At 39.4% G+C, this 60,948-nt stretch overlaps 2 protein-coding genes across 2 annotated transcripts in view; both read right to left on the bottom strand.

The window, feature by feature from the left end:
- Positions 1-24,289: 24,289 nt before the first annotated feature.
- wnt10a (wingless-type MMTV integration site family, member 10a) lies at positions 24,290-48,135 on the bottom strand. The gene is made up of 4 exons (XM_026377394.1): positions 47,637-48,135; positions 45,905-46,170; positions 41,112-41,485; positions 24,290-26,654 (listed from the first exon to the last, which is right to left on the bottom strand). Exons 1-4 carry the CDS (start codon positions 47,705-47,707, stop codon positions 26,145-26,147), a joined length of 1,221 nt encoding a protein of 406 aa, XP_026233179.1. The 5' UTR covers positions 47,708-48,135; the 3' UTR covers positions 24,290-26,144.
- An 11,136-nt stretch (positions 48,136-59,271) lies between these two features.
- The window catches only part of wnt6b (wingless-type MMTV integration site family, member 6b), a 19,067-nt gene continuing 17,390 nt past the window's right edge, over positions 59,272-60,948 (bottom strand). Inside the window, exon 4 of the mRNA XM_026377210.1 lies at positions 59,272-60,948. This exon is cut by the window's right edge and continues 153 nt beyond it. Within this exon, the coding sequence (XP_026232995.1) occupies positions 60,640-60,948 (309 nt within the window). The 3' untranslated portion in view covers positions 59,272-60,639.

Here is a 60,948-nt window from a genome sequence, read left to right as displayed (position 1 = left end):
GAAGGAGCTGAAACATTCACCTGGTGACAGACTGCGAGAGACACAGGGAAACCTCTTTACATCACTCCATTACAACACTCCCTCCCCACACTCAATATCACCCCTTAAACTGACACTGAGACTGGGGTATTTGTTTTTAATAGCTCTCTTATACACTTCAGCACCTAGGTGTACTGTGGTTGAATTGTGTAATTAGTATATTTTTCTTTGCTCATGAAAAGAAGGAGGGAGTTGCCACACGCAAATGTTTTAATGAGTCACATGATGATTCAGAGAGTAAATTAGTCTTAACTTGAACACAGGATAAAGTGTTACATGTGGGTTGCTGTCAAGTGGGCAAAATGTAACAATGATTTTTTGCAGCAGTCAGTGAAGTGTCCTGTGATTCTAGGTTGCTGGAGTGTAAATCCTTTTCCCTTAGAGCAATTATCCACCGTGTGTTTGTAGTAAATCTGCACGCATATGGCCTTTTCCTTTGAAGACCTAGCTTCTAATCCCGTAACCCTGTCAGGAAAAATAGAGGCAAGGTAGAGAGAGAAGGACAGAAAGGCAAGGAGAGGGAAAGAGTCCAGTACGAGGCACACGAGAGCCCACTTGTAGTTGAAGTTGAATTTTTTTTTCTGAGATCATTTTAGAAGAATTTATCAAGATTTTATACATACAGTTTATTGACACACAATAACAGGAAAGAAATAATTAAAGCAAGGTGTCTGTCTTTGTTGTTTTTCTTTTTGGATCTCACCAGATTCTTAGATATTAAAAACAAATAAAGAAGTGCAAAAGTATCTGGATTTTTTTTCCTTTTATTTACACCACCACAAAATGGCACACATTTAAAGGAAAGCAGAAATGGCCAAAGGGGAAGGCCAGGTCTTTAATATTTGTCAGGAGAGGTAAGCCACAGGGAGGGTGTTTCCCTCTGGCCCATGGGGCCGGTGCTGTGGTGACCGCTGCCTGCCTGCCGAGGCCGCCTGTTAGCAGCGATGTTTGATCCCAGGAGCCCGAGATCCCTGGAAAAGCTGAACTCCATTTGCCTGGGTTGGTTGACTTCTGGAAGCAGAACAGTCAAGTCAGCAGCGGATTGGCCCCGATTCTGTGCAGCTGCTTGGAGAGTGAACACCACGAGAACCACTCAGGGAACCACTGGAGGAACCGCCACAGAACCGCGTGGAGAACCTCGACATGTGTCATAGCCACAATTTACAGAGTTGTGTGTTGTGAAACAGATATATGATACCACGACACTTAACAAAGTTATTTTGGAAATGGTATATACTGTAAGTCCTACCAACTATGAGCTTGGCTGCAGCAACGTGAAAGTTCTCATTAAAGCGTATTCTCTGCTTTCATTCACGTGCAATTGCAGTAGTTTCAATTTACTTTCTGCACATCATGGGGCTGCTCTGTGTTAGCGTACCACACTGTAATGTGCATTGCACTAGCACACACAGGAATGCTGTTCACAAGCAGGGCGTAATTATAAGTTAAACCGAACGTCTACTAAGTTACATTCTGAATATGACAGTGATGTTTAATATTTCTTTATATCAGTGGCCGTGTCAACATGGAACATACAGTAATACTGTACTTGCACTTCAGTGTTGTTTATTCTATTTTTAAGATTATACCATAACTTCATAGTTTTTTTGTTGAAACTAGAAGAATTTAAATTCTACAATAGGTTTATTATTGTCATAGTGTGTGGTGGAGTTGTACTGGAGTGCTCTAGTTTAATAAAATAGAGTAACAATTGTATAATCTCCATTAATTCTCAAACTGTTCCTTCTCTATTTATGTGGCATATCTGTTTTCATTCATGTTACACTTGTGGTTCAAAAGGCTTAACAAGGCCAATGTGTGTGCATTTACAAGTAATGAACAGAGTCAAAAGATCTGAAGCTTTAAAGAAAAAAGGAAACATCATGAGACAGAGTGTGTTGGGTTTAAAGGACATAAAGCAGTGACCCGGGGACTCTAACATGAGGTGTCATACCCATCTATGCCACAATGAACACAAGCTTTACTTGAGTCATGCTGTTGCTACACGAGACAACACAACACAAGTAAACAAAAGGCAAATCAAATCGGAAATGTTGTAAGCTCCATTATAAGACCCAGATAATCTGTCGCTGCTAAGCACGTCAACCAACACAAGCAATGTAATGTAGCATTTTGAAAGCAAAATCCCTATAATGAAAACCATGAGAGAACCATGTCGACGCACAGGGAGAAGTCCATATGCATACAGGGGAAAGAGAGATTCAGTAATTTCCCAGTACGATTGATAGTGATGGCGGTGTACCATTCAAGGTTAGCAGTGCAGCTGTTCCTAGTATGTGGAACAAATATTCCCAAGCCATCGTCATACATAATGATCAGTATGGCCACATCAGCCCGAAAACACACACAAATACACACACACACACACACACACACACACACACACACACACACACACACACACACACACACACACACACACACACACACACACACACACAGAATGTTCCCAGACATTCTTGTTGATGTGTGGAGCCTCATGCCCCCATCACCATGTGTTGAGAGGCAACCACATCAGGGTCTTTTGTCCCACCCTGCTCACCCACAGCATCCACAAATGTAACATGAATGAACACAGATATGCAAGTTCGACACAGTTAGACATGCTCTTGTGTACACGCTCCTGTATATATGCAAAAACACTCACATAGGACACACACACACTCACACACACACACACACACACTCACAGATGCATTCTGAGCTTGACCATAGCCATATGGGACTGTGCAGGGGTTCAAACCAATAATGTTTTTTCAACTAGGAAATTTTGCTGCTTAAATCTGGTTGATGTTAGTGTGGTTTTGGTTGGTTTTAGAAATTTTTGGAAATCTAAAAAAAATATCTGTGGGAAAGGAATGCAGCAAGAATCTGAATCACCATCAAAGGCAGACATTAGATACCATTTGTCAAATGTTTAATGGATGTTGTTTTGTGTATGCTGCAGCTGCTGTGCTACTGTCGTAGTCCTTTTTCCTGACTCTGTGACAGAAGCTTTGCAATGCAGAAATCTCCAGGTTTTACATACTCTATCATTAATAACCCTAATATGATTTTCCATCTATGCTACATTCAACAGAAATCACAGAGTCTAACTATTATTTATGCCATGCCAGCTGTTACTGGGCAAAAGGTGGGATACACAATGTGAAGCCAATCTATTTCAGTGCCACACATGCAGGTAGACAACTACTCCTACAGGCAATTTGGAGACATCACTTAACCTAATATCCATGTCTTTGGATTGCAGGTGGAAAACTGAAGAAACCCATGCAAGCACACATAAGTGCACACAGAAAGGGCCCAGCCATCCATCAGGTTCAAACCAACAACCTTCTTGCTGTGAGGCTCCAGTGCTCACCACTGCACCTGCATGCTGCCATATTTAAACACAATATAGCAGAATTCTTTCACATCTCATTCAGTGTCTACATGTGTTTTAAGCATCTCCAACTATGAAATTCTGAAGTCCTGCATCTACTTAAGACTCCCAGGCCTTGAACTAATTTTGCAAAGGGAGCTGATGACCCTCTTTGACCCTGTAGAGGACCTGCAGGGGTCGCACATATTATAGTTGTTATATACTCTTTCTGTCAGTAATTAAAACAATAAATAACTTGCTGATGATGACAGGGTGTTAATGGTGGTGTTAGGGGGCCAGTAAAAAGCAGGTGCTGCCTTTGTGCAGATGAAGAGAGGGAAAATAGAAGTCCTATTGGCCGTGATTTTCATACACATTACTAGAAATATTTTCTAGTTAATCACTGAAATATGCAGTAGTTTATCTACTTCCTTATCTCAAGCAACATTTCTCTAAAGATTTAAAACATAACCATTATAATTGACTGATTTCATTAAAAACACACACACACAAACACAATCACCGGCGTCTCTGTCTTGGATGGTTGCTGTGGCTATGAATGGCTCAGATTCTAACCATAACTAACTCTTACACAAAACTTCATGATAACTAGTGACTGTATATTTCAGAGACAGTGGAAATTATGCTAGCTGGCTGACTCATTGTAGGTGTGTTCAACTCTTTTTAACCCAGTGTAAAGCCTCTTTTTTTCAATAAGGCCTAAATAAGATGTTACAACTCTGTTGGCCCCACAGTATCAAAATAAGTTCTCAAATGAGATCTGTCTCTAAAGGTGAAAATATTATAATTATAGTGCCTTAGCAGGATGGGATTATGCAAATGTCTTGTGTAATTTTACAGCCTTACATTTCACTTTTTGCTGTTTTTATGTACCAATGTGAAACAGTAAGGTGTGTAAGGTGTTCAAATATCTGTGCACTGAACAAATTATTTGCATTATTTCCTTGACATCACATAAAGCATCATATTTTCAATTTCATTAATGAAAACTAAGACACACAGGGCCACTGTTGCTCATGAAAATCATCTTCCCTTAAAGCGTCCAGAGCAACAAGAGTAGGTTTACTAGGCTTTTCTCAGTCAGACGCTGTGGCACGATCTGCAACTCTACTCTACTACTTTTGTAAAAGCAAGTTAAAAAAATTCCTAAAAGAAAAGATCTAAAAGAGCTCCTTCCCGCCATCATAATCATCTGGATACGATTGGGTCATTACAGCCGATTCCTGACAAACATGAAACTGAACTTTTATTCTTCCACTTGTGTCCCTCTGTCTCTTCTGTATTTAATCTCGAGAACCACACAACGAGCTTGTGACTACAGGAAATTCGGTCCTTCCATTTAAGTCAAGAAGGACCTTGACTGACCTTTGACCCCACTTTGCGAAAAGCCGGAGAACGGTGACTCAACGCAGACACACACAACAGTTACCGTAACTCAAGGCTCTTATTCCCATAACAATTTCACGTAAATGAGACAGTTTGCAACCGTGACCACTGCTACAAAGTGCTGGATGTCACAGAGCATCTGCTAGAGTTTTACCAGAAAGACTAACAGGAAAGCAAGTTTGATTTTGTAAAAGCATCTGTTTTCAGATATTCATTTATCAAGAACACATCATAAAGTGCAGCATTATGACTCCCAGAGCTTTTGTAAACCGTTTACAGAACACCGGCCTCTTAACAACACGCCTGTAATTTTGCCTGCAGTGAAGCGTTAGCGTGTTATCTATTCTCACCAGATTAGTAATCTTATGCGAGAAAATGACTCAATTAAAGTAACTATAGAGATTTTTCTCATTTTCCCTCAGCATGTTATGACTGTGTCGTTTAAGTGTTGATTGCATGCAAGTGTGTGTGTATGTGTGTGTGTGTGTGACCATGTCAGTAGACACCCATGTGTCTGTGAGCATTTGTGTGTGTGTGTGTGAGTGTGGCTCATTTAACAAATAATTTTCTCTTGATCTTCATAAGTGACAACCACTCATTCACCTGATCTGAGAGTCAACCCCACCCTATTATTTAGCTACAGCAAATAGCCTGGCCCCTCAACATGGGTCTGTACTAACCTCTTCATCTAATGGCTCTCTAGTTATTACTTAGTCTGTGCTTAGAATCAAAGACTTCATCCCACATGCAGAGCAATTTATGGCCATTTTAGACATCTTAATGGCCAGAAAGATTTATACTGATGACACACTATAAATATAGTTTTTTTCTTTTCCGAGAAAACAACAACAACAACAACAACAACAACGAGAGGTCAGTCAGTTTTGTAAATAAAAAAAATGAGCAGTGTTTTTCAGAATGTTCAATCTGTCGCATGCATAAATTTTGGAAATCCAGTCTCATCGTGGGACGAATCATGGAGAACATGTGGTGACACACCAGACACAAGCCTGTGATTCATTTTGGATCTTGGGTAATGGCTCAACCACCAGTGGGGTAACTGGTTCTTTTGCATCTTCACTTATATGCAACAAACCCATTAGATCTGTTTACTTACAGAGAATGAATTAGAATAGAGAATAAATTAAGTACTTGGATCTTAAATGTAATCAATTATTTTTCATAAAAAAAAATGGTGACTCATTATGTGCTTTAATTTGAAAACATTGAAAATGTAATGCTATTAAACCTTTTATCGTTATAAGGACACAAAAATATAGAATATAGTACGTAGTATGAAGTTAACATTGATTCAGTGTTTCATTTTTGTAGCTAAGTGGTTTTAAACAGCCTCAATAGTGTGGGTCCATCACATGTCCAAACAGTGGACTCCTCATATGTCAATTTGATAACATTATAAAATGGTTATCAATAAAGATTTCTAAAAAGCTTCTAGCTTCAAGTAAAAGAAGATTTTGATCTAAATGGCTAGGGAATTAGCAAATGCAACAAATAAACACTGTGCAATAAATCAGGTTTTGAGGGGAATGGGATTTTTAAGGGGCTACATAAGGCTTTTCTGGGAGCAAAAATCATATTTTTAAATGACCAATTTGTGAATGCAAGCAAAAAATTCATTTTTTCTTCTTCAGGTAAGAGCCATGTGAATATATCATGAAAAAAGGTTTTCTCCTACATCTCTTTTCCCATTTCCTCCGCCGTAGCTCCTACTGCTACTCATTAACAACATCCTGATTCCTCTTTGTGTGATCAGTTGTGGTGTGGGACGACAAGATGACTGCTTTGATCTAGCCATCACCTCCCATGAACATACACAGATGGTCCTGGCGCTGTGTGTGTGTGTGAGCGGTGTATTGAATAAAATGTGAATGGCATGAACATTGCAGTTATTTCTGATTCTAATTTTGGGGAGTTTTTCAGAAAATATTTTTAGCTATATAATTTCTAATGCTCTTCAGTGCTTCACAGTGTCATTCCCACAGGTTTATTGATATCAGTAACAGAAGAGAAGAGAGTTAATAACATTTCATCTAGTGTAAGCTACAGTGCAGAGCTAACAACCAGTATCCAGTTATCATAGTTAAATCATAATGAGAATTTGAAGCCTAAAAAAACTTTCGCCACTGCTAATGCATAGCAATGTAGAACATATGACAGATATTACTCTGCTTTTCTTCTATAGACATAGCCCTGCCTAGCTCTACAAAAAGGTTTTCTCATGGTCCCAAACCTAAAATATGTCAGGAGATGGAGTAATTAATACACAAAATGTTTCTGAGAATGACATATTCACTAAAGATGGCAAGCGGGAAGATAACTGAAGGAAAGATCAGAGAAGAGGAGATCGACAGAGTACGTCTGGATGTGGAGCTCTATAGAGAAGGAAACCACAGAGAAAACCTCTGTGGCCAAAGCATCCATCATTCTCATGTTACTGCGATGGGAAGAGATTGCTGACCTCACCAGCAGATGTGCAGCCTGCTAGCTGGGCAGGGCTGGCCAGGGTTGGGCTCAGTAGAGTTGGGCTGTTAAATTTACATGGATATTCCCATCCAAGTTCTTGTATTGGTCAGTTTGCTAGTAATCTTGTTTTGCTTAAATGTGACTGGTTGTTTAGTATAGGATGTTCCAGAACCACAGCTAGCCGAGGCAAATTAAACCAAACAGTCTCCCTGACATGTACATGCAAATGTAAATGTAGAAATCTAGAAGTGTAACTGAAGTCCTTCTTTAATTATGAAAAGGCCAAAGTGTTGTTTAAATGATTAACAATTTGAATAAGGAAAAGCTCACTGCAAAGGACCTTGAATTTCAACTCACAGACTTTGACTGTGGACAGATGTGCAAGAGATGACATCTGGACAGAATACTGAGCACACAGTAGATTTACAATACATACAACCAATTTGACGAAATAATTAAAATAAAAACAAAACAGAGTCTCAAGAATCTGATCTAGGACGAAGTCATAAACTTCCAGTTGGCACCAAACTCTCTGCCAGAGAGACCTGGAAGACAGACAAAACCAGCACTTAAAAAGGAAATCTGAGAGAGATGGAACAAACAAACAGCATGAACAAAAAAAACAATGGTCACACAGGTGAGAAAGACGGACAGAGAAAGTGTCAAAGTCTTTTGGCTACGGAAATGGTCCAGTTTTTAAACACTCCTGGTCCCATGTTGGTTTACACCTGAACAGAATAGAAAATATTAAAATCAATAAAGTCACCTCACACTTGCTCTCTCTATCAGTCTTTAACTCTCTTTATCTCCAACCATCTCCTGATCCCACTTCTCTCTTTCACCTCCTTACTGGGAAGTCCCCAGAGTTTTGCAGTAGCACCAGGAGCTGCAGCAGCAGTGTTTGGGTCATACTGGTGAGGGGAAGGCACGCCACTGGCAGCTGGCCTACCACATGAGAGGACTTTGGTGTATGTGTAACTTTATGTGTGTGTGTGTATGCTTGCATGTGTGTGAGTACATGCATGTGTGTACAATAATAAGAAGATAATAAGAGCCCTGCTGCCTGACAGCCACAAGGCAGCAGCTGCCCAGGCCCACAGATTAGAGGCTTGCACTGCACTGGATGCCCTTAGTGAGTGGTTAGATGGATGGATGGATGGATGGATGGATGGTGGTGAGAAGTTGGGAAGTGAACTGACCCACCACTCTCAGTTACAGCAAATGTACCTTTCAAGATTAATCTATTTAATTAGTTGCAGATAGGCAGATGGTAATATAAAAAGTTCTTTCCAAATGTTGGTCTGAAAAATGAAACCTCCAAATCTGCATTTGCATTATGTATTGCAGAGGCAGATACAGCTAATTTAATGTTAAGGTAAGGAAAGCATTATTGTTTTGCTTTGTAATGCAGGGTAGAGATAGTCAGCTCCTCTTTATTACTCTGTTCAATTTCCCCGGATCTAGTTAAGAACGAAGTAAAGCCACTAAAACTCTGATCTAATCAGTCAGTCCTCCTCTATCAGGAAGATATTGTGGACGGTTAAATTATGACATATTCATGTCACCATACAGTTTTATCTACTTCACTAATCTCAATCTTCACTTAACAGGTGGGTGCTTCTAAAAAACAAAAATAAAATGTTTATTCTGTTCTAAGTAAAATAAAAGCCTCACAGTTTCCTTTTGACTGCTGTTTAATGTGTGTTTCAGCTTGACACAAAGACCCATTCTTTTCGACTTCCACAAAAGCACCTAGACAAGGTGTAATTCAAGCTAGAATTATTAGTGCCAAAAGACTAAACCATCCCACAGAAGATGAAAAAATGTCTTTAGTTATACATACCAATATAATTACTTTGGAGCGCTTTAAATCCCCCAGGTCAAAAATCAGTGTAGGTATAAACAAAAGTCCACCCTCAAGTCAAATTCTTCTTATTATCAGCATTATTTCAATAATCTCAGACAATCCTGAATAATTGAATATGTCAATAAAAGTCAGTTAGCAGTTTAATCTGCCTCCACTTTTTTTTTTGTAACCTGGAGCAAAGTCTAGTAGTGTTAGGGAGTAGGAAACAGGCTCTATGGCTCATTTGATGTTTCAGCTTTGCTACACAAATAAAATCTTAATTTGGTTTAATGGGAAATATTAAGATGATCCCATTGCAAGTGAAATCATCAGTATACATGGACCATACTTAGACCAACAAAGACCATGTGTTACTCACTTTCCTTTGATGACACAGTATAGCTAAGTCGTGTGTATAACTGCCAATTAAAAGTTGCCACTTAGGCTTACTAACTGAGATAAAGTCAACTTCTCACCAGTATCTAAGTCAAGTCATCACACAACAGCTGGTCCTCTGCAGTGGCTTTTTCACGTGTTCATACGGAATTTTATTCCATTTCCAGTAACACAAGGACCATTAGTTGCTGTATATCCCACCTGTGCATAAAATCTGTTTTAGGGTGGAATTCCCCTTTAGCTGTGATCCATCAGTTATACACCACTGAGGTATCCCCCGATACTTTGTTGTGGTTTCTCTAGGTGAGATGAAGGCTATTGCTGTGACACTCGTAGGTAGGCACACTCTTAAATGCTCCCTCCTTGTGTCTGATCCATTTGAGCTCTTTGTTCTTTGCACTCTGGCACACGCATATGCTACATGAATGGAAACACACCAACACAAATGAATGACTGCAAGTACCTGCATGTACACACAGACCCACAAACACATGCAGTCATGCACACACCGCTTGCTGATCCCTGTAAGAGTATACTCTTAATGTCATAACCCCGATAAAAGCACATCCCTCCAGATGTCTGGTGTGTGTGTCATTGCATTGGGCAGATCACGTAAGATGAACAGTCGCTACATCAGAGAGACTTTTAAATTCACTCGCACACACACGTCATTCAGCCAGAAGGTGTGATCATGTCAGTGGTACAGTGGTGGTTAGACACCAGCAGTAGCTGCCTCATACAAAAAGGAATGCTGTTCAAAAGACATCTGGCGCAGGTAAAGATGTAACCTGGTAAAATATTATGTCATCATGCTCAGGTGCTGGGGATGAAGAAGGGGAGTGTTTCGTTTACCTCACATTTGCCACTCAACACACAATGACTTAAATTGTCTCACTCCCTTTTACAGTAGACATCAAATAAGTTTACCTCACAGAATTCTAGTAACATAATTATAGAAAATTATTGATTTCATTTGATCATGTCATCAGATATCAAATATCCAGAAAGTGTGTATTAGTTATTATGTGGTGATAAAATGTCAAAACATATTATCCATTCACAGCTTGATTTTTTGGTTTAGAGGCAAACATGCACAAATATAGTTGTAATGGCTATATATGGCAGTTCTTGTAATTCTTTCTTGTTTTTTCTGTCTTTTGATGAGTGCATGAAAATATGTCATTTCTTGCATCTTGTTAATTCTACTACTAATACTACTTGCAAACCATACATTACTCCAATGACCACGTTGATAAAATCATTCCTTAAACGAGATCCTAACCCTATAAGTTGGTATGTTTCAGGCGGGGTCCCCCTTGTAGTTGCAATGGCATTTAGGATTAGTATGCCACACAGCAACCACGCTGGAAAACCATAATTATATAGCACCTTTATTACAGGGTGGTAACTCTAGTAGCTATGTGATTGTCTGTTTTGATAGTCCAGCAAAAAAAAACAAAAAACATTACAACAGTCCAGTGTACTAGAGAAAAAATGTCTGGAAGAATCCCCTGAATTTGGATGTTTTACAGTTGATATCAGCGTAAATGAGGACCTTCACCTGTTCATTATATTTTAAAGGTAGTGAACTGAAATGATACAAAGTTTTTGTTTAACAGGACCTACAATTAGTATTTTTGTCTTATTGTTGTTGGGGTTGAAGACAGAGCAATTTACAGTTCTGTATCATCAATAGGTAAAGGGTACTTAATACTTTGTTTCCATACAATTCTATATAATAAACAGAAAGGACCCTACGATAGATCCTTGTGGGACCCTGAACAGACCTGTGGCAAATGACACCAATTGGACATGATTTGGAAAGGTGTATAAGTGTATCTGTGTATTGCGATAATCCTGTCTCTGAACTCGGCGGTCTATGACCTCATGGTTTTTGGTTTCTGATACAGTATGCATTGTCAGCTGTGAGGCTTTCTGTAGAGAGGTGTCTGCCTTTCCAAATTATGTCCAAACTGTTCAATTTACCACAGGAGGACAATCAGGGTTTGGAAAGATCTCAAGTGTTTCAAGTATTGTTGCAAGGGTCTGGTTACTTATGCTAATGCTAATAGTTATACAATTGCAAACATTTCTAAAATTCAGTTTTTTACTTTGTCATAAGGGGAGAACATGAATTGGAACAATTGTAGTATCAAATGCAACATTAACACTGAAAAAAGTGACAATGATCTAAAAACTTTCTGAATGCACTGTATATAGTGAACCGTCAACCCTTTAATTAGTGGACAACCTGCTTTCCTCCTGAGCCACAGCCACCTCTAGGTTTAATTAGTAACTTTTTATTCATGCATTAACAGTCTTTCTTTATGCAGAGGAGCACTGACAATATTCCGATAAAAAAATTAAATTTTTAGGAATGAAACTGCTTTAATGTGTTTAGTAGAGGGACAGAAGAGATTTTTTTTAATCCCATGTAGTCCACTTTAATGTGAACGCTATTGATTATCATTAGTCACCTTCATGATTAAGACAATGGATTTGCATTTAGAAGTCTGCTAGTGATATATGTGTTTTAAACTGGAACTGTCTCGAGGAACGGAGAGGCGCTACAGGCACAGCGTAAATATGTGTACATGAATATGTACGAACCTAAACACACGCGCCTACACACACACACACAAGCACACTCACAGACCAGCCTTCAGCACGAGGCAGGTTTGAACACTGTGGTAACAGCGAAGCCTTGGCACTCCCCTTCTGACATGTTCAAATCTGTCCTCATCACTGATTCTCCACTTAATCTGTGCCTGATCACCTCTGACTGTCACATCAAAAAGAGAAGGGAGGTGTGGCAGAAAGACAAATGATGCATTCTGGGTGTTCTTCTATAATGTGCCTATTTATTTACTAATGCAAGGTCAAAAAAGCACGTTTCAGTTAAACTGGAGGAGCCAACAACAGCATCTACAGGTTTGAATGGAGTGGGGAGGTGGGGTGGGCTATGACATGAAACAGGAGCTGTGAGCGTCAGTCACACCTGTATGCAACAGAAGGTGAAAGTTTTAGACTACATTCCTTATACTCTTCCCTTTAGTTAAATGCGTGGAATGCACATGCATGCAAAACAGCAAAAGAACGTGAAGCACAGACATGTACTGCACATCGCAGACAAAAGATGAAAAGTCAGAATACACTCAGAGAGAGGTGGACTCAGACATCATCAACTCACAGTATTACTTTGACAACTATGTGTTAAATGCACCGTATGATGTAAACAAATGTACATTTTGGAAGCAGGTAACACCAGAGTGAAGGCTTGAGCACGACAGAACTAAAAAGATAAACTCACATTAAGTAAAATAAGGCCATGTGATCCAGCCTGTTCCCAGCATATCTGCCCACGTTGTGCCACAGTCTGCAGACAGTGTTGCCCTGCGGGATCATGGGAGAGAGAAAGGAGGGATGTACTGGAGGGAAGAGAAAAGAATGCAAGGAATGAAGGGTGAGCTCAGCCTGGCAGGTCTGTGCAGAGTGTAGCAAGTGGAGTGAACTCTAGGTAAGGTAGTACAAATGGCCTAGGGACACATCTTTGCCTCTGCCTCTGCCTCTGCACAAAGAACTTGCTACTGATTAACCTACATCTAATCAACTTTCACACCCATTCTTTGGCACTGTCTCCATCTGAACTTCTCTGGGGCAAAATAAGGCAAGTAATGTCTCTAGCTCTCTCAGTAGCACTGGCAGTAGTACTCAGTAGACCAATTTATTATCTACTAAAAGAAGAGTACTGGCTAGATTGCTCATTAGTCATAACCTCGTTACAGTAACTTGGAGTGTCTTCTAACAATGTGTTTGAGTCCATCTACATAAACACTGTATTTATATGCATCAAACTAAAGAAAATAGTTCAGTGTGCAGTTTCAATTTGGTAAAAACTGGAGAGCTGATCCCCACTGTTTCTGGATGGCTTTGACCTGCTGGGGAAGTGGGTGCTTAGGTATTAAACCACCCTCATGATGGAGCTGATATTGGTTATTATCACTGCATTTCTACAAAACACTGAGAGGAGGTGCATTACTGATGGCAACCAACTGATTGTCATTATGTTAGACTTTTCTGGACTACTTTTAAATTGTCACAGAATTTCTCAGAGAATTCAAACGAAGCCTGTCATATTTACCAACTCCATCAAGGCTGTGTTAACAGCTTAGTTCTGGTAATAAGCATTATTGAGGCCAAGGCCATAAAGTTGACGATCAAGATTTTGACCTTCATTACAGCTGTAGGATCCAAATGCACTGATTTGATTATTAGTTATTCTCATATTGAACACTGGTGTCACTGTGTTCTTCTTCTCACATGTTGGAATATATAATTATAATAATGTTGGTGGGCATGCCAACTCGCTTACCCACAGACCAAGCATTTGGTGTTAAACTTTGCGTTTTATCAATTACTTTTAAGACTGAAATATACAGCAGTGGTCTCCAACCCTGGTCCTCAAGGCCCACTGTCCTGCTTCGGGTGTTTTTTAGCCAATCAGGGGCATTTGGAAAACAAGCAGGAGAGTGGGCCTTGATTACCAGGGTTGTGGACCACTGCTATAGAGCACTTCCCCCTTAATAACCACAAATAGCTGATGGGAATTATGCATACTGACTGTGACACTCTTGTTGAAACAGTTGATGCACCCACAGCAAAAAGAAGAATTGTCTTGACACATGTTGGAATATATTGGAACAATTAACGTCACAGTAAAGCGAACAGCCAGGTTACTCCAGGTACAAAGACTTCGCTCCTATAAAAACAGATAAATGGGATTTCTCTGCAGTTTTGAATCTCCAGAATAACTGCACCATACAGACTATACTGTATACACTCACAGGCCACTTGATTAGGACGACCTGTACAATCTAATAAAATCCAATTTGGCATTTGAAAACATAAATAAGGGGGACCATAGCACAATTAATTTTTACACAGTCTGGTCCCATGAATGCTGCAGCTATACAATACAAAATATGTAGCTAATGCTGAACCAGGCTCGCCCACTAACTCTGCAAACACCGAGTTACTTTGACTTCTCAATGGATCATCAGAGCAGTCATTATAATCCTTTGATGCACTGTAGGTCACCACAGAATATCAAAGGCATAACAAGACTACAAATGAGAAATTACCCACAAATACAGTCATTTGGCTAACCACTAGTTTTTAGATCTGTGTCTAGAACCATACACACCCTCTCTGATGCTGAAAGTCTGGGCTAGTTCAAGACCGTGGGTTGCAGTCGTGGGTCAGCAGAAGTAATGAACAAGGTAGGAGGTGCAAAGGAGAAGGGACATAAAACAACCCTCTGAAAAGCTTAAGATTAAAGGGTACCACTGCTTGTCCCTTGTTGGTTATTAATACCAAAATTACTAATTATACTGTCTCAGATGGTTTTAAGGCTTGGATGATGATACAGCAATTTAACTCGTTTGGTGCAGATACCTGATCAAAGCTGCTTCATAAATGAGGGCGCTTATGTTCATGCTACTCTAAGCAGTGAAATAGATTGAGAGAATAAAGCTACTGTGTGTGAATGACATTCATTAGATAGCACAGGAAAAGTACAAAAATTTAGTTTTAGTATAGAAGTTGCAACTACATCATCAATGTATACTGAATATGACATCCTGATATAGGAAAACTTGTTTTTGTTTTATTTACAGCTACACTGACAGTATACCTGGGAAAGTGTAGCCAGCCAGGGGTGGCTGTGGCTCAATAGGTAGAGCAGTTGACTGCCAATCACAGGATTGGTGGTTCGATTCCCAGCTGCCATGTCACATGCCAAAGTGTCCTTGGGCAAGATACTGAACCCCTAGTTGCCCCCGGTGAGTCAGGTCAGCTGCATAGCAGCTCTGCCATCGGTGTGTGAATGAGAAGCAGTGTAAAGTGCTTTGAGTACCAACTAGGTAGAAAAGCGCTATATAAGTGCAGACCATTTACCTGTCATGGAAGCAAATTAATTTTTTTAGGTGAAAGTGTATTTTTTATTTTATTTATTGCTGTGTTCAGATTTTACTGGATCTCTGGGTGGGACATCCATCATTTATATTGCATGCTGTTTCTTTTGTTAATGTTAATGTCTGTATATTTCATTAAAATATTTTCCTGGGGCTGATGAGCAAGTTCTTCACCTGTGGCAAAAAGAGAATGTTTCTCAGGCTATAAAAAAGGCAGTCCTAAAAGTACAAAAACCTCCTGAGCAGGTGAAAGACAATGGGCTCAACAGCAACTGAATGCTAGAAACAAAGAAAACAGGTATGCTGAGAAAGTGCCTGGAGCCGTGTGAACCAGTAGCAATGACAGACAGGATGGAGAATGTGACAAACCAGACTGATAGCAGGCAGCACATGCTGGATGGACGGGGCTGAATGGAGCGACCATAAGGCATGAGAAGAAACAACCAAGATGGTACTGTAGGATACCAGGGAGGCAGCAGAGGAGCCAAAGTGAGGAAAGTGAAGAAAACCATGAGTGCTAGGTGGAATTTTAATCGTAAAGTATGGCCCCCAATGTGTGTTACTATGCCTCGCTTAACCACAGACCAAGCATTAGCTTTTTATTAATTACTTTTAAAACTGTACTATACAGCAGTGGTCCCCAACCTTGGTCCTCAAGGCCCACTGTCCTGCTTATGGTGTTATCAGCCAATCAGAAGCTGACAGCAGCTGTTTTCAACTTCTGATTGGCTGAAAACACCTGATACAGGTAATCAGCAGTTGGGTGGGACAGGGGTAAGTGGAAAACAAGAACTATACACTTAACAGTTGATGCATCCACAGCAAAAAGAGAATAATGTTTCCATCCTGGCAAACATACGTTTGCTCCACAAAAGAAAGTTCTATCTGGTTCAACTAGTCGTTGAGAGGGACCTCAAAATGTACAACTTAGTGGAATAACAGTATTCTTAGGAGGTTCAGCACCAACACTGCCTGTCATTCTTCAAAAACCATAATAATAATAATAATCCCCTAAATAACTTGAAATTGAAGGAGGGCATCATTCTACTGAAATAAAATCCATCAGAGTGATAGCAAACACATTGTGAATGGCCAACATAACAGTTTGTACCTTGTTTAAAAAGAAGGAATTACAGTAAATGGAGAGTTCAGCTGCAGATCACAAAAAACAATTAATGTGGATGACCACAGTACACAAGAATCAAGAACAAAAGGCCTAGACTTTGCCAGAAAACACCTAAAAAACTCTGAATTAAGAAACTAAGAGTTTTCTGGGTATGAATGACTTGGCTGCTGATAAAACTATCAGGATGAATTCTGAACTGTGTGGACTATACTCTCTGCTCAGGTTCAACCAAATGCTAATTTGCAAATTTCTTGGTTGTTTGTTCTGCATGTGCCTTGTATGTATGTGTGGTTTATTTTCTGAAACAAGAAAAAGGTGATAAAACATGAACAAAAGAAGTAGGTATTAATAACACAACCAAAATTATGAACAAAAACAAAATGTGAGATTTAGATTAAATAAAATATTCATTCACTTACAAAAATGCACACAACACATTGCTTTGACTTTTGTCCAAGTATTAAAGGCAATCCTTAATTTTTTTTATTATGTTAGTACTAACATGGTGGTGAACAGAGGTGGTGTCCCCCTGTGGGTGCTGATTAGTTTGTGTGTTGTAAGATTTAAAGCTTTTTTTTGCAGCTAAAAAACAGCAGAGAGCTGTTTTCAGCAGACAGCTGTGAAAACACTTTGAAAGCAATGAGAGTGAACCAATAAACGATAGATAGATGAATGCTGATGAGGACTTTCATGATGTCTGCATTACTCTCACTGTATGTGGAGGTTGGAAAAGTAGATGGCAAAGAATCAGTTTACTGAAATGCATGACAGATGAGGAAAGAATGCAAAGATAAACCAAACGTTAATAACACGTTAAGTTAGTTCCTTCTTTGGGAGGCAGTAAACAAGACATTCGCCATCCTGAGATGTGCTGATTTGATTTCAACCGAGAGCTGCTCTCTAAGGTTTAAGGAGTGTTTCAGCATTTCAGCATCTGAAATGTGCATATTTCCTTTTCTTTGTTTTTGAAAGTTAGACAGGAAGATCAGTATCACTCTCTAACACTGTAACTGACCTCTATACTGTATGAAGCTACATCCGAGAAGCTAGCTGAGACAGCCAGCCACCCCAGTGTACCTGGAAGAAAGCTGAGTTCTCATCAACTTATCAGTCTGAAATGCATACATGTGGTTATTATGTGTTACTTGCACATGATTTAATGAATGTACCGTATTTTCCGCACTATAAGGCGCACCTAAAAGCCTTCAATTTTCTCAAAAGCCCACAGTGCACCTTATAATCCGGTGCGCCTTATATCTGGATCAATATTGAGCCGCAACAGGTCTCGCAACTATGGTAAGCAGCCACCGACTCCATTTTCCCTCGTAGAAGAAGTAGGGCGCGGTGCATGCTAGGATATATGACTGCCGTTTAATTTCCATTTGTGTGTTTGTGCAAAAACCCCGAAATGGCTCCTATTAAGAGACACGCTTACGACGCAGAGTTTAAACTCAAGTTGATCGGTCACGCAGTAGAACAAGTGAATAGACCAGCAGTGAGAGAATTTAACATTAACGAATCAATGGTGCGGTTTCTTGTCTTTACTGGAGTTGTGAACTGAGGAGTACATTGCTCTCAACTACATTTTATCTTTTCTTTATGTAACTGAAAGAAACAGAAAGAAACTAAATTAACAAATAATACACATTGTTACACACTTGGTATGTTACACTCGCACACGCTAGCTTGACTTGAATGAAGCTAATTACACTAACACGCACACGTAATTTATCACATGTAACAGGTAACAACTAACATACTTCTAATAACAATAAACATGTTAATACTTACAAAGACAAATGCTTTCCAAGACACACACGTATAAAGCACACTCAGCATATACATGAACCAGTTTGTTTTACTGTGGAAACTAGCTTAATTTACCGACGGAGAAAAGTGGAAAGAGCGCTCACTCTGCAGCTAATTATCTTAACAAAGATCAACTAAAATACACAACTCTCACTCTGACAAATTTTAAGAACAATACTATAATACTTTTTAGCTGCCTTTGTCACAACTTATTGTTATTCATTCATCACTTGCACTTGTAACCTCAGCCTTTACTGTAGCGTCTATTCTGTGAGCCTTATAATGCGGGGTGCCTTATATATGAAAAAAGTTTTAAAATAGGCCATTCATTGAAGGTGCGCCTTATAATGAGGTGCCCTTATAGTGGGGAAAATACAGTAATAGTGAATGTATTTAACGTGTAATAGTACTGCACTCTGGCACTGTGTAATCTGAATACTACCACATGTTTATCACAGTGATTCTACCTGTGCACCGTGCTGCACTTGGCCCAAAAATGCAGACAGGAAAATTTCAAGGTCAGGAAACAGTGGGAGTACTGCACTGGATATTACAGTTATCAGAGGCGTGTCTGTCCTGACCATGACTGCTTTCATACTGGTCTTTTTCTTGCTTGGTCTTTCTCTCACACTAAAATCTGTTTGCCTTTGCATATAAATGACAATTAACAAAAAAATATTGATTTAACCGCTGAGCTTAGTCTCCACAGGCCTCTCATTCAAAATAAGGTATGACAGATACAGTTGTTAGAGAACTCATAGTACTATGTTGTCCTAAGAGAACTTTTAGGACTCTTACAGTGCAGGGCTACTTGTATTTCCTGCAGCTTCCAGATGTACAGTTGGGGGCAGAACTTTTAATTTTACAATTCATCTATTGCTAAGAGCTTAGATGTCTTAGTTTGGCCTCTAGCAGTCTTTGACTGCTGGAGGACCTTCATTGATGTACCAAGCTCTTCTCTTTTCCCTCTCCTCATTTATATTGTTGTCTTTTTTTTCCCAGTTGTTGTTTCTTCTTGTCTGTAGACTGCTTCTTGCTACTGTAAGATTTTTTGCTGCATAGCTCTTCTTCAGCATTCTTGTCTGTACTTTTGCCCTTGCAGTTTTATAAAATAGCATCAGTCCTTGCCCAAATGCTGCCCTAATTTGAAGCCCACATTTAGCCAAGTAAGGCCCTAATACCTGCAAACACTTTGCTGTGTTTCACTTTGTTGAGCTCAAAGTGCAATAAATCAGCTTATTCTACATCAATCAGTAGAGCAAGTTTCTTTCAGGGGAAAACTGTTGGACCAGAGGGGGCAGCCCTCTTCCAAATATAGCCCTTTCTTATGACCCTTGCTGATAAATATTTTAGGAAATTGCTCCTTGTGTCATTCTCCAACTCCCAAGCTGACAAGGATGTGATAGCAGTATATATGTGTGTGTGTGGGGCTTGAGTTAAAGTGAATGCGTCAGAAGGCCCAAAGCATTTCTCTCCAGCGTCTCATTCCGTGTGAAACTTCAAGAAAGTGGAACTTAAATCCACTGGAGCAAATGCCAGCTTAGGTCGAGTGGAACACATTGCAGATGGTGTTAAAAGCATGTCCTTGTTGGCCTCCGCTCTCAATAAATAATGTGAGGAGGCCCACAAAAAAATGATCCTTGTTTCCTCTTTGATCCTTCCCTGGTGGAAGACAGCATGAATTAGTAACACAGATCAAACTGCCGTGTTAGCGCAGATCAAGTATTTGTGAAGAAGCTGAGAGGACTATATACATGTGAGGTCCTATGAGATAATGTGGATGTGCATTACATGTTCCCTGGTCTTGTTATATTGATTTTTAATTTGGGATGGTGCAATACTACATAACGAGTATGAATTAGTAATCTAAACACAAGACCTATCTTCAGACAGAAATGTCTTCAATAGCAGTCTTTGAAAGTTGTCTTCATAAAGTAAAAACCAGAAACAAAGGAAAGAGCGTACATAATATACAGCAGGGCTTACATGACCTCAGATATTTTGAAGTCGATTTTTTCACTTATGAAAGTTAAGTCAAGATTGATTACTGGCTGATTACTTGCATGATGATGTTAAAAATCAGCAGAAGCTTATCATGTCAAAAATCATTGAATGGATGAAAGATAGTCCATTATCAGCTTCCTACGCATTGTGGGTAACTTTAACCTTTGGGTTGCAGCACACGCTGAACAGCTATTCTCTGCTCAAACAGTTGCTTAAGCTTGACGAGAATGGAATTGTACCTGAGCAGGTGGTTGGTTTGGAGTTTACTGGGCTTTATGCCCAGCTGCTGCTTTCATTTCTTCACAGCACGCTGGGTGAAAGTAACTTACTACTTGCTGCTCTGCATCAAAACTACCTGCTGGTTCAAGTAGTGTCAAACCCCTTTTTTGTAGCTAACTGAGGTGTGCCCAGGTCTTTGGGAAACATTTCACAAAGTTCCATGGTCAGGTTCATGTTACTTGCATTATTGTAAACTGTACAAAACACAAGTTGCAGGTTTGTGCATCTTTTATAGGTGTGCTGAGCTCTCTGCTTTACAGCTTCCAGATGTCAGTGATGTAATGAGCAGTTAGTGTAAGGTATGGCTCCTTGGTGGAAGACGTCCTCAAGTTAGCCACACTCACTTTCATTGTCATGCAGTTGTACACCACTCTATGCATTTTTCAGGTTACAGTAGCGTTTGTGTCATTTTTTGTGAATTGTTTTTATGCACCTGATCTACTGGTGCTGGTTTGCTGCAATAATCTGAAGCCTCCTCACAAGTCCTGTTGATTGTAGTGTAAACACATGGTGTGCAACTAGTCGCCGTCATGTTGAAAATTAAGTAAAATCGACTAAGTAGTGCAACCCTAGATGAAGATCAAAGTAATTTAATTAAATTGCATTTCATTTGAATTGCACTGTTGGTTATCTGACTTATGACAATCAGTCCCACTCTGCTGTGATTTATAATGTCACGCTGGATCTCATGTTCCTGCTGCTTGACTTGCTGTTTGTTGTATGTGGCATGCACACACAGCACATGTGGATTACTGTCATAATGCACTATTCAGTGTTCTTCTCCTGAGTTTACTTGTAGGGGCTGGTCCTCACATTTGTTCTCTTCAATCCACCCGTAAGAGAAAAAATAAAAACCCTATTGCTTTTAAGAGAGAGCTGCATGAATACACCTAGCCTTTTGGTTTATTCTGCGTTTTATGATTAATCTAATAACCAAATTTAAACGGTTTAGATTACTTAAAATAAAACTCAGGGTCTCTAAATTTTGACCTAAAGAAAAACAGGCAATAGACAGAAGATTTTCTAGACAAGTATAAACACTTGCATCTCCAACGTTTCATACCATAAGACATACAGTGGGCTAGAAAGACACAAGTATGCTCTCTCCTGCTATTTCTTGCACAGACAACAAATGCTCACATGCCCAGCAGTTACAAAAACACTGATTGCAGTTTGAACACTGTGGTCTCGTTGCTAGTAGGAATATGCAAAATTTATGCTTTTAATTAGTTTGTTGACTGTGAGGATAAATAGGCTATTAAAATGTTCTTTACCAGCCATCTCTGAAGACAATATCAATTTAGGTTAAGATTAATGAAAACACTTGTTGACAGCTTGGTATGCCGTTCCAAAGGACCAAAATTGTCCGTATTCTGAGAAAACATTCCATGATACCTGAGAGATGCAATTTTCAACAGTTAATTTAAAAGTTATTGCAGTTTTTCTTGTTTATTTTTGCTTGTTATATTACTTATTTACATGCATGACCATGCCTTTTGGGCATCACTGCAGAACAACTGGACCTTTCCTTAAAAATGTTACATTTAACATGTGATGCAGACCTGCTAGTTCATGCAAAGGGATCATACCATAATACAGCTCATTTACCAGCATAATGTTGTTTCAGTTCAGATCTGCAGTCACTTTGGGACTTGCTCTCTATCAAAATAACAGCCATTGTTCAAATAAACTCAACACACAAGCCCAGGCCTGGTGTTTCTGACATTCACAGGCAACAGTTATCCTCATGAAGATTAATGTTTCTTTTTTTTTGTTGGTGTTGGTTTTCTCTTTCACGCTATTTACCCAGGATTTAAATTTCCGTTCAGGAACAGTTAGATGATAGTTTGCCATTTGTTTTTTTCACGTAAAATGAAATCATTAAGTCAGAAAAACGAGAAATGAGCATTTTGATTAATATATTTATTTGACTGCAGCTGTAGCCTGGTGGTGGAGGAGCCCAGTAGGGCTGCCTGAGCAGGTTACTCAACCTTGGCTTTAGTTTATTGTCAACACATAATAAGAACATGCATACAGTCACCTTGCCACTTAAATGCATGTGCCCACAGAAAGAAACACACATTTGGAAAAACAAACACGCACATGCAATTCCCACATGAAGTTGTCACCGCAAGTACACATCCACACATAAACTATTTATACACACAGAGATGGAGATGAAGAGCATGTTCCCTTAAATCAATGCACTGAGAGATGTACTGTGCATGCGAAACTCAACATACAGATGGAAGACCAGAGAGGTGGGAGTGGACTGCTTTCTGTTTTCTCCCTGAATGTGAGCAGTATGGTTGGATAAGAATAGAACCGCATGACTCCGAAATAGCACCTGTCCTTTCTACAACACATCGGTTTACTTTGAAAGTGTATCTCTTGCATTCTTACACTTGACTTGTTGACTTCATCACATCCTCCAGGGCACAGAATATGTAAGGGAGTCAGGACACTCAACAGGATTTCTCTCTGCACGCAAGCAGCAACTGATAAAGAAGGGTCTATTGTCAACCACAGAGGCACGTCTGGCTTTAACTGGCCTGTGTATATAGATATATAGTTACTAGAAAAAACATTCTGTCTACGTTAAAACAAAAGCAATTACTATAATAACTGTAATTGCAATATGTAGACCAAGTATTCTAATGACAAATTAGTTTTTTAGGATTTTTACTCAGTGTGGAAAGAATAAAAGCTTACACACTTCTTCCACGGCACGTTTAACAAATACTGACTGAGCTTTCTGTCAAAGACAATGACAGTCACTCCCCATATGTACCTTTTCCATATAAATTATCCTTTTTAATTTATATAAATGGAAAACACTAGAATAAAGGTTTAAATGCTATATTCACAAAACATAAAAATAACATACACAGACACAAACAGTAGAACATATATATTGGTGAACCAAATACCGACTATAGTGCAAATAGAAACTATTGGAGTAATATTTATTTCTGCTAATTTGCCAAAAATGTAAACAAATATGCCCAAGTTGCAGACTGAAGCTGATATACAGGGTAATACGATACACATTCTGTTTACAGCTCCCAAATAACTAGTTTGTCATGGAGTCTCAGGTCAACTAAATCTCAGGAGTAGTCTTTCAAAGGTGACCAGAAACAGCAAAGCAGTTTTCAAATATATCTAATGTTTGACTATTCCACCTCACACACTGCACCTCTACCCACTTTAATCCAGGCATATTGGAGATTTATTGTTTCTGACAGTGAACTTGATTTTTGTGGAAATATTTTCTGATTAAAAGATCAGCTAATAAATATTTGCAATGATGAAATTATTAAGAAGCTATTCAATTATTATTATTATTATTATATTTCTACATCTATAAAATAATATTTGAGCAAATCAGAGAAATAATTGGCATAGATCTTTTCCCAGTGGCTGGAAACCTCTGGACGTGACTTCTGAGATAATCTAATATAAATATACTATAGCATGGTGTAAGAGAGGAATTCATCATCATTACTATATCAGTAGGAGATAACTTATGACAAAATAAGCATAAAACAGTTCTCGTATTTTATTATTCATCACATTCAAGCCCCTTTTCAAATAATATGCTCTTTCTTTATTGTCTTACAAATATTAAGTTATCCACAAAAATAAAATAACTTAGATAATAACCATATTTAAACATAAAAATACATACATACATTACATTTATGACATGGAAAAAAAATTCTGATATTTTCCCAGAGTATTCCTGGACACAGTTCTGTACGTGCAAACTACTTATCAGAGTCATATCATCGGTCACACTGGAATCCCAGATTGTTTTTCCTCTGCTTTCGTCAACATTTACTTGAAATAAATTACACTATCTGAAAAGGAACCTAATTTATACAAGTTGGCTGAGACCAAGTAACATCTTCAAAATGTGCAGAGGCAGAAGTTGACGTTAGAAATATCCCTGTTGTACACATTGAAGAAGTGTGAAGGTGAGTGTAGATATATTACAAGAAGCTTACAGTGTTGCACACAGTACATTGCATCACAAAAAAGGAAACACTTTGATTGATAACGACTTACGTAGGATGTTTAGAGTGTGAGGAACTGAAGCCTGTCCGTGTGTGCTCAGTTTCCTGAGGCACTGAGGCATGTTGCTTGTGCAGCAATATTCATTTTTATTTGCAGTACACTGCCGTCCAGATTGAACAGAAGAAGAAAACTGTACTTTTTAAATTAAGGTCTATGGTGCACTCTGACTGTTTATTCATCACATACCACACACAACACAGGCCACACAAGGTACATTTTGGATAACACAATGTACAGTATATGTGCTGTGTTTTAGGGAGGTCGAAAAACAGCTTTACAAACAATTTTCAGATTAATAAATCAAATTAATATGATAGTGTACGTGAACAGAGCTTATTCTTACACTATTGAAAGCTGAGTTGTGTGATTTTACTCATCCTCCACTACATAAAAAGGGAGCTGTGAGGGTCTCACTTGAGGAATTCCAGGAAGAAGCACCAACAATCACGCTTTTAGGCCAGTTTTTGATTGATTTGATTATTTTGATAAGGCCGCCCTAAGTTCATTACTGCTGTAATGTTCTCCTTTCCTCGTTAGCATTAATTTATTATGAATGTCCAGCTTTAAATGGTCACCTGATTCTGGACTCTTTCCTTTTTGCACATTATCCATCCAACACAGTAATACTAAGTGATTGAGTGAGTCAGCCAGGCAGTGTCTTGATGTTTTTTTTCTATGTATAACAGGACAGCTGCTATAAACATCGAAACTGAAACTCCCCCTGAACAAAACACAAAATCCTTAAGTGCTCCAGATATGTTGTGCTGTGGCAAATCCTATGGGTGGTCAATGCTGACATGTGTGAAAGTCTCATCAACATGTAACATGTCTGTGTTTATCATGGAATCATGGAACGCAGACATCAGCATATTCACCTTAAATGTCGTTGGTGCTGTGAAGCAAGCTTCTTCTTTCTACAATAAATGGGATGCTTCCTCTAAACCTCCGGGTCGCTCACCTAAACCTCGTGCAGCTTTTTGTCAGTCAAAATATGCCAATGAAACAACAATCATTCGTTGTTTTTAATCTGATATGACTCGCCTTTGTCTCGAGAGGAAGACAGTAAACATCCAAGCTCGCTTAACTGCGGCAGCAGCTTTAGACACCTATTGCATGTGCACAGTCTTTACCAAAATGCATGTCTATCTTGCTGCTGGCTCAGCTGCTTCACGCTCTGCCTTTTGCTCTTCAGGAAAACAGCAGTCCACCGCAAGAAGGTACAGGGCACATAACTCAGTCACGCTGCCCTTTCAAATGAATTGTCTTGATTTTAAAATGTCTTTTTTTTTTATGTCCTTATTTAGTCTTTTGATATGTGTTTCTTCATTTACATACACTGACCCACTCTGTTATCCTGCACTCTTCGCAGACCACATAGCAACACCAATGAAACTTGCAGTTACAGCGTTCGCTCCGTGTCTGCTGCAGGATGTTGTGGCCTCTTCCACAGCACAGACTCTCACAGTTGTCCATGCCGGGACTGGTCTTGTTGCAGATTCGACCCTGCGTGCCAGCTGAGTCCGACCCCAGGTCCCGCTCGCAGAAATCTGGAGATTTTTCAAAGTACACCAGCTCGTTGACGCTTGGCCGCCGCCGATGTGTGTGGTGGTTGTTCTGATGGTGATGATGGTGGTGGTGGTTGTTGTGGTGGGAGTGGTCGAGCTGTCCCGTGTTCCGGTTGTGAGCCTTGATAAGCGTGGCGATGTGGAAGCGCTCTTTGAGGATTGAGCCCACCACCCGGAACTCCGGGGTGACTTGCCAGCAGGTCTTCAGCTGGCAGCTCCCTGACGTCCCGTGGCACTTGCATTTCCTTCTCATGTTGTCGAGCACCACCTGCAGAAACCACAGACAGAGACAGACAAAAAGAGAGAGTGGGATGGGGTGAGGAAATGAGAGGAGGCAAAGGAGTGACAGGAGGGAGGGAAGAAAGAAAATCCGAAGGATTAATAACTTTCATGATTGCTGGTTGCATTTGCAGTATAACTTAGATGTAGTAGGTACAATCTGCTGTAGGCGCCACATCATATTTCACACTGTGCTTACTTTACTTGAATGTTTCTCATTTGTTTGTTCTTCTGAGCAGTCCGCTCTCTACTGTATGCTGAATGACACATAATGCCCTAAAGAAACTGGTCCCGCATTTAAAAAGCCAGGTGGTCTGACTCTAAGGCTGTTGTCAAACATGCTGATATCAAATAACACTGATGGATGCAGGTATTACCCAAACAGACAGAAGTGTCATTATTCATCTTTTGGCATCAGGCAATGATTCGAAGCATGACCCACATGTAGCAGCATATTAGGCATTGGAGCATTACGGTATTTTCATATTTTCATTTTAATGGTTATCACTGGCCAGTGGGGCCACATAGAGACAGTGTGTTTTGTTTTAGTTTTATAACATCTCAGGAAACAGCGTGAATAAAGGAATGAGAGCCATTTTAAAAAACATGTTGAGCGTGTTCATCACAAGGCTCACTACAGGCCCTGACAGAGGTGGAGGAAGTCTTCAGATCCTTTACTTATGTAATAAGTACAGTGTAGAGATGTTCTACTTAAAGTCCTGCTGTCAAGTAAAGGTGACTAAGATCAGAAAAACATACTTTTTTTGTTTATGTGGAACTAACTGTAATTTTTTACCCTTTTATGTTTTCTTGTTTTGTTTGTTAAGGTTGGTTGAAAAAAAAAAAGCGAGACTGCCAGTGACCTCTTCACCAGTCACAGTATCTAGACTGAAGACCAAAAAGTTCACTTTGGCCTCACCAGCCATCCCACGTGTCTTTAGGTAATTAATAGTTTTTTTTCTCTTTGCTACTCTCCCATGAAGCTTCAACTGTGATGAACCCAGGCAACAGTTGCTGTTTGCACAGTCTTTCCTATTTCACGTAGAAGTTTATAACTCCTTCAGCAGAGTCATATGTGTCTTGATGGCCTCCCTCAGTAGTCCCCTGGTCACTCAGTTTCTGATGCTTTAGATTTACATGTGTCATATTCTTTTCATTATCTAATGATGGCTGCAGCTGTACTCCAAGTTGGAACTATTCTTGTTTTCATCACCCGACTTGTGATTTTAGATATCCTTTTCCCAAGACAGTGTTCTTTCACCTTTGTGGTGTACATTACTGATACAGGATACTGATTCACAAATAAGCCAAACCACAAGTCAACAATTAATCAGTATTATACAAAAATGAAAGGTGAACACTTCTAACTAGTCACTGTATAAAGCAGCATAAAAAGTATTGCCTCAACTTTGAACTGGAGTAAATGTACTTAGTTACCTTACCTTACAGGCAGACATGCTAACTACTAAATGAGATACACTTTAATTTGTGTAAATGGTCTTTAAGGTCTAAAAGAAGGTTTTGGTGTCTGCATATGCATAAACAAGCACATGTCCCTTTGGGGCATGAGCAACAGTGCAGGTCCTACCCACCTTTTTTTAGTGACACAACATATAAACTCTGTCCATCCCAGTAATGTTCCTTGAGGCTATGTGTATGCAGTGTGTGTGTGTGTGTGTGTGTGTGTGTGAGTGTGTGTGTGTGTGTGTGTGTTTATGGACATTTAACACATGTGTTAGCAACATTGCTAATCTGCTCAGGTAGAAGACCTACTGCTATTACTAAAGACATACATACTGCTTTGCTGAGACTTAACTTATGCCAATATGCTCATGTAAACATTGGCATAGTACCAACATTCAGACATTTCTGAATACGTTTGGACATATATTTATGTTACAATCACTCAGCACACCCACCAGCAATGTGGCCCATGGTCCAGAAAATTAAATGTTTGATGGTGTATTTTCACAATATTCCAAAATAATGCAAAATATTTTTTTGCAGTCATACCATCATTGCATGTTTTACTTATATTGTGTGTGTGTGTGTTTGTTAGTATAACAGAAAGTGACTAAAGAGTATACATTTTAGATAAACAAGGCTCAACTGTAATTGGGAGTGTTGAAAAGAAAGTTTAAAGAAACAGGGATCCGTGGTGAGGAGATAGCCTGCTAGAGGATGTAAGAATTTATAGTAAACAACATTATAATGGCTCAAACAGCACTTGCACTGAGCTCAGATTGCAATGTTTGGTTCAGTTTTTACACAGAGGCAGAAGTAACTCCAGAATCACAAACGTGCTGGCCTTAAACACACAGCAAAGTCTGTAATCATAAAATGCTCTAACCCACTTAAACCCTAAAGAGACAAACTGACCAAAGAGTCATAATTGCATCCACATTGCTACTGTTTGATGTTACATTCACAACAGGATAGGATGTTCAAAGGGCAGTAAAACACACACACACACACACACACACACACACACACACACACACACACACACACACACACACACACACACACACACACACACACACACAAAATATATATCTAAAAGAATATTTCACAATTTAAAAAATAAAAACCCAAAGCCTTCTGGGATATTATAAACCACAGTAGAATGCTTAAACCTTTTTTTTATGCGTGTCAGGGTATAACATATTATTTAAAAACTGTGATCCCCACAAAAGCATTGCTTTCCAGTTGTAGCTAGAGCTGTTATAGCACTTCCATACTTAGACTTGAAATGTAAAATAAAATGTACCATGCATACGAACAAAAAAGATAAACAGTCTATTTTATCTTATAGTCCATGCTAATATAATGTGTTGAGGTATAATGAAATATATTTTTAGTCTGAGACAGCAACCCATAGAGCCTTAGTTCAAGCAAGGTACTGTATAAACTCTGCCATTGTCTGAGACAGACAGCTGATGCTGGCAAGTTTAAAAAGAAAATCTACAAACAGTAACCATCAAAGTGATAAATCAGACACTGCCATCATTGTGTCAGCTTCTAGCACAGTACAAGAAGTTTGAGGTGCAGTAAACATGAACTAGTGTTTGGGGTTTAGGTCATTTTGATCCCGGTTACTGCTGTTATGCAGTAAGTGTCACTATAAGCACAATGCTGCATCCTTTGAGTTAGATTTAATCCACCAGACACAACCAATTAGGTTTTAACATGTTACTACTCAGCTACAGCTCAACCTGTTAAGCAGTGACAAGGCATGTAGCACTTGTTTGGTTTTATGGGGATATAGCACTAAATTAAAAAAAAAAAAAAAATTACACATCTGCCAATTCAGCATTAAAGGAGTAACATCTGAGACTTCTGTTTTAGGGTGGAATAATCCATTAAACACACAAGGCATACTGCACACCCTGTGCTCTGACTGGGCACAGATTTGAAAACTTTGCAAGGCTCTAAGTACTCAACAAAAGAAAATAACTCAGGGTCAAAAATGCTTGATGCATGTGGGAAATGTCAAATGTTCCTTTGACATGTAGTTGAAAGGCAATCAGGTGCAATCTGGATCCTTAACTGGTAATAGGAAATAGGGAAGTTGTCTGCTCTTGCTTTGTTAGAAGTGGTCTGTCACTATGACAAGTGAAGTGTTGATCCTTCTTACAAAAGAGCAGGATGGGGGAACAGATTTTGAGAACATTTTGTACAAGTGAAAATAAAGGCAGAGGGCAACAGATGAATCATAAGCTGGGATAATTTAATTGTAGATTTATTCAGGTTCTAGAAGGTGTTTAAATGGTAAAGTTCATATTTAGGAATTTTGTTGAATCAGCTAATATTTATTAATGAAATTATTCCATATATCACAGTTCTACATTTTCAAGCTAACACAACTCAACTGTAACGTGAACTGTTTTGATTTGGATTTTGACATAAACTTAAGATGCAAAGTTGAATTAATTCCTTTCTGAATACATTTAACTCATTAAACTACAGTTACACATACACTTAAAGTATGTGAACCTTTTGGAGTTTCATGGTTTTCTGCATTAATTTGTCATGAAATGTGATCTGATCATCATCTAAGTCAAGAATATGAACAAATATAATGTGCCTAAAATAATAACACAAAACTAATTCTGATACTTCATGTTCATATTGAGAACAACCACGTAAACCTCACAGTGCGACTGGAAGAAGTATGTGCTGAGGTCAGGTGTTAGCATAAGTTAAGAAAATTAGTTTGGAGGTGTGAAATAGAGTTAAAAAAAACACTCAAACATTTTGAGTTTTCTCCACACAAGAATACGCTTATGTGAGCCATGCCTCATCTTTCAGAAGATCTATGATCAAAAATTGTTGATTTACATAAAGCTAAAAAGGGTGGAAACTTGCTGTGTGTCTTTAATACCTGTTAAAATAAATAAGTAATAAAACTATGTGAACTATGGGGTGTTGAACTCACTCCCTATCCCACCACTAGAAATAATGGTTTTATATTAAGTTAGCTGCAAAAAGTTGATGCTTTTTTCTCAGTTGGAAGTTAACTCTTTGAGACTTTTTTAATGGATGCTTACAGAATTAAGTTTACAGAATTATTAGATTTAAACTAAATCAAATAAGTTATTTGATTTTAAATCAAATAAATTATTTGATTTAAACTAAATGAAATAAATAAAAAAAAAAACATCAAGTGAAATGGGTATATCCAAAATTTGTAAGTTGCTAAACAAATATCTGTCTTGTTCAATAAATTAACAAAACTAAATCAAGACTTTGCAGAAGTGGTGTTTAAGCAACTTTCAGTTGTATTTAAAAGAATGACTTTTGACATGAAAAAAAAACTCCCAATCACTTCAAAATCTGTTGATTGTAAGTTTTCAGATCTTTCCAAATCAAAGGCATGGGGGAAAAATAAGATTGATTAAGTGATGATCAGATAAAAGGTTGTGATTTTCTAGTTTCTTCCTATTCCTCCTCAGTTGTACCTGGGGCTAAGTAAGCAACAGATGAAAAAAGAAAACACATACAAAATACTGTGTGCGTGTCTCTTTGTGTTTGAGGTGAGGGGCGGGTAGAGGAAAAGAGGATGACACGTGGAGGAGATGATCTTTGGATTATCGTTTTGCTGTCCTTCCATTGCTTCATACACAAAGATTGTGTGTGTGTGCTGTGGGGGAAGCTACAAACTAGCGATCTATTAGCCACCTAGAGGAGATTGTAATCAGCATTTCGGCATTCCTACTCTATCTAACCTGTCATCAGAGGACATTGGCTCTGCAATGTGATGGGGAAATATACAAATACTGAAGGTCTTACACAACACGAGTCACTTTGTACAAGCTATAAAAAGCTTGCTTGAAAAGAACACTTTGCATAGTACTCTTACTTTCAGCTGCTGATGTGTCTGTTGATGTGTCCAAAGACTCAGCAGGGGCTAGGAAGAATAGAACAGATTGTGGGGTTGCACAGAGAAAGGATGATGGATTGTAGTTGAAATTAACTATGCTTTAGAAACGTTCCTGTACCTAATATAAAAACGAAACATGCAAATATATGCTATCCTGTGACTTACACTATGCCTTATGTTGCATGTATCTAATAGACATGTAACTGCTTCAAAGTCAATAGCGCACCACAGTGAGAAACAAACATCTGGCAAGTTTTAATGGGCTTAGAGAGAGACAGAGGCGTCTATAAAACAACTCCAGACAGAGATCAAATACGACATGTTGGTGGCAGATTAGGACTGACGGCTGCATAATACAGTAGACTTGGGGGGTGTGAGGGGGGGCGACAACATATTGAAGTTGAGGAGAGCAGACTACCATGCAGTGAGGAGTGGATGAAGTAAACTAAACATCAGAGCTTTTTTTTTTTTTTTTTTACCACAATCTGATGTTGAAAATAGGTCGGAGTGCATTAATTAGGCAAACATATGTTTTACAGGAAGGGGAGATGAAGAGGAGGGATAGAGAGAGGGTAATGACATGTGATGAAGGTCCAGAACCTGAAAAGTTGCAGTTACGTGTTTAACTACATGAACAACTGTATTCACAGTTTGTCCTTTTGTTTATTTGGCTAACACATTGCTAATGCAGCAATCGGTTGACATTTTGTTATTTTGGTCATTAAAAACAAGATTTTCATCTTTAATTTTTGTTGTTACAATAAACGAAAAAGTGCATTACAGTGAAGAAGACACAAACTTAATGAGGCTTAATTTTTTTATTGTGCTGCATGCAGGTGCCTGTTTCCAGCTCTGTCATAATGAAAACTGTGACTCAGCACTACACTATGTCAAAGGTGAAGTGTTACCACACTTCTTTGTAGTGTGAAGTTATACCTGATTCTGACTAAATATTATAATTTGGCTGATTCTATTCTGACTCAGTGGTAACAAATCAGTTGGTGATGACTTACAGAATTTTTGTAGAATTTCTAGTCCTGTGGCCTGACACAAATCACGAGATATGGATGGAAGTATCAGCCAATTTGTCTGCCTGTGCTTTTATTATAAAGTGTTTGTATCTATCTTATTTTGTTGTTGTGTTAGTGTGGTGCTTTGTCCAGGCAGTGCTTCTGCTCTTTCCTTCTCAACAGAGAGCAGCTTAAACACAGAAGCGTATTTTGAATCTTGAATCTTTAAAGCTGTGCAAAGCACACAACTGCATGCAAACAAGACTGGATGTCTGTAGTGATTTGCTAGTTAGTATGAAAACTTTAATTTTGGTCTCAGTATTAATCCGCATGAATAATGAACAACACATTTTGCAACATGCAACTTAAGCAACGCCGTATATACTCACCATGTGGAGGCACAGCAGTTGAGTAACTCCATTGCTAGTCATAACCAACTACTTGCACCAGTATAATTTACGACTTATTCCCTGTTTTGTTTGGTGCGTCGAATTTAATCATAGGCTAATCCCTGTGTCATCATCACTAACCCCCTTTGGGAAAATCCTAATTTAATGTCTATGTATGTGTCCCACAGTCGACCCTTCTCGCTGATAAACAGCAGACTAGTCTGCACGCTGCCTATGTTTATCAGTTCAAAGAAAATCTACTAAAAGGTCTTTAAAGCCAAGCAGAAAGCCAAGGAGATATCAAAGCACACAAACAAATCCCGAAGCAGCACATTAAGCCCAGACATCACTTTAAACAAATCAAACGCCTTGCTTCAAAAGCACAATTACTCGTACACAGATAAATACACATGCACACGTGCAAACACAATGACAGAGTAAGAACTATACTACATTAGAATGTGTGTGCATGTGTGTAGTGTTTACTCACTGTTAACTGCACACAATGTCCACAGTTCTCATTTAGAGACTAATAAAATGTTATTACCAGCATAAGCACTTCCACCTGCTGAGCTTTTACCAAGAAACATTTGCCTCTGTGTGTATTTATGTCGTGTGTGTGAGATTTGTAAGGACAGAGTGTTTATGTGTGCTTGTGCGTGTGCACGTGTTGGTGTGTGGTGGGTCAGATCAAACACTCTACCTCTGGACAGTCAGGACTCAGGAATGCTCTGCAGACCACTGATGATATGAAATGGCCTCTGAGGTGCACAGGACTAACCCTGCACTAATATGGCTATTTTCTATCAAACACACTTTGGTTTTCGTGTGGGTTCTGAGTCAATGAATCAACGCGAATGGGCTCCCTAGAGCAGTTTATCATTGCTCAAGGGTTAAATTAGGCTTAAAAGGATCTAGGAGTCCCATGAATGTATTATGGTTTAAATAACTTTTACATTATAGGTCTTTAATTGCTGGAATATTAGGTGTACACTAAGTGGTAGAGGTTGACGTTGTTTATCTATCATGAGGTCCTTTTTGTTTGCCACTAATTGCAACAGTCTGTTCAGTACAATACAACACAGTACATAATCAGTTGGTGCAAAAAAGGCTGACATCAGCATGTGAATCCACCTTTTGCCAAGAGAAAGCTGATATTCTTGTGCAATAGGTGCAGATTAATCACAAGGGAATATCTGACACCTTAAATTGAATCCGCCTCAGATGGGGTAACACATTCGATTGCTGTGTTTCTCAGGTCTCTGGGGAGCTATTACCAAACGCATTAAAGCAGGCAGCAACTGAATGAACAGCTATACAAATGAACAAGGCAAATTCAACATATGATGATCTGACCACTTCCACAAGTCTCTCTCTGTCACTACAAATACACTTTTTGTTACTTCATTTTTATTCCTTTGTCTATTTATTTCAAAGTGAAATGATGCATGAAGCCTACAATGCATGCATCGAACAGGCTGGCAGCAGTACAGAGATATTCTGATTTCGAGCGAGGCTCACCCTTCTAATTAATCACAGAAGAACAATTATTTCTGCATAATGGTAAGTTCAGTAGCATTCCTTTTTACTGCAAATTCTGAAATACCTGAAGGGCTGGGCAGAGCGTAACAGAGAAGTTGAGAGGGTGGGGTGGGCGGAGCAGTGTGGTTTGATTTCAGGTCTAACGCTACTCATAGCTTGATTCCCATAAGCTACATGTTGTAGGTTTAACTGTGTGGGCAAGTGAGCTGTCTGAGTTCATGGGTCATAATAACTAACAGAGGAACATCATTGTAGGAGGTGAGTGTTTGGATGTCACAAAAAATGTTTACATTACCAAAAAAAAAAAAAAAAAAGAAAAGAAAAAATGCTGTAATTTTTTTCATTTATCACTGTCCTCCCTCTCTTCATTTAACACCGGCCGATGGTTCTTTACAGCTCCATACACCGACATTAAGCCCACTATAGTTAAATAGTGTGGTAGACAGGGGCCAGCATAGACGCTAGCAGCTGAGCAGCCCCATATGCACCGTGTGTTCCAACACTCTACCAAGTTTAATGTTTATTTTTGCTCATGCTGATCCAGACATTACAGTTATCAGGTATCTTTAACGTTGATGATGGGTGTATAGTCGGACAAGGACAATGCATATTCTCTTTTGAGATTGTAATAAGTGTTTTAGAACATGAAAACCACCAAGTTAATTTGATGTCTCTGTCTGCAGCTCTCCTGAGTACCTTTCATAGGCATATCCTCCAAAAATACTCTGTGTCAATAAGACATACATAACATTCAGGAAAAAGGCTTTAGCTGCACTTTCATTGTACATTCAAAACCAAAACAACCTCATTATTGGCAAACCGCCTGCTGCACCTCCACTGTCACCAAGAGTCAACAAATACTGAAGAAGCAAGTGCCATCATGAAATGACACTTACAAACAATTTGGAGAGAGTGAGGGCAAATGTCTCAAATGTTCAAATGTTTACCTGCTATTGGAGTGTGAGTTACCAAATGTACGTAATTAAAGAGGGGTGAAGAGGAGTTGAAATGTATAGTTTAATTCCTGTAAATGGGTACACCATCTCTCCTTACTCCCCTCAGGTCATACCCTGATGGTAAGTTGTAATTACCAAAAAGACACTTGCCAGCAACACGGCAGACTGTTGCAGGGCCAGCACTGTAACCACCTGCCTAATGAACAGACAGGATTCAACAGAACCTCGACATGGCTCTAAGCTTTGCAACATGAACACAAGGAAGCATGCCAAGCATTTGTTTTGAGGTGTGCTCTCTAAACGATTGTGAAGTGCCAAAAAAAAAAAAAAAAAACTTGGCTGAGAAATTTACTGCCCCGGTGAAGTGTTTCCATGTCATAAGCAGCCACTTTAAACATGTAGTGAAGCTTTTAAAACTGCTCTTATAGAACAGGAGCCTGTTGTGCTTAACTGCAAATTAACAGCAGAGTAACAGCATGGAGCTGTGCATCTTCACAGCTGTAGCAATTCTGGCTACGCTGTGCAGCTATTAATTCACACAGTATGAATGTGTAGACAAATTAAATTAGAAATATGAATCAAAATGTCTTTGTAAAGGAACTTTCACATTAAATACAATATTAGGTAAGCATGTGTTTTACATCATTTACAGCAATGTTATTAATTATTAATTTTGTAAACAAATATGTTTACTCATTACTCTTAATTTATAGTTTTTTCTGCAGCAGGCAAAGCCAGTCTGCTGCTCGTGATATGCTGACACCATGTGTAAATAGCTCTGCCCTCTGCATTGATTTCTTGCGTAGCATTATTTCTGTAATCAACTAGGCTGGAGTGAATTCGTAGGAGGCAGAGCAGGAGAGGGGGAATAGGGGAGGGAAGGAAGGGCGAATCTCTTTCTACTTTCCGCCCCGGTGTTTGAAGTCTAAAATCTTTTGCAGGGTTTTAAACATCTGTTTCCAAACTGCCAGCAGCCACTAATTAGGGCTAAAAACAAGACGGGACGTCGTGAGAACCCTGGGGTGGGCATGAGGCGACATGCACACCCCGCTCAAAAACCACCGCATTCCTCTGCCTAAAGACTACTTCTTTGAAAAAGGGGGAGGAATGGGGCAGGGGGTGGATGGGGAGGAGCAGGTCGAGGGGGGGGGGTAAGGTGGTGGTAGTGGTGGGTCGGTGGGAGGAAAGAGACACGGGAAGTGTAGGCATTATTTTGAGGCCCCACCTGTCAGTGTTTTCTGTTTGATTCCAGGCGCAGTGTGTGTATGTACGTGTGTGTGTGTGTGTGCGTGCGTGCATGCGTGTGTGTGCGCGCGAGATCTTAGAAGGGTTTTGTTGTGGCTTTGTATAACATTTGAAGTCATCACAGCGTTTGGTGTTTTACAGTATAAGAGCTCTACAATGACTCACACTACTTTAAGTGTCCCCTCTATCTCTTCTCCTTTCTCAGTCCTTCGGTCCCCTCTCTCTCGCTCTCTCTCTCTGTCTTTCTCTTTCTCTTTCCATCTTAAGCATTCCTCCGTACATTGCACAGTTAAGCAATATTGTCAAACCATTAGTTAGCTGTAAGTAGTCATCTGAGCAGCTCTATGTAAAAACTGATTTGGTCTCATGCTGAATCCTCACATAATCCCCTAATTTCATGCCCCTAAACCCCATGAAAGACATCCATTAAGCAATGTGAAAAAAGTCATCGAGTTCATCCCGCTCTCCCTCTTTTTCCTATAAAGTGACACATAACCAGACATATCGGACAAGTCAGAAGGCAAAAAACTTCAGCTTTGAAACGTATCGGGTCCTCGGGGGTAATCAGGTTATTGTCAGAATAGAGGTAAAGGTCAGGAGCACTGGTTGTCATTTAGTCCGTACTGGTGGAACTGGAGTCTTTGCCAAAAAACGTCAAGCTCTTTGATGTTGATGGCTTTGAGTCTAAGCGTCTCTTGTTTGATGGACAGAGCCAAAATGCAGCCTTTCCAACTATCATTTTGAAAAGATTAAACTGTACATTAAAATGAAGCTGAGCAGTGCCAGTTATAGTTTATGTTCTTTGAGCTACTGTATAATTAAAGATTAAAGGGCGTGATTGAATATTCTGATTTTGAAAGATTTTCTTCAGGACATTTTACCTGCCAAAGGGTGGCCTGGTTTGATAAACCTGTTTATATTATCCAAACCTTTATAAAATCATATAATCTAGGGTATCACGTTGAGCTTGTTCTTTCAGTTCTTTGTCGAATTACTTCTACATATTACCTGTAAATGTAACTTTCCCTTAACTGTCAATTGTATATAAGATCTCTACAAATGTACAACACGTTTTTTTTTCCAAAATACGTGATTTAAATATGACTCTTTCTTTGCCAGCATTTTCCAACTGACACATGTATGTGTCACATCAAGTACTTCAGGTTATGCCTACTGTAATAAAACAGCACTTAAATGTCAGGCTAACATGTCATCATCCCTCAGCATAAGATTATTTTTTAAAAGTCAGTAGCCATGATATATGGCGATCACTGAATGGCATAGCAAAATTAAGGCTGCATGGTTTCATATAGCAAAGTGAAGACCGGTGACTCTACACAGTGCATTAAGTCAATCTGCCACCTTCCAATACTTTATTATTTGAGCAACACGTGGCCTCAAAACGCACAGTAGAAAGAGTAAACACAACATACATGAGGCCACTCATGACCCTGCATGTTTTTGTGTTTCATAACCACACATACTTCATCCAAATAAAAGGAGAAGGGCCCCGAAGACAAATGATTCTCCTTTCTTGGCTCATGTCAACCCCCCACCCAAACTTTACTCCAATGGTCACAGCACTGATTGGGATTTATGTCACCAGACCTACGTCCATGACTATTTCTGCCATTACAGCTACTGCAGGGAGGCCAGCTGTTGTTGAGTTTGGCTGACGCGCTTCACATTTGTGTTTTGTCTGCATAATCAAGGAAACCCGAAGTAAACTGATGGAAAGATAAAGGCCCAAATTACTCAAGAGGAAACAGGGAACAATGAGCAATTTACGGTTGCTTCTTGTCTCTGTTCCCGTAGACATCGTAAAGGCTTATCACTGTCATTTACATCTTTCTCTTGCATTGCCTAAGGCAGAAAAACCTTTGTGAAATAGTTAAATGAGTAAAATAATTTATTAATTACACCCAGAGAGTTTGAACAATATAGAAATGTTCAATATTGTGCTCAGACATAAATATCACAATTCCCAGCAAAGTAACTCTAAAAAGAAAAGAATAGCGTGATATGTTTTCATGTCATTGGATTATTATGTAATAGGAATATTATGTAATGATTACTACAAGATAACAAATAGTGCAATAATGTCACTATACAGGGAAGGTATCTGCTTATCAGCTACACAGCTACCATACTGTTCAGATACTGAGTGCAGTACATTATCCTCTTTTACATCCTGGCTGCTATGACACTAACTGACAAGACATGTCCACGTTCGACAAAACAAAGTTAGTCTACACAGACCACTTCCACTATCTGTCAGAGGCGATTTGTTATGGTTTTGAATCGCTTGAGAGTTGCAGAAACTACAGGGGTTTCCCTGAAGTAACAACTAAACCAGAGAAGGTACAGCCAAGAAAAATAGTGCTAACAGGCTAATAATTACATGTATGTTTGTATATTATGATTTTGCCTTATTATTGAATTAATATGATATATGATTATATCATATTTGAGGCGGCAGTAGCTCAGGTGGTAGAGCAGTTGTATACATTACATTAATAATGTATACAAGTATACATTATTATTATTATATCATTAAAATGTGCATTTCCCTTGATAACCAAGCAGGTCTTTTTAGTGTTTGTTATGTCACAACTGCGATATTGTCCCCAATAATCGCATTATGACTATTTCAACAAGCCGTAAAGAAATGTTTCTTATTAAAGTTCAAAAAATAGTTTCCAAAATGCCGCTCAAACATTCTCTATGCTGTTATTTTACACTGTAAGCCTGAGTTTGAATAGACATATTGTGTGTGTTAATGTAACCTCCAGGAGTGTGTGTTAAATTAACTCTAATACACAAAAGCGGAAACAAATTGGGAATTCCCACTGTGGCTCCTTTGACCAACTCAGTCTTTAGTCTGAAGGGCAAAGGCTCCTACTGAACTGCTACACTACGTTGATTTTAGCATGCAGACTCATAATGATATGAAACAATGATCTGAAACGTTTTTTCAATGACCAAAATAGCTACTTCTCCCATGTAAGACTCCTTGTTGTGCACATTATAAAATGCACAGCCTCATACTCTGTCCCTGCCTCCTTCCAGCTCCACTTTTTTCCGTGCAGTGTCGTTTTCAGTTTGGGCTTGAACTTCTACCGCAGTCACAGATGTTTCTACAGAAAACTGTTCTTGTGAGAAGCTATATTTCCCTTTGAAACAATTTTTTTGTCGGATTTTGCATAATAAATGTACAGTGTTTTGACAAGCACCACATTTTGTTCAAATTACTTTTAAGAAACAGATTCCTGTGTGCAGTCTCCACCAGCAGAAATAAACAGCAGTGTAACAATTACAGGCCACTGTTGACCCAGTCAACTGAATCTGGTTATGCTGCGTACTGTAACATTATCATTGGCCCTAGTAGCATTCAAGCCACCCACTATCCATGTTTTATATGTGTAATAAATTCTATTAAATATGGTGTCATACTCATAGTAATTAGAGAGAGAGAGAGATATCTTATCTAACCGTGTTTTACTTCTCCTTGCATGGAGCGCTGCAGGGTTAGAGTCATCTGCATTATCTGGTCCAAAAACAAAGCTACAATAACACTTTATCTTACATTTCCCATAATCCAACTGGAAAACATAGAGCCAGCCTATACAGTAGACCCTGTCCCTGTAGAGCCAGAAAGATTTTACACAGCTGGTTTTACAAATAGAGTAGTACTCCATGTTATGAGCACACTGAACTGCATGTGTAAAATCAGCGGACTGCCCTTTTGGAAAACAAAAACAACATATTTCTGAAGCATATATTGCAAAGTACAAAATGGAGACACTAAGCTGACACTGACACTAAGGTGGAATCATAATCCTGCAGTGCAGAAGGATAAATGTTGTACAAGCAATTTTGTAAACAAAACCACACACTCACATTCTCTCACTTGGCACTCACCTGTCTTCCAACTCTATTATTATGCAGCCTCATACGAGCATGGATGTCTTTGTAGGTCTCGCGGGCATCCAAGAAGTCCCTTGAGAACTTCTCTCCAAATTCTACATCCGGGCTGCAGCCGCCCCACTCCCAGGAGTCCTGGGGTCCTGGGAGGTCGGCGGGGAAGTGCTCCATGACGCCGTGTACCATGCCCTTCCCCCGGTGAATGGCTTCCAGCTGCAAACGGTGCAGTTTGATGCGAAAGGCCTCCTCATCCCCACGCCGCTTCTCATCGCAGCCACATGCCTTCAGTTTGCCCATGGAGCAGGCGTTGGCCACAGCATGTACCACTCCTGCTGCCGCAATAGCGTACGCAAAGGCACTCTCTCGAAAACCTGTGCGTAAAGGGAGAGGATGGTGGTGTTAATATATAGTACAAGTAAGTGTCCCAGATAGGGATCTTTAGTCTAAAAAAAGTTTTATAACACTCATAAAGTTTCATAGCTAAATGTCTTGGACTCTCTAATCACAGCTGTCTGTATGTCCAAAGGAATAACTGAGGGACATGAGGACTGTGAGGACTCGAGAATGTCAATAAGCTGCACTACAGGCATTACAAATGCATTGTGATGGCATTTATGTATTAAGGTGAACAAATTTGAGACTGCCAGTGTATGTGTCACGAACATGTCAAAATCTAGATCGCCATGACTACAGTCCTTTTATTTAGCTGCACATTTTCTATTTTTAACCAAAATAGCATCAAAATAGCAACAAAACAAGTTTATACCCTTATTAAAGTTCAGTTGTAAAACTGCTGGATACAGCTTTAAGATGTGAAGTGATTTTCCTAGCCCTGAAGCTCGGCTTAACAACAGCTAAACGAGCAAAACGAAGAAAACTTGTGTCATAATTCTGAGTGAGCTTCCCGACTTTGAGCGCTGCTTTGGACATTTTTGTTGCAGACACGCTTGGTAAGGCTGTAGTGAAAAGAACGACCTCTGTTCTGATAAGCACACACACAGGAGTTTATTCACACGTTTGTATCAACACATGCTAAGTCCCATAAAACCATGGGAAACATCTGGGACAATAGCAATTAAGTGTACCAAACACTTGCGCATGTCATCCCTGTGGTCCAGCTGAACATGAACAGACCCCCACCACTCCCATCAGAGGACTCAGGCTTTGCACTCGTCTATTAATCAGGGCTGTGTCTCCTTCTGTCTTTCATACTGCTTACATACCTCACTGTTGTCTGTTATAAGTCAGTAGAAAGGTAGCTTGATAGCTCCTGAATGTGTTCTGCAGGTCTGTACGTACTAAACGTAGTGAGTCTTGAGTCGTGGAGACACTTCTCTGGATACCTGCATTTTCCCTTTCTCTCTGAAATTAAGTGTCAATTGCATGTGGCATATTTAATGAGTACAGCTTTACCACAACTAATCTGTAATTCAGGCTAATGTTGTATGCATTCAACTTATTCGTGTTTATACATTTCTCTTACAGTTATGGATGAAGTGTGACAGCAGCGTTCACACTCCTACTCTCCATTGGATATCAGCTTTCTGCCTGTGAGCATGTTAGCCCTCAGGTTCTATAAAAGCAGCTCCACTGGCAGTCACTGACTTGTGTGCAATACAGTGAAGTTCCTACTGGAAACTTGCAAGAAGAACATGAAAAGAAACCACTTAGGAGTTTATAGCTCAGCGCTTGAAGGGGAAATGATGCAGGCTGTTTGTTGGAGTCCAATAAAGAGCTAATAGCTGGAACTGTTGCTTTGAGCAATATTTGATGTATCTTATTTCCATATCCAAGAAAGAAGCAGAGTCACTATAGAATTTTTATGCCCACGTAATGTTAATACTTTGTGTTGGTCCTATTGGACGTGTTGCTGACTGGACTACAGTGCACATGTGGCACAGTCTGCTGAGTAATCTGGCCTGTGGTTCAAGGCTTCATCTGTATTTCCTGAGGCGTGAGAATTCAGCAGACTGTTGAGTGGACTTGTGATGAATGTGGCTTGCCAAGCAAAGTGAAGTTTACATGGAAAGTTTATCATGACGGCAAACACAACAGGCTGGACTCCGACCGCTGACCTACTCATCATCTACTGATGTCGCTCATGTGGAAGGTGAAAGCAGGCAGAGCTATGTGCACAGACTCACCCCATTAGGGACCGAAGACCCATATCGTTTCTCTCCTGGCAGGTAGATATGCCTTCACATTTTATGGTCAAGTAACTTAAGTATTTAGCTTTAGGCTTGTCTATGAACACACATTCCTCCAATACATCAAAAATTTCTCAGGTACAGCTATCCGAAAATATCCATCCATGAGAACAGTGCTTGTAGAAACAGATCAACGCTCATTTGGACTTCAGGTAGTGTCTACCTGACACACGTAAGTCATCACATCAGAGCTTTATTGTCTAATAACAGCTAATTGGTTAGAGCAGCTTGTATGTTTAAAATCTGTTCACAGACAATTATGAGTTCGGTTTGATAGAGAAAAGTACACACATCCAAACTTTGAAATTGCACTGACTACTGTACATTCATACAAATTTTCTCGTTAACTGCGCTCCTCCCGCCCCCATCACCTTGACTCATACAAGGTGGGGGAAGCAAGAAGGACGGCACTTAGGCACATCCTCATACACTGAAAGCCTGTTTTAGCTCCAGCCCTGCTCTGAGCCAGGCTCTGCGACTCAGGCCCCCGGAAGACTGGGAACAAATCAATCTAACAAATAATTCACTGGCTGTGGCACGCCCGGCTGAACTGATGGCAGAGGAAGTGGCAAAATGAATTAAAGATTCAAAGGAAACTGTCACTTTGTGTTACAGAAACCGACTAAACAGGTTTATGCTTTTGCCGCCGAGAGTTGGGAAAGTACTGAGAGCAAATTTACAAGCACTTGCAATGGCAAGGGAAGTAAAAGCATTAGGAGTAGCCCAGCAAGGAAGGACACAAACACAGTGATAAAGCAAGAAGGGGAGAAATAGAAAGATACAGAAAGCAAGATTCTCCTATCTCTGTCTATCCATGTCTCGCCTTATCCCCTCTTTAGCCTAGTTTTTTATGCAAGTAAACCGAAATGAACACGGGCTCCTAAAAGTTATCAGAATTCATCAGTAGAGAGATGAGTGGAAGACCCAGAGAAGAGCCAAGATAATTTTGATGTAGCAAAGTTAGACACACAAAAAAAAAAAAACGCTGACAATTAGAGAACCCTCATATGCTACTTAAAAGCTTTGCAACTTTCTAACAAGACAAATTCTAACCACTTTACTAGAAGGAATGTTTGATCGTGTAAAGGTAGCTTCATGTGATTTTTAAAACATACAGTAGATAAACTTGTTGTAGTATGTGAACTGTACAGCAAAAATACCTGTTCTATATATGTAAGCCTTGTGGGAGACAATGGTGTTTATTTATCTATGGACAGCCACACAGAACACTTGTGTTAATCTCCACAATTCCCTCTAATCCAGGTCTGCAAATCTGTCTCGGTTCAAGCACAGCCATTTTGCAGTAGCTGCACACAATAATGGCTGCAGCACATTAATTTGCATCAGTTTTTTAGCTCCTGTCAAGCAGAACGTATCAACATGTAACAGATGAATCATCCGATTTAAAGAGGTTGTTTATGTCGGTGGTTTGGAGTTTCTGCACCCGAGGCAAACCAGGGATGCCAGACAACTCGCAACTGCCTCTACTAATAATGACAAACAGCCTTTGAATGAGTCAGTGAGGAGTGAAAGTAAGACCAGAGGTGCATAGGCCTATACAGTTTCTTTTTCTTTTTTCTTTGTAGTAAAGTTCCACAGCACTGAGAAGATACAAAGTCCTCAATGAGAGTTGCAAAACTAACATTTCATGATCATACTGCACCCAGATTAAGAAGAACATAAATTATGACAACAACCCTCCAGGAAAATCCTGAGGCATTTAATCAGTGTATTTATGATGGGAAATTCCAACAACAACTTAGTGCTACTGTCTGAAGAAACTAAACATTTAATACACTTGCCAAAAAAAAAAAAAAAACAAAAAACTTTTCAGATACTAAAGGCTCAAAACCTAACTAAATGTAATTTACTAATTATCTCAACTAATACCTGTATGTATTAAAACAATGCTACAACATTTCCATTAAATAATTATTTTAAACTTTTTAGCTCTAGCTAAAAAAAACTCTACAACACTCAAACTTTGCGCTGTGTATCACTGTGTGCTGCGGCTGCAGAGAAACTGAGGAGCGTATGCCTTTTTTCAGTCAGTAACCCGGGATGAGTCCAATCTAAAGGCTTCCTATCCTCTTTCATCCTTTGTGGCTGACTTGCAAAGCTTGAAACGCTACAAAGCGTCAGAGAAAACTGATCTGCATAAGGTTTGGTAATCTGGAGGTGACTAACCGCTTTTGAAGTGACTTACTCTTTTGTACAGGTTACTGAGACAATGCAGCAAGGTGGTTAGAAAGCAGATACCAGTCTGCCTGTCATTTGAGAGAACCTAACCATTTAGACCTTCTTCTGCTGAGATAACATTCACCAATTACAGCTATGGGTGAAAATGATCCCTTTTGATAATATTACACTAATGCTTGTTTGGGATGTGCATCTTTGTGGTAACTAATCTTTCTAAGCCAGTCCTTTCAAGGTATTCTATCAAAGTGTGTTTGAGGATGAAACCACAGTCTGTTTGAAGACCAAACTTTTGAACTGAACTCCATTGTTGTTGTTTTTTTTCACATCTCTGTTAGTGTTGCATTTCTAGTATGTATGACTAACCAACCATAACCATACCCTTACCTCTTTTAAACACTACGCTGTCGTAGGGGATTTTGTTTCTGGTCTCCAGGCTCGAGCAGTTCCAGCGGTGACCTCTGAACTGGTGCTGGCACTCGTGGATGGCAATCTGGATTCCCTGGATTGCTGAAGCTGTCACGTCTGGGTTCCGCATGCACACTTCTAGCTGGCGTCGCGTCAACCCTGGCAGCGTCAGACACACCGTGTTGGCATTCAAGATTGGGTCAATGTTGGGGAGCTTCAGGCCCAAGATTTCATTGGCGTCTACCCTGCATGGAGCACACAGGTCAGGTTACTGACAAGACAAGAGCACAACTCATCCTTATGATGGTCCTGGATAGTGTAGTGGCTGTTATGTTCAAATTGATGAATTTTTAAATAATGCAAAGTTCCCAAAAACGTGTACAATTTGTTATAAGTTGATATAGTTACTGCTTACTGACACTTACTTACTCATAACAATTCTAGAGAGATGTGAGCGACATCTTGTCCTGGACTTGCGTTTAGTGTTGATTTGTTAGATTTTTTCAGGTTTTATCACCTTTGATGTCGACTTAACAAGATAATGGTCCTGGGGAATGAGGGAACTCCAACTATTTTTCTGGCACAAATCCAGCTGTTTCAGTAACAGTTTAAGACGCACACAGTGGAGAAGAAAGCGCAGATTACCTGCCTCATAAAATCACTTGAGGAAATATGTTAGCTTGTAACTTCATTAACTTTTCAGCTGTTGTGTCTCTGCACTCAAACCGGCTCCTGCTTCTGTTGCACATCAATCACACGAACAACAGTAATTCAGCTGACAGCTATCAAAGCTGTTTTCTACTTCACAGAGAAACCGTAACAAGGAAAACACAGGCTGATGGCGGCTTAAGGTGCCCCGGCTTTTCTTTTCATTGTCATTTTACTAGTAAAACACATGCGTGTGCGGCTGTGTGTGTCTCAGTCGTACAGACACAGAGACACACGACTGCACAGTCAGGAACACGCATGGCCGTGGGCAAACACACACACACACACACACACTCACACACATTTGTAAACATACAAGCTTAAGCACAGCCTGACTTGCACATGCAAATACCCAGATGTACAGTAACACACACACACACACACACACACACACACACACACACACACACACACACACACACACACACACACACACAGCTGGAGTAAATGAGTACACTACTTGTGTCCACGCTCCTCCATTTCTGCACAGGTCAACTGTGTAAGACTTTCTTTCTGAGCAACCACATCAGGATGTGAATATAAAAACAAAGCAAAAATATGTGTATAGAGAGTTTGGTGTAATTGTTGCTCATTTGCATAGTGGCGTCCTACTTTCTTGGTGACATTGCATTTTGAACTGTGTACCTCTGTATTTCCTGTTAGGCGTCTGTTGCTACCTGTTGTGTTTCATGCTTTGAGAGTAAACCTGTTTGAACAACTAACTTTCCAGAATTATTACTGATTGGCAGCATCGTGGGAAACTGATAATTGGTAACAGATTATAAGTTTGCAAACAACTATGTTTCATTCCACCTATTCTTTTCAAAGCACACGTGTCAGTCAGACCTGGGTTATTTATGTAACTATTGATAACACTTTATTTTAAAATAAAGTAATGACATGTTCTAAAATAACTACATATAGAAACAAGCACTGTGTGTTCTTGTGTATGCGTGCTAAACAACTTAAATGAAATTTAGTTAACTGATTAACTTCAACTCACCTTTTATCCAGGAGATAGGTAACCACCAAGACGCACGTTATTCTGAGAACCCAGTGTTCCATTTTGTGCATTTGAATTATGACAAAAAGAAAAAATAAAGTCAAAAAAATAAAGAAAAAATAAAGTAAACAAAAAAAGAATGAATCAAAATCCGCCTCAAAGTGTAGCAGAAGAGTAGCTCAAGTCTGGTCCGGCTAAAAGTTGGCGCTGGACTTGACAGCTCCGACTACCCCGAGTCCAGATGTGCCTGCCAGAGGCGAGATACTCATTCAAGAAAAGTTTCATCAACCTCTTAAGTTAGTGAATGGAGGAGGTTGCTACAAGTATGAGGAAAAGTCAGTGTTTTCTCTCTCTCTCTCACTCACTCACACACACTCACACACGCACACACACACCCGTCCACATCCCGGTGTCTCCGCAAACAAGGTGTTTGCATTAGTGCAACATCCGCGAGAGGCGAGTGAAGGCGATCTAAATGAAGTCTGCTTCACTAGTGATGTCTCAGTGCGCACGGATAGACCTCTAAACTACTGTACTTAGCGCTTCGCCAGCCCACTTTTTTTTTTTTTTTTTTTTTTTTTTTGCGTCACTCAGGGAGCAGGAGAGCGCCGGGGGAGGTCAAGTGCCTCATAAAGAAGGATAGAGATCCTTTTAGATAAGGAAACCAAAAACACTTAGCCTGCGCCCTCTGTGAGGGAAAGAGCATTTATATTCACTCAGCAACACTGTGCTGAGGACGGCGACGGTGCAGAGCGCTGGATTGCAAAAGGAACCATTAATTGTGCGTGTGATTGTGAGGTTATTATTAGATGTGGTTAAACATTATAATGACGATGAGTAAGATCATGCCATGGAGAATGGTCACTGTGTTCATGAGCTGGAAGAGCTCACTAATGTTTTTTTTTTTTTTTTTTTTCACTAGAAGTGATTTATGTGACTTGTCATGATTAGATAATGAAAATTAAAAATTATTTTTGATTGTCTCTGATGTTTGAGCTTTAAAATTAGACCATGATTGTCAGCTGCTGAGGCACACTGAGGCATGAAGTTAGCTGAGCCCCAATAGACAAAAATTATAGCAGTATAGGCAAAATCTACTGAAATTATCACTAGTATAGCTCTGTAAATGCTTAATTCTACACTTTCCACAATGCAAATAAGAACTTCTCCAACCCTGCTGACACTAACATTAAAACACTTCTCCTGAGCCATGAAATGCTTTATGCTATTGTTTTCAGTGCCGGAGTTGTGCCAACTGTGTAAACTGACTTTTATGTGTGTAATAATTGGCGTTGCCCTTTAATATATATATATATATATATTTTTTAGATCAAGTACCTTCACATAACATGAAGAAAAATGGGGCTTTAAGTGTCAGCTGAAGTTTCCATTGCTCTCTAACCTTCCTTGTGTGTCATGGTCTTTAATCTTTCGATTTAAATGACTATAAAGTAAAACAAAAAGCTCCCTTGTTGATGAAGACCACATGATATCACTCATCTCGGAGCTTTATGAGTAGCTTAGAATAAAGATTCAGAAACCACAAATAAAAAGGATTCCCCCCCCCCCCACCAGTGGAGGCAGGCGAGCATTCTGCCAGCATGGAGTCACCAGAGTAGTAAAACGGTACACGAGTTTAGAATTCAGATGCAATTAAGTTGCCATATACAAATTTAGAAGATCAGGAAAACGATCCCGCATCAGATTTTCTCCCAGAGGAATCTATCTCAGCACCCTGAGCTGGAAGATCTGGCAGGGACGGCGACTTTGCTCCTAATTACTTCAAGGCATGGAAGGAAAACAGGCTTGTTAGTGGTTTGAGTTTGGTCCTACGGCAGAACATGTTGCACATTGTCATCCTGCACGTTCCGTCTCTCTCGCTCTCATCATGACTGATAATAGCTTTGCTTTCTGAATCATGGTTGCTCATTACAGCAGCAGGGAGGACCTCTATGACACTACCGTGACCCACTCTAATGATTCTCTAAATTTGGCTTAAAACTAAGTGTGTCTTTCCTTTACTATGAAATAGGTTAGAGGAATTAGTAAATTATGAATTCTGTTGTAATAAAGGCAAAATAGGACAGATATATGAGATCAAATATAGACTTTTTGACTTGCTAAGGCACACATCTTTGTTCTATTCATTCCGATGAGGAATTTTGTTGCCTTAGCCCCACTTTGTCTCGTCTTACTTGTTAGCTAATGTAAGCAAACTCTACCTAGATATGACTTTGATATTACTGAATTGTTTTGCTGACTCGTGTATTCTGTAGCCGTTATTTAGGATCTCTGTAAGTGGCCAGAAATTGGCAACGACCACTAGATAAGATTTTTGCAATGTTAGTTCTTCTCTTTGAAAATAATGTTTGTAACATTTTTCCGGTCTGGTGAGCTTCAGCAGCTCTTCTTCCTGCAGAAATAGAGGAATTTCTCACGGCTTCACAAACTTTCCAGCCAGTAAGACGGTGTTATGAAATGGCAAATTTGACTATTATCACTAATGTTTTATTTAATATAGGCTTTCATTTCATTGTTGATTTGGGCTTTCATCGGGAGGCTTCTTTGGAGAGAAACAAGTGAAAGGTCAAGTCAGTGCTCAAATTGGATATCATTGGCATCACTTCATTTATCCTCGATGGAGTCAGTGTGGTTTAACCAAATACCTTTATAAACCATAAGCCGCATGTGTTGTTATTTAAGCATTATTACTTGCAGAACACGTCAGGAATGATGACTTTAGGATCTAATAGTTTTAGTGCCGACAAGAGCCCTGTTTTACACACATTTCATAATCAGACTTTGGACCTAGCGCACGTTATTCACAGCAAAAGAATAAAAAAAGAAAAAGAAAAATAATAGGACACTATGCACACATCTCCATCTCCTTTTTCTTTCTCTTTCTGTCTCTCTCTCTCTCTCACACACACACACACATACTGAGACAGACACATTTATTTGTTTCCCTGTTCCTGTTCCATTACATTCATTAAAAACGATGTGGGAAACATTTCAGCGCTAGTCTCAGTTCAACTTGACTCCTGTGTTTAGAGACATAAGGACTTGATTTTTTCTAAAAGTACATGCCAGGTTCATTTCAAAGTTTTTTACTTTGAGAAGAAAAGGTTTTGTTTTAACATGATTTTGCTGTAGCCCTTGAAAACATTTATTATGTTTTAACTTGCACTGCTCACTCTCACTGCCTCAGCTACATGAAATATGAAGCTGCTGAACATTTAATTCAATAATAAACTAAAACACTGGGTTTTCCCAGTAGTGCCCCTATTTTTTATCGACTTGCAATGTTTGGTTCAATTGAAACTTTATTGTCCTGCTGGGAGAGACTCAGCCGAGCTAAGTTTTCACAGTTTGCTGGTGACTTCTATGTAAACACATTAGGTCATGCTGTATTCATGAATATATGGTTTATGGCCTTGTGTAATCAGGCTGTTAACTTTTAGTGTGGTAAGATTATGGAATAACAATAATTTACCACTGTACTGACATACATGGAAATATAGGGTTTTGTCTTTGGTTGCCTCTTTTTCTGTAGCCTCTGACAGACAAATTTATTTTTTTTTAAATTGAGATTGATGTGGGGTTTAAGGGATAAGTACAGTAAGAAATAAAAGTGGATTTCTCGTGTGGCCTTTATATTAGACTCAACAAAAAGTCACTCACAATAAGGTCATGATACCTTATTTTCCAGTGATCTTCCCCTGTTATAAATAGTAAGTGCTATGTCCTTGTGAAACTCAAAATGTTTGATGGAACATAAATTAAGCAGATAGCCATGCTTTTAAAGTAAGTTCTCATACACAAAATGTAGTTCCTGCAGGAACTACATCTATGTTTCCTATATTTTAGTCGGTTAGCCATCAAACTACTTTAGTTAATTTCCTTATTGTTCACCTACACAGTTTAACTGCGCTGATGCGTACATGCCTGGCTGAAAACCTTAGTAACCTTGGTCTGATTGTATGTTTTACGCTTTTGAAGTCAAAAGTGACATATAAAGGAAAGTACTGCAGTTTTTTTTACAGTGTAGCTGTTTTTTATTGTATCTGGACTTTGTTGCATTACAGTGTATACAGTGCAGTAATGAGCTTCCATTAGATTGCAGTGGCTCCCCTTTACTGTCATGAACTTATTAAGATTGACTTCATTGTTGTAGAAATAGCAGAGCCAGTGTCATGGTTACTTTCACGGTTTCATGCACACACTGGACCGTAATGACCTCAAAACGCTGTTACTCTCAACCTGGCATCTTATACGACCTAAATTAAGTAGAAGGTACAGATAGGATTTATGATAGAAGGTCAGAAATAATTACACCATTCAGTCATTTAAAGATAGCTTGTGGCTATTTTGCAAAATCTTTTCTTTCTGCGTTTCCTCCTCATCTTGGCCTGTCTTCACCTCACGCTATCTCAGTACATGGATCCATAACACTGCACCACCGTACAGTATATTAACTGACAGAAATTATGTTTGTCACACCCTTTCTCTCTGTGTCTCTCTGAGAAGGGAGTTCAAGCGAAGTTCATGTTTCTTGGAGAGTTTTGGACTGCAACAACGAAAATGAGCAAAGCAGAGAAGAGTGCGGCAGAGCAGAGGTTAGTCAATTACAAGGCTCAACTCTAGTAACTAACTTCTAACAAGCAAATTCTTGGCTCTGTCCGCATGTGTTTGTATGAGCATAGGAGAAAAAAAGGGGGACAGAAAAAAACAGTGGGGGCACGAGGCCGTCGATAAGCACGGGTGCTTGTATGTTTTCGCTTGCAGGGACTCATGTTTTGTGTGAAACGTGGAGAGCAGATAGGGCGGGACAAACAGTGCAAAGGGAGGGAGAGCTGTGCAATTATACTATGGAGAGCTGGGACAAATGACAGGCCTGCAAGTTAAACAATCAGTATTATGAGATCGATGGCGTCTAAGATTGAAGTTTTGGTTTGAAAAAGAGAAAGTTACAAACAAAATGCACTCCAATGAGCAGAAAAGCATAGTGCTCTCTTTTTCCCCCCATGCATCACTGTTTTTCCTCCATTTTTTTTTAAGGATACTTAATGACACGTAATAAAATATGGTTTTGTTTTACACCATAAGGACAGAACTTTGAATCAACAGAACTGAAATTCTTCACTAAGATTGACATTTTTTATATATACTGTCTATAATCAATTACTTTTTCCCATTTTATCTTAATAATCTATAAAGCATGCACCCACAGACGCTGAGCTATGCTGTAGACCTAACGTTTGTTGTACCTTCCTGGGCCAGCAACACATGCTTGTTATTAGAACTGTCACAAAGTTGTTTCTTACTGTAATGTATTGTATCTGTTTTGCAATCCCCAGGCCAAGACCGCAGTGTGGTTCTAATCAATTAATCAGTCTTTGCAGGGAAAGAAAATATCCGGGGTTGCGGGAACTGGCTTTATTTTGGATGATCCCAGCGATTCACATAATGTACAGAGAGCACATGCCTGAGGGGAGGTAAAACTTCGCTGAGGATACTTTGACAAAACATGCAACGTGGGATGCTAAACATCTTTGATTCTTTTTCTTCCTTGGTGATCAAATAAATAAATAAATAAATAAAACTACAAACAATATAATGTGGCTAAATATAATTAGTCTAGACTTAGATTTACTGTGTTCATCAAACTTTGCAAAATTCATCAAAAAGGGGAAACAAACAATAAAATAAAAGTTTTTTTAAGTATTTTTTAGCAGTTGATGTATTATGGATTATTGCACTGTGCATGTAGGCAGCTATACAATCATGCATGTAATTCACCGGCCACAATTTATGGATCGTGGAAGTAGGTTGGGCTCCAGTGTTGTTATTCGGTGTCTATTGTAATATACATTGACCATGTTCAACTATGTGTTTCGCTTTGTTTCAAAATCTGAGACTGAGAGTGTAACAGTGTTATGGCATAATAAGACCTTTTTGTTTAGAGGAATCTAAAGTGCTTGTTTTACTCACATGCCTTCTGTATCTCTAAATGGGCATCAATATAACGTTTAATGTTATTATACCAAATGGTCTTGTGTAAAGTGTCTATATGGATCATGTGCCTCCTTCTGGGATATGTGTTTTCTTGTGTACGTGTGTGTGCGATCCAACAACATGTTTACAAAGCTTTATCGCAGCTTCAGAGCAAAGTGAGCGTATAAAGAACAGTTGGATAATTATATGGGTTACTTAGCTAAAAATGTCAATAGAAAAGCTTTCTACATCTGACACACATCACAGAGTACACAGTGTATAAGCAAACACACTAAGACAAGCACTAAATAGTGCATCCATGGTCACAATGCCTGAAAAATGTCTGGAGAACACCCAGATTTGGGTTAAACTGTCTCACTTTCTCTTTTAACTCCATTATTTGGTATAGTTTGACCTGATTTTATCTCACTTTCATTTACTTTGATTGTTATTTCCTTTTTATTACTATGTATTTATCATGGATTCTTCTTCTACTTCTTCCTCTTGTTATTATTATGAGGTCCCTGAGTGCAATAAGTCATGAGGGATGATTGCCTACAATAAATCAACTTTGTGCTCCAAGGACGCCATCTTGTGTTCAAACACCAAAACGACTGGTTGTCGTTGTTGATTTGTGTAGTAGTATTCTTCCTTAAAGATATTTTATGAAGACTATTTAGACCTGCTGTGCTGTATTAGTACCATGCAATGTGCAAATTTAAGTACTTAAGTAGCAAGAAACGGGAATTTCAGTTTAGAATTTCATAGTTTTCTGCAATAATCTGTCATAAAATGTGATCTGATCTTCATCTAAGTCAAGATTATTAAAAAAGATAATATACCTAAAATAATGACAAAAAGTCTGATATTTCATGTTTTTATTGAGATCAACCATAAAAACCTCAAAGTATGTTAAGGTTATGAGTATTATGAAAATTATGTGAGTTAATAACTAGTTGACCATTATTTTGGGTCATTGTCCTGTAGGACCCTGGCAGCAATAACCTCAACCAGCTTCTTCCTGTAGCTGTGGATCAGACCTGCACATCATTCAGGGGGAATTTTAGCCCATTCTTAATTCCTGCAGATCTGCTTTAACTCTGTCATATTCTTTGGACGTCTCATGTTTGTGGCTCTCTTCAAGTCATTCCATAGCATTTCTATTAGGTTTGAGGTGTGTGCTCTGACTTGACTACTCCAAAAGGCAGATTTTGTTTTTCGGAAGCCACTCTGTTGTGTTTTTTGGCTTATTGTCCTGTTGCATCACTCAACTTCTACAGAGTTTCACCTAAAGTACAGACATTCTTACATTATCCTGAAGATTTTTTTGATACACTAACTTACTTTATCTTCCCCTCAATCACTGCAAGCTGGCCAGGCCCTGATACAGCAAAGCAGGCCCAAATCATGATGCTTCCTCCACCATACTTTACAATTATGATCATGATGATATGCTGTGACCTTTTGACACAAGTTGAAGTGCTGTGTGTTCTTTCCAAATTGTTCAAAGTAGTTTCATCAGTCCACAAAACATGTTGCTAATACTGCTGTGGAGTGTCAATATGCTCTTTGGCAAACTTCAGGCATTCAGCAATTTTCTTATTAGTAAGTAGCAGCTTCCTTCGTGTCCTGCCATAGACACCTTGCTAGTTCAGTGTTTTACCGACTATAGGCTCATGAACCAATCTAATGATGCCTTCAAATCTTTGGCTGTCACTCAGGGTTGCTTCTTTACCTCATTAATGAGTGTTTGTCGTGCTCTTGGGGTCATTTTGACTGGTTTCCCACTTCTTGGTAGTGTAGCCACAGTCCCACAGTGTCTCAATTTGTAAATTGTTTGTCTAACTGTAGACTGGTGAATTTCTAAAATCTTTGACATCGCTTTCTAACCTTTCCAGTTTTATGTAAATCAACAATTCTTCATTGTAGATCTGTTGAAAGCTCCTTTTGACGAGGCATGGCCCACATAAGTTTTTTGTCAGTCGGAGTAGCTCTATTCCACACCTCCAAACTAATTGTTTTAGCTTATGCTAGCCCCTTACTCCAATGAGCACTTGAGCAATGAGCAAAGGTTTTTATGGTTGTTTTCAATAAAGACATGAAAGATCAGAATTAGTTTTGTGGTATTATTTAAGGTATATTACATTTGTTATTACTCTTGACTTAGATGAAGATCAGATCACATGAAATGCCAAATCAATGTTGAAAACCATGACACTCCACATAGTTTTTCTTGCTGCTGTATACAATGTGCAGTAATAGAAATGTGCACAGTTTAGTAGAGCCATTGGTACAGTAGCTGTGGGCAAAACATTATTGCTCGCTCATCGTCATCGTCAGCTTAAAGAAACGCTCAAACAGGAAAAGATGCTTTATATTACACACTGATCATAAGTTGTATACGCACATATGCACGCACTTTAGCAAACTGGACGTCTGCTTCCCATCAAGGCATTCCATGACTCTTGTTGTACTAACAACCTTGTTTATTGTCTCTGTCCTAAAAAGAAAGAGACCTGCCCTGTCTTCACACAGGAACAGACACTGAGCCAAAGCAGCCACAATAGACAGCAGGCCCCCTTTTGTCTCCCACCAACCTCTGGCAGCCATGTTTTCACAACTCAAGATAACAGAGAAGGAGTGGAGGGGTTGCGAAGAGACGGTTACGGCCTGGCGTTTGATAAATGACAAAATCATGAGTAACGTGGAGTGAGAGAAAGAGAGAGAGAGAGAGAGAATGGAAGAGGGATGTGGGACAGATGCAGGGAGATTAAGGGGAGTGGGGGTGAGGGAGAGAGATGAGTAAAAGATGCATTGCGAGGTCATCTCAATGTTTGTCCACCCACGACAACGATGTAGGTCAACGAGTGTTTCTCAGGGCAGCGGGTGTTGTTTCAGGATGTTGCAATGATGACAGGTTCCTCAAGGAAAGCGCTCATATTTTCACATGCTGTATATTTCTCAAGAAAGAGGGTTTTTTTTTCTTTTCTTTGTTTTCATTTTAATACAAACCTACTCTAGCTGGGTTTTATCTGCGCTGTGCAGTAATAGATCTTGTTTTGCACTTGACTCACCTCATGTTCAAGAGCATACCCTGTGCGAGATAAGTCAAATCCCCCTAATGTGTTGTGTTGTTCGCTAAATGTCACTGAAGGGTCCTGGGGCAAGCTGTCAAAAAAAAAAAAAAAAAAAGCAGAGACGCAGTGATGTGCACAAAATGGACTATTAAATCCTTTTGCACCAGGAGCCTAGTTGGGTGGGCTGTGGAACTTAGGCAGCAGCTGAGCCATCACCTCCAGGGCCTGCTTTAACTTATAAAGATCACTGTCTCCTCACCAGACGCTGAACCACAGCGGAGGGCGTTTCTTTGTGCGTTCATGTGGACGTGAGCGCAACTGTGAGAAACTGCATGTCTCCGTCTCGTGATAAATTAGACTTTTAGCGCATATTTCATCCGCAGAAGAAGTGCGATTGCTTCATTTCACAGTTTGGATTAAACACGTTTGCTCTGTGCGTCGGTCTCTCCCACTCCTATAATTGCAGTCATTGGTATCAGATGAAACCCCACACAGAGTTGATCTCTAGATGTGCCCTTTGTGTAAGCAACATCTCAAGGCTAGATTGATAGAGGATTGGAGGAGAGTTCACACAAATGGAAGAGCATTATAGTGTCAGGTTACCACCAAGTTCTCTTTCTGTGTTTCTTTCTCTCTCTCTCACTCGTAATCTTCCTCTCAACCTTTACCTCCTTTCCTTTTTCCTCTAGTCATTAATTTTGCCTCCCTTCATGCTCATTTCCCTTTACCGGCCTACTCATTTCTCATTTTTATATAATCCCAAGTTCGGCCTTTCTTTCTTTCTTTCTTTTTGTTTTGTTTGATACGCATAGAGTACATTTTGTAAATGTTCTCCAAATAGAAGCTGAGGACCACCAAGACACCACTGTATGAGATAAGAAAAGGCAGGACTCTATTTATCTGACTGATCTAAGGAAATGTCTGCCGAGAAACACTATAGATCTATTTACAGTGGCAACCCTTCATTAGTGCTTTGTGTGAAGCTGTCTTTGTATGTGTGTAAGCACTTAACAGCCAACGTAGGTGGACACTAAACTCCTCTCTGGTGGGGACAATGTTATATTCCTTAAGCACTATTTCTTTCTCAGAGGGACAAATGGAAAAGTACACCAATTCTAACCTGGCTGTGCACTCCCATGGATACACACATGCAGACGCAAACACACACACACACACACACACACACACACACACACACACACACACACACACAGTGACTGACAAAGACAGACACATGCAGCCACATGCACACAGATGTCGACAGGCATCTCTATTTATACCAATGCTCCAATAAATCTATCTGCTCACTTGTCTATTTTCTCTGGCTTTGCCCATGCAGCACTGAATGCCTGCACAGCTTAAAGACGGAGAGAGGAGAGGAGCAAAAAGCAAAGGAGAGCAGAGGAGGGGAGGGGAGAGCTGCAAAAATCTAAGGAAAGAAGAGGAGAGGAGGGGAGAGGGCAAAGGGCTATGGGACGCACGTGGAGATGAGTGTCCCATGGGCATTTTCCTCTTCTTTGGCCCACCTTCTCTATATCTTAAACACAACTGCTGGCCCGACTGCTACACACCACTGTGCAACAAATTCCTGGAAAATATGAACTTGTGTCAACTTGTACAGCTCAAACTAATACAGGCCGATTTTTCTTTTTTTTTCTCTCTCCCTCTCTCTCATCTTTTCATTTCTACAGCTTAAATACCTCAAAACAACACCTCTTTCTGCTGAGTGGCAAAATGAATGTAATCGAGGTAGAGGTGTGGAAAGGATCTAGTTTTGGTGAAAATCATCAGGGAAGTCAAAACCAAACTGTGATATAAGATATTATAAGGTTGGTCTACAGTCTATATATATATCAGCAGGTTGGAATCACTCTTTGTGCTTTATTTAGTATTAGTATTTAGTATTTTGTCTCTCTTATAGGTTAGAAGCACATGAAAAGAATACTACTAAATAAAAAAAACTGTTTTATTTGAATAATGTTTTAAATAAGAGTCATAAATAGTAGTCACTTTAAACATGTTTGTTTAATGAAATTTCCATGTATCTCCCAGTTATGAAATAATGGGTATAGAATGTGATAATGAAGAGCAGAATGAAATGTAAGGCAAGGCACAGTGTGACACGCTGCATTTAAATAACTCTATTCACATGTATTGAATTGTGCAGCTGACAGAAGCTTTCAGATCTCTATTGCCACAACTATTCCTTTTTTCCATTTCCATTTGCCACATTGCATATGTAGCAGATACTAAAATGGTTTTCTGTTCATTTACCTGACAGATCAGAAGAAGAAACACACAAATCAGTTCACTTTGTTGATCTGACTTAGTCTTGAGCGACTATTCTGCTTTTAGTCGGAGACATACAGATGTTATGGCAATGAGGTTATAACTGCTAAGGATAAGGAATTCTAACGTCAGCCCTGTGTCATTATAACAAATATTACAGTGGCAAAAACAGAAAAGGTAAGAAGAAGAACGCAAGTCAATATTACTTTTACAAAGATTCTACTAACATAGGTAGATGAAAACAAAACTGGCTTTTATATCAGAACAATCAACAGTCAGTGATAATCGTGGTCATTTTATTTTGGCCTTGAACCTTTGCATATCTTTGGGAGCATCAGTCAGACAGCAGCCACTGGAAGATCAACATGAGAGAGTCAAACAAGAGTGTGCTTTTAATAACCAACATAATGCAGTTTAAAATCAGACAGCAACTGAAGGAATGAATATATAAAAGGTGCCGTCCACCAGAGGATACGCTGATAACTGGCCAAACTGCACAAACACACTGTCACACACACTTTATCACTCGCACACGGACACACACATATGCACAAAACGCAAACATCCAAAGTGCATCATACTGTAACATTTGCCCTGTATATTATAACAGATAAACAAAATACATCATATACATTTTCTTGATACATCAAAGTAAATAAAGTAGTTTTTTTTTTTTTGGTTTAAAAAAATAGAAACAAAAAAACAGCCAGGTTTCATAACCAAACTGTTGGGGAAGTCCGTGGCAGCTGTCACATCCAAAGTGCTTCTGAGAGAGAGTCTGGAGTGAGTAGTCATCATTTTTAAGTGAATCTTGTCATCATATCTTTATATAAATTATCTTTGCTGGCAGACCAAGTTGACAGCATTCTTCAAATATCATAATATGATACCATTTCCCTTTTATGCTTTTTTTTCTCTTTTTTTTTTGCCGCTGAAGCGATAAAAAAAAAGAAAAACGTCAAAACTGTATTCGGTGCAACCATTCCAAATAATGTTAGCATTAACAGTTACTGTTACCTTGCAATAGTTTGCAAGGTCATGGGATGATCTAATATGAAGAGAACATTTTAAAGAAGTATTTAATGAACCATCATTTAGCTGAAATGCTACAGCATACTGCAGACAGAAAGCAGTCTCTGAATGACTTTTTATACCAAACACTACAGGATAAAATGTTTTAATTGCAGAAATGCATAATTTAATGAGGAGCATCCAATACATGCCGATGCATAAAGCTCTTTTTAGATGTACACCAAGCTCTGTTGTTGAACTGACAGTCGAAGAGACACCAAGAAAGTGTGCTAGCTGGCAATGTCTATGTGTCCTCTTTCAATTGTATGGAAACCAGTAACATTGTTTGGTCCTTTCATAAGCAAGAAAAGAAAAATAGGTAGTTTGGAAATGAAACATTTGTCTATTTTACTTTAGTTGCATGTGGTTATATTTACCTTTCATACCATTCAAGTCTTTGGCCAGCACTGCTTGTCTTTCTGGATTCAATCACTATGTGAATAGGAATTTTCAGGGCCACTGTGTGACTGAACTAGAGTAACAAAAGCATCGCTGTGAAAGTCCAGACACTTTCCTTAGGTCGCCAAACTAAAGCAATTATTGACAACTCTCAACCTCAGTTGACCAGTTCATCACTGACAGAGACTAAGCTCTTTTCGGACAAAGCACTTTTTGCACTGGACCACACAACACCAGTGGAAACGACACAGACAGTTCTCCTCAAACACCACTGTCTCCTCCCTGTAGCCACGCTCGCAGCACAGCAGATCACAGCCGCTGATGTCCATCGCTGTGCTGTTGCACATGCGGCCCCGTGTCCCCAGTGAGCCCGTTTTCCGATTTGCAAGGCAGAAATCGGGCGACTCGTCTGAGTAGATCAGATCCTGCTTATCTGGCGGCTTTATGTTCTGACTGACAGGGATCAGGGTCTTCCCGTCGTT

This window comes from Anabas testudineus, chromosome 21 (genome assembly GCF_900324465.2).
Source record: "Anabas testudineus chromosome 21, fAnaTes1.2, whole genome shotgun sequence".
Classification (NCBI taxonomy): domain Eukaryota; kingdom Metazoa; phylum Chordata; class Actinopteri; order Anabantiformes; family Anabantidae; genus Anabas; species Anabas testudineus.
Note: the sequence above shows the minus strand (reverse complement) of the source record. Positions and strands in the feature narration are given on the sequence as shown.

Excerpts from the sequence above, each read along its gene's own strand:
- wnt10a (XM_026377394.1), bottom strand. The coding sequence starts at position 47,707 with ATGCACAAAATGGAACACTGGGTTCTCAGAATAACGTGCGTCTTGGTG. Across the intron at positions 46,171-47,636 it reads ACCTATCTCCTGGATAAAAG|GGTAGACGCCAATGAAATCT; the intron begins GTGAGTTGAAGT and ends TGCTCCATGCAG. Across the intron at positions 41,486-45,904 it reads CAGCGTAGTGTTTAAAAGAG|GTTTTCGAGAGAGTGCCTTT; the intron begins GTAAGGGTATGG and ends CTTTACGCACAG.